This window comes from Motacilla alba, chromosome 7 (genome assembly GCF_015832195.1).
Source record: "Motacilla alba alba isolate MOTALB_02 chromosome 7, Motacilla_alba_V1.0_pri, whole genome shotgun sequence".
NCBI lineage: Eukaryota > Metazoa > Chordata > Aves > Passeriformes > Motacillidae > Motacilla > Motacilla alba.
Window position 1 is genome coordinate 26,566,872 of NC_052022.1, and position 71,233 is coordinate 26,638,104.

A 71,233-nucleotide genomic window follows, 5' to 3' on the forward strand; every position below is an offset into this window, starting at 1 on the left:
CTGCCCATGGTTGCTTCAGCATGTTGCAATACACTGATTGAGCAACTGGCAATTATATTGCATTTATCTCTATCTGCAGTGTTATGGTGTTACATTCACAGTTGTCTAAACAGGAGCCTGCCTCCCATCCACGGTAAATTCCATTTTGTGGGACCTTGCTGATCCTGCAGCAGAGAGCAGCACTAAAGACTGAGCTCATGTTCTGGTGCTGTCCCCCACCCAACCAGTGCCACACCAGTTTTTAAAAAGTCATTTTAAAATGTGCTTCTGCATTGCTATAAAAGCAACCTTATTGCCACCCTGCAAAAGGAAATGTTTTGTTTTGGCACAGTGAGCTTTAGGTCCTTTTCAAGAAGAGGGAATTCAGTGTGGCTGCCCTGGGACTGGCTGGAGCTTTATCAAGAGAGATTTCATCATGGACTGAGACAACCTCACTGGCAGCCATTGTGCTGTCAGACAGGTTTCCTTCCTCTTCTTCCCAACACTTCTACATCACATCCTATTTAGAGCTCTTATAATGCTTCATAAATAATGCGATAATGAGAGCCCTGTACACTTGTGGGATTTGGGAGGCATTATCTCAGTTTTTAGAGTGGAATATGAAGATCAGAGATTAAAGGTGGCAAGTCCAATGGGCTGTGATCCAAACAAGAGCTCTTCTAATTTATTCTCCTTACATTTGGAGCCCTTTCCTGGCTTACACAGTCAGCCCAGCTTTCCCACTTCATCCTAGCATTTCTGTCCTGCCCAGTCCTTTCTGTCCTGGGTACCTCACAAATTTTGCACAAGAACATCACTGTCTGCCACTCACTGTATTTTGCTTGAGGTCTGTAGAGACAAAATTGCTGTTTCCAATGGACAGTGACTTGGATGAGAAATTAAACATCAGAAAATCTGTTGTAGATTAATACTGCTGAAAACCTGGGAGTCATTGAACATAGGGATGCTCACCCCTGTAAGAGGAATAACCTTTTCCTCAAGAAATGCAACAAAGTGCAAAGGACATAAAAAAAAAAAAGCTCAGAGCTAGGGCTCACCCTTGGAGGACAAGCACTCGCTGCAGAAGCTCCTGGATTTCCAGCAGGGGCTAATGAAGCATAAGGAAATGCAAGCATGGACGGAGCATTTGACAGCACTCCATGTTAGCCAGAAGAGGCAGCCTCCATCTCAAGGCATCACCAGCTCTGTGGGGGCAAGGCTGACTGATGCCGAGGGCTGCACATCACATGCTGTGGCTGGAAAGGCACAGAGGTTGATCCTGACAACTCAGCAAGATTTCTATTCCAAATTTTAAGCTGCTCCAAAAGACAACATGCTGCTGTGCTTCTCCCTGAGAAACAGGAAGCTACTGCTGAGCTGTCTATAGTTTATAATAAAATTATTATTTTTTCCAGTGAAAGTGAAGCCTTGCTGAAGGACCACACAGGCACCAGGATGCAGCACAGACAGCAGGAAGCCGACTTGTGGGATTTTCCATGTGAAGAAATAACTTGAGAGGGATGGGTGAGCTGAAGGTTTTACCTGAAAAACACCAGTGGTTCTGTCCTTCCCACAGCAGGCAGGCTTTGTGACCCCTGAGCAGGGTCACTTCTGTGTCTCCACACCAGGCACCTCTCACTGCAGGGACACGCAAGATCCCAGGATAGCTCTGGAGAAGTCCCCCACTGCAGAGCAGAAGGGCTCTGGAGTGGTACATAGTGCCTGCCCATCTCATTCTGTGACAGGGAAAAACGGAGTGCCTCTACTTGGCTTCTGATGCCCAACAAGAGCTGCTGCACATCGGCATGGACACAGGGCAGGCATGCAGAGGATGTGTGCCTGTGGGTGGTAGGAACAATTTCAGGATGGCTAGAGCAAGCAGGATGCCTGCAGGAGACTGAAAGGAAGTGCACATCCATGGCCTCTAGGCACTGGGGGGCAGGGCTGCAGCAGTGGCCCCCAGTGTTCCCATGAAAACAACTCCTCATGCACAGGGAATGCTACCAGGCAAATTCCCAGGCAATAAACAAACAAATAAACAAAATCCCCAAACATCTGTTCTCCAAGACTACAGTCTTCGCCTGAAGAAAAACATTCATTTCCTGACAAGGGCTTTTATGGTGCTAAGTAGCAACTCAAAAAGCTGGATGATGTCTCTGGTGAGGGTGCCCAGCAGCAGACAGCGAGCAGTCCCTGCACTCACTGATGCCCATCCTGGAGAGCAGGGATGAGAGCACAACACAGTTGTTCCGTTCCAAAGAAGAAAAAAACAAGCAGAAAACACAACTTAAAAAAACCCAGCCCAAACAAAAAAAACCCCAACCAAACCAAAAAAAGCCCCTATGAAAATCCAAACCACTACTTTTGCCAGGTGCTTTGCAGCTGATAGCCAGCACGGCTTTCCTTTTGGGTCAGTGTGAATGACAAGGAGAAACAGGTAGGAAATCTCCAGGACCTCAGCCCAGAAGCTGCCAGGCTCATGTACCTCACAGAACCGGTCCCCTCAGAGGGAACACGAGATGTTGTCACCAGCACACTCAGAAAGGCTGCACTGTCACTAGATGAGCACCGGGCAGCTCCCAGAAGGCTGGGCTGGTGGTTGTGTCCCTGGCAGTGAAGTGGAGGCTGCATGGAACCCCCTCCCCTGGTAGGGACTGTAACTGCTCAGTCCAGGGGATTGTCAGCTATGAATTAAAACTTACCGTGGGCTGTGGAGGAAGGCTGCCTGCTCCTCCAGCTCTCAGTCAACATGAGAATAATTTTCAGTCATGTTATATCCCTTTCAAACCACCAACCATCCCTTTGAAACACCCTCATTCACCCTCTTCTAGGCTTAGCTCTAGTTCATCAACCATCTCCCACTGGTAGTTTTGGCTTAGGGTAACACCCATTGGTAAAATGCTCTAAGGATTATATTATCATTTTAGAGCCTTCTGATCTACAGGTCTTGCTGTTTTGCTTTAAGTGCCATTATCAGTCTGGCTAACTCTTCTTTCTGCATTCAAAATACTCAGAGCTTCTATTCTTACTCTAACGTTAGTTCTGGGATTTTGGTTTTGCTTTACCAGTAGACAAAAGATCCATTTTTTGATGAATCACCTCCTTAACTAAAACTAGTGACCCATAGTTCCGGCTCTACATAAATGTCTTTGATGCACAATTGCTCCTCACAGGAGAGGCTACGCAAGCCTCAAATCTACTGTAAAAAGATAAAAGGCTCGGGTCTCAATTAAAGGCCTGTCACAGTTCTTAGGTAAGAATCACCTATAACTGTAGGCTTTATTATTATTTTAAGGTGCAAGACTGTACATAAATGCCCAAACCATCGTTGGTGGAAAACCATGCGAGAGAAAACCAATCTTATCAGCCTGATCTGATAAGCAAGCTGAAATGCAGTGCCTGGCCTACAGAGACTGCAGTCTATCACCACTGTTTATTTTCACTGATCATATTTAGCACTCGAGCTGAATACACTCACCAATGTTTCAGCAGTAGCCCTTGAGGATACATGGCTCATTGTTCAGAAGATGAGGAGTTTAACAGCTCAAACCAGAACCCAGAGTACTTATTCCTTTACCTGCTTAAAAGAGGTGATGGCAGATGAGTGTATGGTCTATCCAGCACTGAACAACTTCAAATTTGCTTCCTCTTCTCCACCCAGTATTTCTGGGTCACAGACATTTTGAAAGAGAATGAAGTAGAAGCTCTAGTTAATTGGGTATTAAAATCAACATTGCCAGCATGGGAGCAGGAGAGGGAAAGACATGCTGCTTCATGACCGAGCTCCAATGGGCTGCCTTGGGAGATGGAAGGTGGCACTGGACATTGGCTTGCAATGATAAACCACTAAAATGTGCTACATAAGGAAAGAGGTGAATCTCATTCGTTTGTTACCAAAGGAATAAGCAAAAGGAAGGAAAAATTGGCCATGCAAAAATAACCTCTCCATTTCAATCCCACTGATTAGACCTACTAGCAACTGATGTTCATATAAATTTTCTGATTAGGGTAAATCATACACGACAGTTTCTTGAACAGCACATACATAATTTATCTGATACGTTTGAAGAAGAAACTACATTAATAGTTCAGCGGAAACTGAACTTTCTGTCTGGTAGGACTCCTGTTTGAAAATGCATTTACAATAAAAAACCCTAAAGGCACAAATAGTCAGCTCTTCCATTTCATTATGAATGCTTTTTAATACCTTTGCTGCCCATTTAAACATTTCAGCTGAAATTCGTCTTACTTAGCAAAAAGCAGATAAACTGGAATGGTCTCAGTATACCCAGGCAATCTCAATGAGAGCAGTTATACTCACTGCAACCTTCCTAAAGGGGAAAAAAATGCAGTTCATATTCATATTCATGATGCTGGTAGAACAGTGCATTAGTAACTTGTTACCAATCTCATCAGGGATCCACTTGCTCTTACATGAGCCATGGGCAGTTCAGTACCAAGGAGAGAAAAACACCAGCTACACTGGCTGCAGTTACCAAAGGTTACTCAGCTGAAGAAACTCATTTTTGTTCAGGTAATACTCTACACATGAGGGAAAAAAAATCCTTCATAACAATTAATAAACTGAGTGCTAAGCACAGTTGAAAAAAAAGTTTCCTTTTTCACCATAAGAGCTTTAGAGTCTTGATCACATGATGTTACTTCAGTGCATCTGTATTCCCACCAGAATGCCAGAATTAGCAAATGGCTGATTTTGCTACTAATAAAACACTTGTCTTTTCTGCTTCACTATCAGATAGCTGAAGTAATTTTGCCTTGGGTTTGGGTTGGTTGGGATGAGTTTTTTTTTCTTGGATTTTTGTTTGTTAGTTTCAAGGGTTTATTTGGTTCTTGCTTTGTTTTGTTTTTAAATCAAGTGAGGGATATTACTACAATCACCATGAAGCAATTTGAAAGCTACCTCACATTTGTTCAAAACACGCATCTGAATTTTGTTAGCCAGTGCACCAAAACCAAAACATTTGGAAGATGCTTTAAAAAGGCTTTATCCAGAGAACTACAGTGCAGACTTGGTAACACACCTCAACTGTTCAAAGCATCTTTGATACCATGCACAGATATTTGTATCCATTTTATGGAAAATTTAAGGATATTACAGCCTTTGAAATCTTTAGAGAATAAACTACAAGAGACCATTTACACATTTAGAACTTTAGAACTGATCAGTCATTTAAAACAATAAATCTCAGAAACAGTCCTAATAATGGGTAGAGAAAATAGCAAACAAGTTCAAAGACAGAGGCATAAAATCTCCATAAAAATGTTTTTATTCCTTATCAGTGGACACTGGTTGTGAAAAGAGGATCTACTGTGAGCTTTTAAACAAAAGAAACCAGTAATCCTCCTAATTATCAGAGACACTGGGGTATCCTGTTCCAGGGAGAAGACAGCTATCAAACCCATCTCCTTGCCCTCTTGCAACACAGGGAAGTTAGTTTTCAGCAAGAGGCTAAACAAATTATGTAGATAAATGCTACTCCAAAGCAGCTGTCCAAGGGCCAGTGTTTTCCCCTGTTCCACATCAGTCTTCACCCTCATCTTTCATTTTCTTTTTTTTCTTCTTCTTTTTCTCTGTATTCTGCAAACAAACAAATGTTGCCATGAACAAAGCATAATGGAAGAGCAAAGCAACACGTGTAGCTAGGCAACAGGGCTCAGAGCCGAAGCCTCCCCCCAGCTGCCATGCTCAGCAGAGCACAGCCCAAGCCATGTCCCCCCTCAGCTGCTGAGGACACTGCCTGCTCACAGAGCCAGGGAAGCTGTGCCACGCTGTCACAGCTCAGCCCTGTCCTCAGCCCTGTGCTGGCATACACAAAGGGCACGTAATTCAACCCTGGGTTAAGAACAGGACTTCAGAACTGAGCAAAAAGCTGGTTTTGGTCCCATCTGCTCTACTGTTGCTAGAAGATATCAAATCAGCGGGTACAGCCTCTGCTCCCTACAAGTCCCAAAGTGGAGACAGATGCCCGTGGATTGGCACCAAGGGACACTCTTCCCACTAGAAAAGAAGCAAAGAGGGGGAAGACTGGAGCTGGGGGTGGGCAGAGGACAGGAGGGGAATGGAGGCATTGCAGTCACAAACCTTCCCGATCTTATTTTGTAATGCAAATCTTCTTGGGCATTACAGTGATGGATGTCAAAAATAAAGTTACCGGAGCAAAACTATTTGCATGCCATGGATTATACATGTAAGAATTTCTCCCCACCCCTCACTCAACATTCTATGTTTTGGAGAGAACAGTCCCAAAAAGGATCAGGTAGCTGTGCAATTCTGCCTCACCTCAGTTATGGGGCTGGTGGGGAGTTCCTCACTCAGTACCACCTCTTCTTCAGCTTGCTTTTCCTTATCCTTTTTCTTTTTCTTCTTTTTGACAGGTTCACCATCTTCTACAGCTGTCCCTTCTGTACCACAGAAAGGACAAAAATGAAAGGCATGTTGTCAGTTATTAAGAGTGCACAAGGAAAAGCTATGAGACGTCAGAGGATGCAATGACTCCTATCTACTTTCTGTGTTAACTTACCTGCAGAACCACTCCCTGCTGTAATCAAAATATACAACTACTTCAGACCAGTGACAGGGTTCAGACAGCACTATTCACAGCTCCTGGTGAATTCACATCATGCTATTCCTTTATGCTGCTCCCAGAGTTTAAAACAAGCTTGCATGTTTTCATTTGTTTGCCAAATTACCTTCAAGTACACTCCATCGGAAAAGTGACTGTCCACAGTTGGGCAAGTATTTTTACCAGCAACACAGGAGCAGCAAAAGGACTCTAAATCCCCCCTTAGAAATACATTTAGCCAGCAGTAGCTTGTTCACAACTGATTTCTCCATCTTGATGTTGGAAATTTGTTAAGAAGCAGACCAGTTTTCTTTACTATTTAGATTGGCAAACACTAGGGTCTCAATGTGACTTCAAGCATTTAATGCAGAAACACTTTCCTATCCTGGATGACAGGAATTATTTATAATATTATTTATATAAGCTGAGAGGAATGTCAACCCAGGGAAAGATTTACTAATGACCTTACAGTTAGTTTTCAGAACAATTCATCAACAGTTGCCCTATCTAATCACAGTGGTAATGGAACTGTGATTTACCACTCACTTCCTAGAATACATCCCACAGTCTTAGGAATCTCGAGGTAAAGATACCAAGCAGAAATCATGACCAAGCTGACAGCCTATGCAGCAGCCAGGCTGTTACTGGAGCATACCCAAGTTAAATATATTTGCACAGCTGAGTCAGTGCTGGATACCCAGTTTCACACAGTACTCATGACTTAGTTCATAATGCAGCAACCACTGTCCTTCAGTAGCTACAAAATTGATGCTGAAACCAGAGGTGTTTGTGGTATGTACAGTTCCTACTGGAGGTTTGACTCAAGACGTCATTTTCTCACCGTATGTCCCCCAGGAAAAAAACAATTTCATTTTCAAGAACACTCACTCACCACTTACTAAAAGAACAAGTTCAATTACAAAAAAAAGACCCAAACCACATAACCTCCTAACGTCTTGATTGTACTTTGTCACAAGTTTAGTTCCTCAAGCCAGAAGAAGGATTATATGAGTCAAAAGTAACACTTCAAACTCTGCCTCTAACATTAGCTTCAGACAAAAAAAGTTGGCTTCAGGGTACAAAAATTTCTAGACATGTCTACAGAAGAATACAGCCAACACATGCAGTTTTCTGACATTAAAAAACATACCAAAAGCAAAACAGCAAAAGATTCTAGATTAAAAAACCTGGTAAATATAACTTCAAGCAGATTCTGCCACAAAATTCACAGAGAACAGTGTGCAAACATAAGGCATTCAAAGCAGGTATAAAAATAAGTGTCCTCACCTCCCCTATGTATGACATGGGGAAATTAAAAGCAGCTGAAAAATAAACAAACTATATTAAAGCCACACTGTGTAACAGGAGCATATACATTGTATTTTGCTATGCTACCTGTTTTTACTCAGCTGGATTGGTAAGATACGCATTTCCAAGAAAAATGTTGGGTGGTAACCTTGAAAAAAATAATTTCTTGTTATTACCCTAGATGTCACCAAGTCTGACACACCAGGCAGTGGAACCTGTCACAATTTACAGTGCAGATGATGCACTGGGGGCTCACAGGCACTGTCACTTCTCACAGCTGGCAGCAGAGCCCTCCCTGAAGATTTCAGCTGCTGCCTTGAGCAAAGCTCATCACAAGACTCCACATATTTGTACCTAGCCAGAATGAGGATAAAGGCTCCAGGGTGCTGGTCTTTTCCCTCTATGTGCAATACTTCCAAGTCAATCAAGGCCAGTGGGGGTTTCTTTGTGATACACAGCAGCTGACAAGAAAACCAATGGCTCTGACTCAGGCACAGAAGCACAGAAAGCAGCACCCTGAAGAGCAGTTTGACTGATGGCCCTGGGAGTGCTGAACATCACCAGCAGTAGTTCCACTCACCATTTCCCACCATTTTCTGTCTAAGCTTTTACACACCAGCCTGATGTGCTGATGTCCCCTCCCTCCTCCAGACAATGCTCCACAGAGCATACAGAATGAAGTCACGCTGCCTATCAGTAAAGAACAGCCTGTCAAGCCGTTGCTATTGTACCTTGCAGGGTTCACTCCATTAACACCATTAACTGAAGATATTTCTCTTTTCAAGAGATACCTTCCCAAGTCACTAACTGCTACTATATCCTGATGCTAAATGCAAGCTGAAGGCTTCCCTGAGGACACTGGCTAGCCCTGCTGGTGGTATGCATTCTGTTTGGCCACATCCAACTTCAGAGACCACAGTCACAGGAACACCTGCCCTATTATCCTTCACCAACATTAAAACAGGTTTAACAGCCAGCTTCTGAAGTGGATTATAACTTATTTAGGCACTAATCCTTCCACCTGGTTTCCTGACAGGTATAAAAGGTGAATGTGTTTTGAAGTCACACCTCAACCCCCAACCCCCTGCCAGCTCCCACTCAAAGTACTGCCATTCATGTACCCCAAACAGGGAGACAGAAAACACCACACATCTCATCTTGCAGTAACATTTACACTTCAGGCTGCCATAATGCAAAATACTGTCCCCCTTTACAACAGATATTAAAAGCAATGGTTTGACCAAAACTTTTCAGTGGCAGCTTCCCAGCTCCTTCCTGTCCTTTTACCTTCCTTTTGTAATACAAGCCCAACAAAAATTCCTGGCTGAAGAATGCCTTTTTTTCTGGGACTACTTTTCCCACCACCCCCATTTTTTATGCAGCTGCACAAACAGCATGGGGAGGAGGAGGCAGAGACTTCTTTCACAACACGCTGTCTGGATGTGTTATCTCTGACCAGGCAAAAGCTGAATAGAGTACTGCAGCAAAAAACAACACAGCCAAGAACAGCAGACATTAAAGGCTCACATGCATATTCAAGTGGACATGCAACATAAATCTTAATGCTGGGACATCCTCTGCACCCTTCTGTGTATTATGTGACTTGCTGAACTCCTCAACCTTCTAGGGCCACCAAGCCCCCACTAGCACACTATGCAATCAGAGACATCATGCTGGAAAACAGCAAGGCTATGGTCTGTCTAGCAGGTGTCAGGTAAATCTGTGTACCCGTGCTGGGTGCTCAAATATCTATTGCAAACATGAGGCAATATTATTTTCAAGGGTACAAGAGGACAGACTAAAGGGATTAATTCTGCATAGAGATGACATAAGATGTTTCTCTGGAGACATTTATTCTATAGTTTGAAGCAACTGGCATAGTTAGCACTAATGCCCAGGTAGTCAAATACAATTACCCAGTTGATAGAAAGAACTGGGAAAAAGTAGGAGCTATTAACCATACATTTGAAGAATTACCCATCTTTTAAGGAAGAAAAGCAACACATCTGAAGCCAGTACTTCAGGTTTGGGAAAATTTGAAAAACAAGCAGCCAAACAACACAGACTTCAGTAGTCCACAAGAATTCTGGACACTACCTCCAGCTCAAGGATATCTGCTAAGCTCCACCCAACCCCCAAATCTGGAAATAAAGTAAATGAAGCAAACACAAGCAGGTTTGTGTATAAAAGCACCAACCATTGAATAATATAACTATGAACTGAAATATCCTCCTCAAACACAAAAAAGCAGGCTGGAAGGCAATGTAATATTTCACCTGCAATGAGCTCCTGCCTGTGAGATGTCAACACTTGCTTTGATAATGCAAGGGAAGCCCAAGGGAACAATTCTGGCTATAGTAAGGGAAGTTGGTTCAAAAGCAGTAGCTGTGAGAACACCCACATTCTCCAAAAGCAAATGGGCAAAGTTCAAGCCTTCAAAGTACTCATGTCCTTTTCTCATTATGTTAAATATAAGAGAACAAGCTGGAGCACAGATCTCAGCTTTACAGCACAAAGGATTCTCCTCTCCAGTGTAACTTTACTTCTCAGCTGTGTTTAGATTCCTTCAAGTCGCTCCCTCCATGTACACAGACACCATGGATTAAGTGGTGTCTGGAATGATCACACCTCCCATCACCTGAGCATGAAGAGGCATTGAACCAGCATACCCCCTAGAACAGAGCAGCAGAGAAGGCAGAAAGGGAAGGCTCTGACAGCCCTCACCTGCTGCAGGCACGGTAGTTGGCAAAAGATGAGTAGTTTGTGCCCAGATCCGGCTCTGGATCTCACAGAAGTGACTTTAAGTCATCTTCTTTTTCCCCATTTTTTCCCTTTCCAAGTTACACACTGGTGTAAGTCACAGAAGCAAGTCACAGAATGTTTCTTAAAATGAACCATAAGGTCAAACTAGATTATTTTGCAGCCGCAGTTCAAAAATCTTTCTTCACACAGTAACTTATCAGAGAAGTAAAGAACAACTGTGGACATAGTTCAGTTTTAGCTCCCCAGAGAATAGCAATTGTTCATGTATTACGTAAATTCAGATGGAAATTTACAAGTGTCATGTCACATTAAATTCTGACCTTTTTATATGTTGAGAAATGCCAGAAAACACTTCTACACAGAACAAAATAGCATTCTTGAAAGAAAATAGGGCAAGTTCTGGTTTTACAGAGGGCAGCTTTTCTACTAAATACAAACCTGCTGAGCAAGAAATTCTGCAAGAACATGAATTTTGTTTTTAGATGTTCTTATACATTTACAACTGCTTGTAAATGGACTGCAGTCTGGTGTCAGTCACTTTTTTAAATACACTGCCATTTTCAAGGAGAATACCCAGGTACTGTGGCTGGCTCTAAATGCTAAGCCCAACTGCACGATGTGATGTGGCAGCAGCACAGGTACAGCAACCAACCTTTCATCTCTGCTTTGAACTTCTTTGCCTTCACTGCAACCTCTGTGTCTTGTTCATCCACCTCCTGAATTTTGCGCTTCTTGGAAACAACAGGAAGTGTTGAGTCACCAGAGGGGTCAAACACTTTTATTTCACTGTAATGAAGAAAAAAGTCAGTTTATGTATTCAGAAGAGCAAACCTTCAGGGAAGACCCTGCAATTGAACACAAACTTTCCAACACAACCTACCAAGAATATCTGAAAATCAATCTTGCTCAGCTAACAAAGCATCTACAGGTAGTGAGGCCCTCCCCCCAATACACAGTGCCTTTCTCAGTAATCATGACTAGGAAAGAGATACTCCACAAAGTACAACTGTCTGATCTGTCCTGGTTTATACCTGTTCAAGGCTCTACAGAGCACTTGAATTACCCATTACATTGATTTTTCTGACGCTGAAAGCCTATTCAGCATAGCCATATGGTCACAAGCACACAGCTCCCCACCACTTGGTGTATTATTGCATTGTATTTGGTATACTACCTCATAATTGTACCCTAGAGGTAATAATACATACACACACACACACACACACACACACACACACAGCATTAGAATTAGCTTTACCTCTGCTTTTTCTACACTGCCTCTCCACCATTACACTGAGAGGGTAAACTCACAAAGCAGAGTAATGTTACGGCCCATTGCTGTAGCACCAGTATCACTGAATTTATGGGATGTTCAAATATCTAATCTGTGTCTCAAACTGTCTCTTCTCAGTTATTGCAGGCTTGTTTGTTCAGTTCTAAACTCCTCTACAGGCTACAGAGAACCAGCCACCCTGAAATCCAGTGCTCTTTAACTGGAACTTGTAAGGGGCAACTGAATCATCAAATAGCAATGAAGCAGTTCTTTTCTTATTCAGAAAAGAATTCCTACTGAAGAAAGAAGAAGTTTTAAAACATTAAGTCTAAAATATTTTGTCCTCAGCCATATAATGGAAATCTGAACTTTTCTAAAATGGAATCTGAAGTAGGTACCTTGCACAGGTTACAATAGCAACTGAAGCTGAGTGACTGGGCTGGGAAGCATGTGGTAATGCCAGCAGACAGTACCATCAGCTTATCCTCTAAACGTGGGAAATTATTTTTATGGGTATTAACACTGCATATTGGTTTAAAGAAATTGATTATGCAGCCTTTTGCAAAAGGTAGACTCTGCTTCAGATAAACTCAAGTGAGTGCTCACTGGCTTCCTTGTCATTGTTATAATACTGCTAATTAAAACCAAAACAAAACCAAATCAAAAACCGAAACCCAAACCCCAAAACCATAAATAAGATAAATATAGCATCTCTTACATCTTTTTGGAAAGCATGCAGAAATGTTTCACTTGAATCTCATCTCTAAAAACTAACTGTCATTTAACTTCTGATGCGTTAATTTAGCTAATTCATACAAAATCCGTAGCTCCATACAAGACTAAGATTCTTGCCCATCTCCTTAAAACACTGTTTTAGCCTTTCTAACATGCCCATGCAGCAGTACTGCCATTTTTGTACTACAAGGACAATTTGACAAGTACTGAGTTAGTTTCCCTTTTAGGTAGCCAGACTATCCTAAACAGCCAGGAATTATCTTCAGATTCTCCCCAAGCCTAGACATGTTTGCAAAGCATGTCTAACAGCAGAAACATGTCCTGGCAGGAGTTCATGATTCCTCATTTCCAGAGGTCAAACCCCAGCATCTATGCTGTCTCTTTAAAAACCTCCTCCCTCAGCTCCTGCCACGCCCTGATGCTTCACTTACTGACTGACACTGTCTGCAAAAGCTGCTCCAGAAATCACAGCCGTCACTACACTTGCAAATGCCTGACATATGGAAATGGAAGTTACAGCTAGACTCCAGAAAGTTGTTTGGGGGCTGCAGATGGGTGCAACAGTGCTAATTCTTCCTCACAGAATGAGCACTGAAATCTGGTTTTGCTGAGCTCTTACCCTCTCTACACCAAAAGCTCAGCAAAATAAGCAGGGCAAGCTAAGCAAGAAGCCTGCAACCAAATTAAGCAATAAACCCAGATGTCACAGCAGAGACTAATAATACCTTGTTCAAATCCTCAGATGTTCAGCTGCCCCAGTTGCAATTTACAGTGACACTCTGGGCACCAGAAACTGTTCTAACAGTGTCCAGAGTACATAAACACCCAATTTATTGCTTAAGACATGTTACTTATTACATACACAACTTAAATAAGGAGATGAAGCTTTGCTCAGTACAAGTGGTGTCTATTTTTTTTCCTTTTTTTAAGAATAAGATGGCTAAGTAGGTCTCTAGGACAGCTTCCATGTCAAAGAAATTAATTCATACTCTGATTTTCTCCAATTTATTTCATTTGGAACTGTAATAAATAAAGCTGCTATATACTGACGCTCTGCTTTTTGGGGTGCTGCCAGTAGCACCTAAAGCACTTGCTATCTGATGATGTCAGTAATTTATTAATAGAAAATCTGGGAAATAGGAAATTCTTATTAGCAACAGAACTTATTATCAATGTTTAAATAGCATAGAAAATGTTTTCTGGATCTTAGGTCAACCCAGCCCACAACCAAAAAGCTTTTCAGAAATAAAACCATGGAGAGTTATTTTTACTCAGCCAAGCTGAAAGGAAAAACCATTCACCTCTTGTTTTGATACTTGTCTGCCTTGGCCAAGGCTTTTCCAGTGCCACTTATTCTTCTTATCTACAAGAAAAATTTAGATAGGAAAAACAAATTACTCATAAGGAAAAGAATTCACAACACAAGTTATTCAGCTCTTGAAATGGAAAGACAGACGTATTATGGGTCAAGCCCTTATGTACTTGCATTAGCTTTACACCTGACTGTAGAGTAGTGACAGGGAGTGTAACTGAGGTGAGGAAGGCTGAAGTGAGAATGGCCTTCCTAATGCTGCTCTTCAAGGGCCCAATTCAAGTAAGGGACACCTACTACTGGATCAAATATGCAACAGTAACATGACATAACACTGTACCTCCAATTTCCCAAAGCAGCTCAAATTTGTGCACTTTTTTCCTTTGGCAAGAATAACTGCATGTCAGGGCAGGTATCTCCCTACAGCTGGCATAAAGCCACAACACAGGCCCCAAACTAAATTAAATGTATACTTGTCATGTGACTGGTTTGTCTTTTGGTGATAACATGCCTCCTTGCCTTTGTTCCGACGGGAAGTTTCACCTTCCATGGACAGTGGGCAGGTTTTTTTGATTTTTCATTTTTGTTCTAGTGATGCCAGTACCAGAGCACTGGCATCAGATCTAGCTTGGAAGGCTGAACCTAGGTATCATTCACAAGATCACATGCAGCAGCCACCTAAAAGAGGAAAGGGTCCCTATGTTCTCCCAGCACCCTGTGCTGATGCCAACATGGAACAGCAGGTGTGGAGAGCCAGGATATGCATCAGGTGGTAGGAAGGCAATGCAGCAATTTGCAGAACAACATCTTGCTTTAGCTACAGAGAAAGCTCCCTAAGACTAAGCACCACTCTGTCCAGATTCTAGGAACCAGGGTGGAAAAAATAATGACACGAACACTCCTTCTAAGGTAAAGAGAAAGACACTATGAAGTAACAAGCCTATCCTTGCAATTCATAGAGATGTAGGGAATGTATAGGTATGATCTTATTAATCTTGGTCGCTATCAAGATTTTTCAGTATAAAGCAAATAAAGACAACCCTGTAAACAAGAATAGCTGACACACAAATGCCTGCAGCCAACTTACACACCTGGCCACTCCAGAGAAAGCTGGGAGAAACTACAGGGTAAGAGTGACATGTTACTAAGAGAAGAGTCAAAAGCAATGTCCGGAAATCATACCCTGAACAAGAACTACAGCTTCATGCAGCTCTCTGTAAGACTTACCCCTCTCTCTTCCAGAAGCCTCAGTCTCGTCTCTACTTTGAGTCTGTTCTCAGCTCCCATTTCAGCACTGGTGTTCTCTCCAAGGGCATCGTAACGAATAGTCAAGGCAGTCTTTGCTGCCAGCATTCGAGAAATCTGGAAAAGCCAAAAATAATATTAAATGCTAAGACTTAACATAAGGCAATGATTCACTCTGATCTGGAAACCACACCCACGTACAAAAGAACAAAGTAACCATTTAGTAGCAGTGTTTAGTCCAAAAAATAATTAGTGTCTCATTCTTTCAACACTGAAATACTGTTAGTGTAACACCTTGCTTCCTTGATAAATAGAGGGAAACATCTGAGACAGCAAGTCAGTTATACATATCTCTACCCCAACCTTTAGGCCAGGTTAGTCTGAGGTGTAATTTTTAGCTTTCTCCAAAATTCAAACATATATTCATCCACCTGCATTATGAAAGACTAAGCATTAAGACCAAGCTGTTAATAACTTTAGTACAAAAGGAGTCCAATTTTCAAGCAAGACTAAAGCCTTTACCACCTCAGTTTGCTATCACATAGAAGAAAGTAGTAACATAGCTCTTGAGAAAGCCAATGTTACATCCTAACTCATGTGGAATACACTTGTTATTGCTCAGGTATGTCAAACAGACAATCCTATTCCCTTTTTTTGAACAGGAGTGAACAATATTCAAAGATTTGTAGGAAAGTGGGATTTTCCATGTCATCATTAAGCAATACAGTAAAGCAAGCCATGGAAAAGCCTCACTGAAGCTAAAGATATTAATGCCCTGGAAAAAGCCAAGCCAGTAAAGAACCATGCAACTTACCTTTCCTTTATTTTTGGTATTGCTTTGTCCCACCAGGGAGGCATGATAGATAAGGCCAAACTTAGGTGTGTCCCTCTTAGTCTTCAGTGCTCTGAAGAGTGCCTTCTCAGCACCCAGTAACTGAACCGTAGAAGCTGGGTGTTTTGCCAGATTCAGGAGGGAGCCTAGAAAGAGGTGACACAGCAAGAGTAATTTGTCAGAGAAGCAGCTAGGCTAGATTCCTGATTTTGAATAGTGTAAGAAGCTCAGATCCATCTATTTTCATGAGAGCTGTTTCCCCATTTATTTCCTGAAGGACATGTTAACCATTTCAGTCTTTCATGCCTCAACTATCTTGGTTTGATTTGAGCATCAGAAAAGAAGGCTGACTCAATAAAACATATTCCATTGGAATAATGCCTACTCCTGACAGTCTGACAGCAAGAACATCTCATCACAGAACTGCAGCACAGATAACTGAACTAAGGCTGCTATCTTGGGCCAGTCTGACTATAAACACCCAGTGCTGGTTTTATACCTCAGAAGCAACTGAACTATCAGCAGGAGGCTCAGTAAATGTCTCAGAAGAGGTAGTGACTTAAGTTGCCCTCATATTCCAAAAAGAATTCAGGCCAACTGAGAACTTCATCATCACAGACTACTACCAAGCTCATGCTGGTATTCTCAAGATTCCTGAAATGCTGCCTTTGCCCCATTTACCACAATATGTTCACCAGGCCTTACATAATGCTGTTAGCTGACCAGCTCCTCGGAGAAAACCTCTGATGAGGTCACCTAAGATTTATTTATGTTGATCACTGTAACCCACCTGCATGAGCAATGAGCCTCGCTCCCACTAGTTCTCCCACCATGACAGTGAGATTGGGAGCAATGGCCATCATTCTGTTCTTCAGGTAGTCATAGAGCTGTGTCCGATACTCAGAGATTTCAATCACCTGGCACAGACAGAGTTTGGTTACACGAGTCAGTATCAGCCGACCAAACAATAGAAAGAGATAAATATACTGACACAAGGAATGCTGAGAGTTCCAATGTAGGAGACTAACAACTGCAAAATGCAAACAGCCAAGAGCCAGAATTATGGGAAGCTTTATATAGGGCATGTTCCCAGGGCAGAGCTACATCCACAAAGTATATTGGATTTGTTCTGCTTATTCCCTTATGCAACTTATTTTCTCAGCAAAACTCCTGATAAAGGAGCTGACAACATGCCAAAGACAGAGAAGCAGAACAAAAACACTTAGTAAGGACATTTTCTTTAGGACAAAACCCTGGAATATTCAGTTTTTACATAAATCTTTGCCACCATTCTCTTGAAATGGGATACATGATCTTTACTTGTTTCATACAAATAGACACAATTAGAATGCACATAAAAAAGCAGCCTGGTCTAGACCAAGAACAGGAACTCCTAACGCTGCCGATCCTGGTAAAGTCACAAAGGGATCCAACTGGCACAACTGAAGTCAGAGGGTGCTCACACATGGCCCAGACGAGAGCAGGGTAGAACTCCTAATTCTTTTGGGGCTTCAGTGGTCCATTTTTAACCCAGAGTTTATCACCTAGCTTCCACAGACAGATTAAAACAGGCTATACAATGCTATTATTTCAAATTCTTGGAAGTACAAGGATAGCAAAATTCCTCCCAAAAGTAATATTGTCACTTTCAGAAGGCCTTGTGCAGACATCAACAGCCTGAGATGGCTCAGATGAGGTAGTGACTGTGCACCCTCATGTCAGAACATCAGGAAAGCAACAATATAAGAATCATCACTGCCATCACAAGAGTTAGCACTGCCCTGGGAAAAGCTCTCCTTGGCAGAAGTGGCTCTTCTGAGCTGAAACAGAGTCCTACTGCTATCCATTCATGTGTACACACCTGATCACAGAGATGGATTATGTTGTTTATGTCTTCTTCTGATACTTCTGTCCCCATGGAAATCTCAGCGGCAGCCTTCACATCCTCCTCAATCTCCTCTGGTAGGATGTCAGAAACATCAGATGAAGCAAAATTGCTTCTGTCTCCTGTGGGGGACAGATGAAAGCATGTTTGTGCTGGGGGCGAGATGAACTAGTAAAAAGAGCACAGAAACAGATGAAGATAAAAGACCAAAATAAAAACAGTGAGTCAAGTCTGCCATCACACTATTCCGAATTCCTTAAATATATGTCAGTGTTCTGACTTTGTGTTTATATCAACTAGGAATGGTTGGAAATATTAAATTTGAAACTAGAAAAAAAACCCCAGAAAGCCCATACTGCATACTTCACCTTTTCAGTAGCCGGTTGCTGCAAAATTTTCAGTGACAATATTACGAGAATAGAATTCCAGGAAGCAGTCACTTACCACTAACCAAATCTATTTAATTGTTTCTACAACTGGGGGGAAAATAGCTCCCTTAAAACCACAAGTCTCTCTCTGGACTTCATTATTACAAAAAAACAACTAAGCAAAAAATAAATCAATACAAAGCACATGAGCCCAAGAGGTGAGGCAAGTGTCCAAAAATATAGCATTCTTTCTGCTCTTAAAGAGTAATTCTAGTAGCTGCTCTCTTCAAGAACATCCAGATACAAGCAATACTTCTCTTTATACCAGTTTTTTAAGAGCTAATTTCTAAACTGGTCTGCCGACTAACTGTGATTGTAAGATGTGCTGGTGGTCCATGAAGGACCAGTTGGTGATGTGGCATTAGCTTTCACTGAAGTTTCCAAATGGCAAACGGCACCAAGATCCAGATACCCTCCTTTTCTGCTGGCCCCATCTACCCTGGGGCCGAAGGCAGCACTGCTCAGGGCGATGAGCAGCTGGATGAGCAGAGAGGGTCTCACAGCAGTGCCACTTACGCCATGCTCATGGCTCCTGCCATGGCCAGGCTTGGCTGTCCTCGCTACTCACCAACTTTCCGCACGCATTTACAGTACGTCAGGTTATCCGTGATGATTTTGCCCAGCTCAGGGAAGTGCCAACCGTACCATTCCCGACAGCGCATGATGTAGTTATTCAGTTCTTTGTCCAAGTCATCAAGAAGTGCTAAAAGAAAGAAGGACAGAGTTCTTTTTCTAAAAAGGGCAACCTAAAAATGTGATACTCTCAAACCAACTAATTTAAATAGTGCAAAGGGAGATTACCTGAAGTATTTCACCCTATAAATATTGGAAAAAACCAAACTGCAGTACACTAGAAGTCTTTACTTTTCAGAGAGCTGTGTAATACCAGGCACAATACTATAGAAATTATAGGATTCCCATGAGCGTGGCCTCAAAGTTTCATCACTGGGACCATCGTGGACAAACTCCCTAACAGCTGCAAAGCACATTCCCCTAGGAGTGCAGCAGCCAGTTCTCCTTCCTCTTAGTCAGCCAAAGTGCTACACACAAGGTTGATGTAAAATCTAGGCATCCAACTAAATTTGAGGAAGAAGTGTTTTACTGGTATCTAACTGATCTTGTATTCCATTACTTGATTTAAAAGAGCAAGCCTTTTAGTTGCAGTTATAATATACCAATTAAAAAGCCAACGGGCTCACCATTTACTAGATATGACAAATAACCAGATTTACAGTTTATTAGAGTACAGCACCTAGAGTATATATTACTAGAGAGCCTTGAGGCTAAAATATTTCCTGCTAATGCAATACCAACATTCCCATCTGTTGTCTCAGTGGTAGTGACGAAGGAACTGAATTACATCATTAATTTCAGTTTAACTATGTTTCATCATTGGCAACAGTCTAGGAATTAATATTCCAAACAGGATTCCTCACCACTGCTTCACAGCAAGCATGCAGATAATGATGTGTGTCTCTTCAAAGAAAAAAGGAACAGGCTTTCCTAGCTGCTTTAACAATTTCAGTCTGTTTTCTATTTAGAAAGCAAGGAGACAAAATGCAGCATTACACACTGCAGTGTGACTTACATGCCTAACGTAGGAGTCTATTGCTACATTGCCCTCTATGCAAGACACCACCTAAATGATGGGTCAGAAAATGCTGTCCTGTGGGGCCCATTCTCACAGCACCACTCAAAAGGGAGGCACGTGGGAAAGGAAAGCCCTTAGAGGACTGAACTAACACTGCCTGTAGTTCAGCTGATTACTATGCTAAGAATAAGCGCACGCCAGTTTATTGTATCGCCCTAAAAACGTTCCTGCTTGTGGAAAGCCCTATTGAGAGAACACACTTTATGCCTAGATGAACATCAGTGCCTAATTCACTAAGACATCCTAGGAGGAAACTGACAGCAATACTTTTCTTTATCCAATGTAAAGAAGTCAGCTATCCTAAGCCAAATCCATTAATAATTTAAACTCTAAATATACTTACAAATTGCCTGGATAATCATGGTATCTACTTTGTCTGGGCTGAATTTCAGCTTGTATCGGGAAAGGCTGAGGAGACACAAATACAGTTTCATCAGCATCCTGACATCCTGTTGCAGAATATGCCCCACCTGTTCCTTTTTAACATGAATACAGTTGTCCAGAGGTTCATTGAAACCAAGCTCAGCTCTGTGACACTGACTGCTCTCAGCTGTGGCCAGAAACTACACTGGCACAAGCTTCACAACAGCCCTGACATGAGTCCCTCCCATACCCTGTGACCAGAGTGAAAGTTGAGGTTATTTGTACCACCTGCTGCAGACTGAACAAGTGCTGTGGCAGGAAATTAATTGGCTCTTGGTTTTTCTGCATGGTTCTCCACAAAATGTATTTGTCAACAGCACTTCCAGTCGGGCAGCCGCTGGAAGCAATCCACAAAACTGCACCTCCCTAGCAGCAAATACCAGCAACACTAATGTGAAGCAACAAAAGAAACTTCCTGGAACAGATTCTCACTGTCTGAGAAAGCCCATTACCATCTGGCTTTAATGTTATGTTAACAATTCCTCTGTAAGCTACAGTGAAAGACACCTGGTATCAATGAGGAATTGCATCTTAAAAGTCCTTTTTCAATATTAATGCCCATTTTCTAAGCAAACACACTTTTAAGGAATTGGCTACAGCAAAGTATTTCTCTAACTTGCCAATGGCTTGTGACAGGACAAGCTCATGTCAGAATATGGATTACAAAGTTACTTGCTAATGGATGCTTGATCCCATGGTGATCCAACAACTTTGTATTTAACTACTACTCCACTAAATCTAAAAAGCAGCAAGAACAAGGTGGGAAGAACAATCCTGCCTTTAATATTTGCATGATCTATTATACGGGTATTTATTCTAGCACAAATCATCAAATCGTGGTCTCCACCTTGTCTCTTAGTGACAATGGAGCTTTAAATGACACCCTTGACTGCTCCAGACACAGTCCAGAAGTATATCCTGAAGTATATAACACGAAAAGGAAAGCTACCAGCTTCCACTTTGGGTGAAGATGAAGCCTTTCCCCAAAGGGTGGGTGCAAACTGAATGCCCTTCCTTTGTAAAACAAGATTTCAGATACAGAAGTATCTTGACTCACAGAGTATGAGACCATGCCACACACTCAGAAACACTTCAAGCAGCAGAGCACAGCCAGGGACGCAGGAGTGGGGCAGACAGGATGAAACACAGCTGTTGTAGGAACTCACCTGTGTGCTAGACCCAGGCACATAGCTGCCATCTCTCGAGAAGGGAGGCCTGTTATGAGCCCTTCAACCTGTGAGCGAATTCCTCTCATCAGCTCTGTAACCATTGGGCTATGTATACAACTCAAATTCAGCTTCTCCTGCAGTGTGGAAATCAATGGTCCAAAGTCAGGCATAACACAACATTCCTCTGAAGTCCTTCTTCCAGCAGCCTTACATCAATTTAACTGGTTTTCCCACTGCAATCCTGTGATCACACAAGTTTCATCCATTTTTGATGTTCAAGGTAGGGACAACTCCAGTTCCCCACACAGTTAATACTCCACTTTGGAGAGCAGATTTATAAATAATGCTCTATCTGCTATGTAGAACATTCAACTTAAGATTCAAGATTTTGAAGTTTACTGGAAACAGTTTGGTCACAGAAAGAAAATTCAGAGGTAGAGCGTTAGGGGCTTTGTGTCTTTTTCAGAGAACAAGAGTGAATAATTAGTTCAAAGTCCTTGCTAATATTCACTTTAACATTAAGCCCTCATTTTGCAGCCTAGAGGAGGTTGTCAGAACAAAGTTCAGTGGAACAGGGAGCAATTGGACATGAGATGGGAAACTGGTATTTGACACCTAGGAGACACTAGAAAAAGCAATCCACATTCACTGAACCTCCTTCTTCCTCTGGGCAGGCAAGGACCAAGGGGTGTGCACAGCTACCTGTACACTGAGGAAGGCACAACAACGCCCACTCCCAGAAAGACAATAAATAAATCATCACCCTACTACTGCTGCATCTGTTAGTGAGGAATATGTGTCTGCCTGGCTTGGGTTTTTTGGATGGTTTCTCCCTCCACTCTTTTTTCTAGGCTGGATAATTAGAAAATTAATTTTTCTACTTGCTGGGTTTCTAAGCAATATTTAAGAGAGAAATCAAGCAAACCTGAAGACCTCAGTGCATTCTTACCATATCAGTCACCCGTGTTCTCAAGAGACCATCTTCCCTGTACACATACTAGGATTAACTATCCTCTATATACAGCACTGGCAGCATAATCCATTGCTAGCAACTGCAAACTCTGGAATCTGACCATAGCATTTCAGCAGCATAAGACAAAAGGAAAAACAGCAAAATCAATTATCACCTTTATGACACCTCCAAGTTTGGCATCTGCCACAGCCAACTGCTCGTGGGCATCTTTTGCCACTATCTTCTTGAGAATCTTCTTCAAGTTCTTGCTGAGCTTGCCTTCTACAAGAGCTGTGGATGCTGTATAAAACAAAAAGACCAAAGATGCTGTTTCTTTCCCCTCCTAAAACCTGTAAAAATATTACTCCTAACTTCATGTATTTATTTTCACTGTCCACAGTAGCTCTAGTCTGAGCTGCAATACTACTTCACCATGCAATAGCTAAAAATCAAAATAGAAGAAAATTATACACATCCTCCTCTGAAGGCCCAAATGAAAAACCTTTCTCCATATGTTTTCAGTTCTATTTTTGCTAATTTTGTTTAAGGATCTCTACAAACAGTATGCCATATGCTTTAGATACATGTTTAACATTTCCAACGGCAAAGTTATGTGGGAATATTTTGTGTATAATTTAATTAATCAACCATTTGCCAGGTCCCTTAGGCAGCAACCATGATATCCTAAATTGAGTAATGGCTTATTTGCATTCTCTGGTGACGATAATGTACTATCTAAAGCCCTAGGAATGATGCCAAACTGGACAGTCAGACAGACCCTTTTAATACAGCACGCAGACAGGAGAATCTTTAAAGGATGTTCTTAATTCTTAAATATTAATAGATCTGTAAAAGCTTTACAATCCCACACAATATATTTTAAGCAGGCACTTATAAAACTCTGAGGGTCAGCTCTGTGCTCCACTGAACTTCTGGGACTGATACATCTCCATCACAGTAGCAGAGCAGCAGCTAGTGATTTTTGGTTTCCAGAACCTAATGACATGTAAGAGTAAAATCGACGTGCTGCGCTGAGTTTCCTCTCAACCTTTCTGCAATGCAGATAATTTTCTACCCTGCAAGCTGGCCAACAGCATCTAACCCCTTGAAACAGTCACATACATAGTCCTGCCTCCAAAATAAACGAGCCATAAGTAGTCTGAACATCTCAATTTCACAGATAAGTCAACTTGAAGCAAAGTAGTAGAAGGTGTTGGATGTTTTTGAGGATTTTTTAATCAGCCTAACTATACTTGAACTGAATCCAAACCTATGCAAAAGCAATATAATGCCAAAAAATATGCCATAGAGAGGAACAATCAACAGCTTCAATCTCAGCTCTTTTACTTGCATCTCAATTCTTGTTTCTTTGCTTCCTTTATAAGCTATCCCTACTGCATCAGAATATGAAGCACTGATCTTTAATTATAAATGTGACCTGGAACACTCACCTACTTAAATCATAGAGCATATTCAGCAGTAATTGTCTCACCATTTCTGAATTATTGCCTAGAATTGCTACCATTTCTGTTCAAACCAGGCCACACATCAAGCATTTAAGTGCAGACTTCGTAAAAATTATTTAATACAAGGCTTTCCATTTTGTTAAAACTCCTGAATTTGAGGAGAATACAGACCTTTCTCAGGCTGAAACAGGAACAACACGTATCCATAAAACCCAGGTGGTTGTAATAATGAATGTTCTCTAATGCCTGTCTGTTGTCTCAGTGGTAGTGACGAATTGTTGACTCAAATCAGTGATATTCAGCTTCAACAAGAATCCATCATTGACAACAGACAGGCTACATGTATCAGTGACAACTTACATAGTGCTCATTTGTAAACAGCTTGAAAATGTGCACTGAAGGAATAAACTAGATTTCATTACCTCTTTACTGCACTATAGACTGGATGGGTGACCTCATAACCATCAAAACTTTTAAAAATCTGTAATTTAAAAGCTAAGAAAAGAAAAAGAGCATGGACACAGGCAAGTAATGAGTGAACTAGTGCATGAAAGTGATTTGATTTTTTTGGTAATAATAGTGTTAACTCACTTACCAGCAAGTGCTTCTGTTGTGTCCTGAAATTTTTCAAAGTGTTTCAGCTTTACTCTACAGAAATAAAATAGAAGTGTGTAAACAAGTGTGCATAAACCACATGCTAGAACCATTTTATCTTTTTTCTGCCTCTGCTACTACAGCTCCTCTCTTTTCCCTATGGCTTCAAGAGGGCAAAGACCAATATGCAGACTCTCAAAGAGGACTGAGAGCACTGGCCAATTGAGTCTGGTGTGATGTTTCAGCTGGGTCCCACAATAATTACATAAAGGGAAAAAAAAGGAATTTTGATTTGGTATTTCTTGGATCGACATCACCAGAAAACCTAACACCCCCCCCCCTTTTTTTTTGCTTTGTAGTTCATATTTAAAAAGACAGACATCATCCATTTAAATTTCAACATTGCACCCTGACTGGCGATAGCATCTTTCCACTCATCTTCAAAAGGAAATGTTCCGCCTCTGTGGAATGCAGAGCCTGCACAGCTCAGATTTAACAAGCTTTTCAACCAAATACATCTTCAAAGACTTTATATTTGAACTGATTCATTGCCCATGAATCCTCAAGTCCTCCCCTGTAATTAGATGTTAGAATACAAGTTCTGAGCTGAGCTTAAGACAAACAACAAAAATTTCTTTAATGCCCTAAGTGCTGACCAGAGCCAAGAATCATGTGAAGAGTGTTTAACCACAGTGTCTGATCCTTAGGCACAGCTTCCCTCTACCCCTCACACAGCCTGTGGTGTTGATATATAGTTACAGTTAAGAAGCTATCTCAATCCAGTAAATTCCTTGTCAGGGACAGGCATTTAACTAATCCAGCTCTGATTAACCACTGCTGGTTGTGAGACAAGTATCAGCAAAGGAAGCAAGGTCACAGATACAGCTGAATACTTGAGTTAAGCATCTGCAGATCCCAACAAAAGCTTCAGGCTTACACTGATGCCTTTTCAGAAAGGCAAAAGAGGAATTCTTTTTATCAGAGTAGAGATCCCATTAAGAGCCACATCCTGTATAAGAAGTGCCCAAGATGATGTTTCCAGGACAAGATTAACCGCACTACGAACAGGCAGATGTGGGATATTCTGGCCTCTGCTCTAAGTACTGCTACAGAGCAGGATAAATCTGAAATGCACAGCTTGCTCAGATGCATTCATTATAATCAAAGCTGGTTAGAAATCTTCCAATAAAAACACTAGACAGGCTTGGAAGGAATCCACCATTGTCCCCAGCTTTAGGGCAGTTGGCTAGAAAGGCCAGCTTGATTAATGGATGCTGCAATCCCTGTGCACCTCTGCAGTGGTGCTAACTGTTACTCATGGCATGGGCAACAACATTAGCCCTCAATTCAGTCATTTACGTACTTCCACCTGGATTAAGCTTTGTTTTTACCAAAAGACTTTCCTGTGAGCATAAAACCCTGCCATTTCACTGACACTTCCAGCATTACAAGCTTGGATGTCCCTGTCAGAGCACCCACATCACCTTAAAATATTGTTCAGTTTTTTTGCTTTGGTGACATATGGTAATGACTTCTGCTACTTAATTACACTGTAAAGTATTTCTTTCACTTTGATATTCCATTGTAAGCATCTCAGAGTATCTAATTTCACATTATCACTGCTCACAGGTTTTAAAATACTGAAACCCAAAAATCAGTACTTCATTCTGAACCTCAGCTCTGTGTAACTACAGGCCTTCCACAAGCCACACTGCTATATCCCCACATAAAGCTGCTTACATTTTGTTTGCTTTTTCAGGAGTTTCAAATTCTTTCCACAGACTGTCAACTTCTTGAAGCTTTTTCTCATTCAGAACCTGCAGGAAAAAACCCAGAACACACAACTATATTAAGTTCTTCAACCCAGAAAACCCGAAACATTTACAGTGTATCCAACCACTTTGCAGTAGTTAACACTGATTCATTCAACAAACTCAACTTCACAGATCTCTGTTTCACCATTCTCTCTCAGCAGCTTTACCCTACTAATAGACAACAGTGCAACATTTTTACTTTCACTTGAATGACAGAAGTTCTTCAATAACGGCTGTGTCCTCTCGGACCTGGCACATTAAAGCAAAACCCTCTTCTTCTTTATCAAAACTGGGCTTGCTCCACCTCCTCTACAGGATTCACTCGTAACCACGGTGACCCAAACCCAAATTTACCACTGCTGTGGAAAAATAAAACATCTGGGAAACCTAACAGAAAGCAGTGATCTCCCAAGTTATTTTCATTAATCAGAGCTAACCCAAACAAAAAAGAAAACATCCCTGTAAGGAACAGTCATCACCACAGCTTGGTCATCAACCACGCCAACAATTACCTAAGAGGCAGCAATGGCTGAATCCCATCTCTGTACACAGGGAACCCCCTCAGCTTTTAAGCAGCACAAGATTAACACGTACGCTCTTGGAGCCTATGAACATTTCACAAAATGCAGAGTGCACAGGAAATTTCCAGAAAACTGCTCAGGGGTATAGTCAAGATCTTTACAACACTGTGTTCTTTACATCTCACTCAATAATCTTGTGGTTTTGTCCCCACAATGCAAATGCAACACAATTGCAATTTAATTAAGTGCAGAAATCATTACTAGTATTATGAATTTTGCTCCCTGGCAGATTTTTTAACCCCGGTTGAAGGAGGCTGTCTTTTTTTAAACCCAATTAGTAGCTGAGAAAATAACCTAACAATTATCATCCCACATGACTGTGAGGCACAGCAAAACCTTGAGGCAACTCTTCCTTTCCCCAGCCAGATGATTCTTTCCTGCAGTTCATTTTTCCTACACTAAGACCTACAAAATTTTCAGCCTCCATAAACAGACATGGGCACACAGAGAAAATTAAAGACATAGAAACTGTTAAAATCAAGACTGTTAGTGCATAAAAATGACATGCCTATGGATAACTGCTGACACCTGCAGCAAACACTGCAGCACCTCTGCAGATACCTCCTTGCAGTTCTGTGTACGTCCCTGCTGCTACCTTTGCTTCATGTCTAGCCTCCCTTCAGAAATTAAAATGTTAAAATTTATATTAAAATATTGCCTGAGCTGCACGGCTTCACCCCAATGAGGAGAAAAGGTTTCAGGGCAGAGGAAGGAAATACAGCGGAAAGGAAAGTAAATACAGCGCTCCACAGAGCAGCTAGGGTGCAATTCTGCTGCAGGCAAAGAAAACCAGAGCCTTCCTCTCTTCACACCTGCGCTCACGTTCACACAAGCTGAACCCTAAGACTAAGTTGGAGGAGAAAAATTTAAGGATATTACGATCAAACTACGACCAAGCTGGTAAAACTGTACATGAATCAACACTCGAGCAAGAGAAGAGCCAGAGAGGAGCAGGACACCGTAGCAACTCTAGTTCAGGCTTGCTCAAAGCCCCAGCCCTGAGCCACCCGGTCAGGAGGCTGGCAAAGTCCTGGGAAGGTGTCTGCTTGTTCCTCCGGGAGAGCGACGTCGGGACACGAGAATCCTGCGGGGACCCCCCCGCTCCCCGCGAGTCCCGCTCCAGGCACGCCCCGGGCAGCGGCCCCGCCGGCCGGGAAGGCGCTGCCCGTGTCCCACGCGCCCCCTCACGCACCCGCGGGCTCTGCTGGAGCCGCGGCCCCGAGGGCTCAGCCCGCAAGAGAAAGGAGCCAACCCTGCCAATCCCGGGGGCCCCCGGCACAGGCCGAAAGCGGCACGGCCACGAGAGCACCGCTTCCTACCAAATGCGGGCCGGCAGAGGGGAGGGAGCGAGAGCCAGAGGTGACGCTTGGCAAGCACCGAGGAGCTCCCCTTCTGCCCGCCGAGCACCCTCAGCCTCCTCCGGCAGCCCCTTCCCCGAGGCCTCGCTCACCACGCGACCCCTCTGCTCCCACCCCCGGCCCTGCTCGCCCGCCGAGGGCCGCACGGGATGCGGGGACCCTCACTCCCTCCCTCTCACCCCGGTCCGTGTTTCCCCGTAGGCCCACCGTAGGCCGGACGCGCTCCCCTTGGCCCTCCCTTCTGCTCCGCCGCAGGTGGGCGGCCGCGACCCGCCGGGCGAGAGGCAGCGCGCCCCGAGGCGCAGCCCCGCGGCTCACCTTGAAGATGGCGTAGCCGGCGGCGGTCTCGAAGAGCACCAGCATGGCTGCGGCGGGCGGGGGGCGCCACGTGCGCCGCCGCACCGGACCCCGCTCAAGCACGCGCGCGCCGCGCAGCGGAACCGGAACGAGAAGCGGCAGCGGAAGCGAGCGCGCGCGGAGAGCGGAAGCGGCGGGGCCGCCTTCCGCCCGCGAGCCACGTGGCGGGGCCGCGCCCGCGCCACGGGTTCGAGCCTGCTGAGGCGCAAACGCGCGGCAGCCGCCGGGGTGCCCCTGGGGCACCTCACCCCAGCTGCCCTCGCTTCCCCGGGTGCCGCAGTTGGAGTAAGGGTCGGCCACCGTAGATAGGAAGCGGGTGTGTTCCCCGGGACGCGGGTGGCCGTGCTGGAGACTTTGTTTCCCGAATGGATCCCGAAGCGGGTGTCAGCGGGTGGCCCCCTCGGCGACCCCGAGCCGCGGTTTCGGGGTGCAGCCGGCGCTCCCGGCCTTTCGCCCTCGGCGGGTTGCGTTCTCTGCCCGCTCCGCTCTCGCTCCCGCGGCCTGACCTGCCGTTCATCGCACCGAAAGCAGTGTCTTTACATAACGAATTGTTGACAGAGTGCGATTGCGTGTGTTTAAAAGCTTGGCTTCGCCGCCAGACAAGCACCAAATTCTGCTCATGTAAAACACGCATTTTGAGCGCTGCGTGTTTCCCCAGGCTGCTGTGGTGTCCCCGGGGCAGGGGCAGTTCTGTCGGGGGAAGGCAGGGCCGGGGCCGCTGGGGCGGCCATTTGTGTCCCCGCCTACTTTGGTGTCACCTCGTGCTTTGGTGCCACCTCCTGCTTTGTCCTTGGCACAGCCCGGGCGTGCACAGCGCGGTGCCTGGCTGACCTACTTCTGTGCCGCCGTCCTGCTGAGGAGCCGAGCAGCTGCGCGCCAGTGGGAGGCAGGCGGAAAGCGCCGGTCCTTGCCCTTAGAAATCCCCGCTTATTTCACAGGCGTATCTGTACTGAAAAACAGGCAGAGATTTTCCTGCCCGCAGGAAGAGAGGCTCTAAGAAACGCCTGGGTTTTGATTTATATCAGGCGTTCATTGCTGCATTTTATGCAACCATCTGTATGAGTCAGCACGCCTTTGTTACCTCCATGTAAGGAGCATGCTGGAAAGCAATAGTGAGAGAAATCTGTGGACTTGAATATTTCTGAAGATTTTTTTTTTTCAAAGGAAAGACTTTGGTACTTTACATTACATAACCAATTTTCTTAAAATCCCACAGCCACTAATACTGACAAAGAAATTAGGCTCAAGGAGGTAGAGAATTTCCAGGTTCCACCTAGTTTTAAAGTACTGTTTCTGGCCCGGCTGGCAGAGTACTATCGTTATGTAAGAGCTACTGTTGCTTAGCTGGCTGCCCTGGAACACTGCATCCATCCTGTTTGCTAGCACTAACCCCTCTCAGGCAAGCAAACTGGCATGATGAGATTACAGATTGTTCTTAGGTTAAAGACTGCTTTTTTTAAGAAATCTGTTTCTGATGGACTGAGGCAGCTTTGCACAGACTGTATGTGTGGGCCAATAGCTTTGAGAAAACCTCTTACAGCTATTGGCTCCTAAACTATACAGCAAATTTGGAGAAATCAGTCTACAGAGGTGAACTTTATTGGCTTTAAGTGACTGAGATTAAGTGCAGATAGGGAGAAAAGAGACAATATAAACCACCTTAGAATGCAGTGAGGTTATTAGAGTAAGTGCCATTAGCAGTGTGTGCAAATGTAAGGCTGACATTGGGTTTTGTGGGAAGAAACTTGTGTAAGTATATTTGGTATTTTTAAAACAGCTTTTGTTGTTTTCTCTTTAACTTCATTCTATGTTGAATTTGAGCAGTTGAAAAAGAAAAGTGGGAGCTTTACTGCTGCACATCCAGTTTTCACAGGCTCAGTGGAGATTAACTTTGAAAATCCTGTACAAGTCTAGCTTGTGTCTTTAAGAGCTAATGCATCCACAACTCGTGGAATAAGAAGGGAGTCGAGAAAGGTGATGCTGCTGTTAGTGTGTATGCTGATGAGCACATTCTAAGCCTGTATCTTTATGGCTATGTATGTGGATAGGTAACTGCATTCTGACTCATGTGAGTGTTAGCTTTTATTATGGGATTACTTGAAAAAATTGGGTTTGTGCCAGAGTCTGAGACTTTGGCCTTAGCACAGTAAGGCTTTGTTTTTAAAAATCCCTTTAGAATTCATAAAAAGCAGTAATGTTCAGGATAGAATATTTGTCATTTTCCATTTTGTTAGTATTGTTTGTTGTTGTGGAGCCCTTGCATGGCTTTTTTTGGTGCTTTGTGTGTATCATTAAGCTCATAATGAGCTCTTACTGTGAGCTTGGCATGGTATGAACGTATTTGGCTTTTCTGACTGCTTGGCCTTTGCTAAAAAAAAACATCTTCATTCTGTAGCTCTGTATAGCATTTGTTTTGGTTTTCTTTATTTATTTTTCCCTCCCTTGTTAATTCTGAATTGTTTTAACGGTCGTGATTGAAACTAATTCCCATGAGTCTAGATACTGATTGTTCCACTGGCTGGTAAAAGTGCACCTCTTGGTGTGGCTGTGTTTGTAACTTGGCATTCAGTGACCTGCAGAAATGCAGGCACAGAGTGCAGCTGCTTTGGTGTTTGGTGTTATTACAGGGGAACATGGCACAGAGCATTGAGCTGTTTGTGTTAATGAATGCCCCCTGCCCAGAGCTAATGAATGTACTCTGCCCTTTCCCAAAGGTAGCTGGTAAAGTTAAAACTCTGTTTAGTAACATGAGGACAATAACTTCCTATTTCAATTGAGCTAATTTATGTTGATTCATTGATTTTACATTCATATATTTTATGGTTCTCATGTGTGGTTTTCTACTTGCTGGTCACTTAGAGCTAAGCATATCCCAATGCCAGCAGTGATGCCATGCAGGAGTTGCCTGAGCAGTTGGAGAGGGGATGGTAGGACTCCATGCTATAGTCCAAACAGCTTGCAGCCCAAATGTAATCTTTTAGGTAGATGTTACTTCTTGTGCAGACCTCTGCAAAGCCATGCTGTGCCAATGTAAGCAGGGCACCTGCTCTGTTTTAATGATGTATCTTTGCAAATTTGTTCAAATACAACTGCCTGGGTGCAGATTTGCTTAATACATGCAGATCCCATTGCTTGCATGGTTGCAAGCAATGGACTTAAAAAAATGCACTGTGTCTAAACAGAAAGTGAGTTTTCTATTTCTAAATAGAAAAGTGAGTTTTGTTATGATGTATTATCTTAGTAACAACCTCAGCAAGATATTAGAGGTAGTCAGAATGAACGTGACTTTTGCTCCAAGATCTGCTGTTGTGGGAAGGGTTATGTGACTTCACAGAATTGTCAGGGTTGGAAGGGATCTCTGGAGAGTGTCGCATCCAACCCCTGTCACGGCAGGGTCACCTGCAGCAGGTGACACAGGAACATGTCCAGGTGGGGTTTCAATGTCTCCAGAGATGGAGACTCCATGACTTCCCTGGGCAGCCTGTTCCAGTGCTCTGCCACCCTCAACGTAAGTTCTTTCTCAAGCTGAGGTAGAGCTTATTATCTTTTAGTTGATGGCCTTTACTCTTCGTGCTGTCACTGAGCACCACTGAGAAGTGTCTGGCACCATCCTCCTGGCACCCGCCTTTGAGGCATTTCTGCGCATTCATGAGATCCCCTCACAGTCTCCTCCAGACTGAACAGGCCCAGCTCCCCCAGTCTCTCCTGACGAACAGAGATGCTCCAGGCCCTTCATCATCCTCCTGGTATCCGCTGGACTCTCCCCAGCTGCTCCGGTCGCCACGGTGCCCTTAACGTCCGTGTCTTCTTCCAACGGCGATTGCCGCTCTCCGCCGCGGCCTGCCTGGGAGCCGCTGCGGCGGCGGCTCCGCGCGAGTGCCGGGAGGGGCCGCAGGCGGAGCCCGGCGGGGAAGTGAGCTCAGGCGCACCGGAAATCCCGCCCGTGCCGCGGCCCTGTGTTTGCGCTGCGGGCAGAGAAAGGAGCGGAGCGCCTGCAGCGGCCCAGCCGAGCTTGCCGCACGACACGGGGCCGAGCCATGTCTGACCAGGTACGGGCAGCTGTTGCGGCCGCGGGGGGACGGCGCGGTGGGCGCGGCGGCCCCGGGGGCGCGGCAGGAGCTGCCTGCAGCCCCCGCCCGCACTCTCGGCCGCCGCGGGGCAGCCCCGGCCCGGGGCGAGCGGAGTCGCCGTCGACCGGAGAGCGCCGTGGGGAACGTTCCCCCAGGGGAGTGTGTATGGATGCCGATCTCCGACCTCGGCCGGATTCGGGCCCCTCTCCCCGTGCATTTTAATCCTTTTTCCCTCTTCCCCGGGGGTGTTTCGCGAGGAGCGCGGTCGGGCTCCAGGCGGGGATACTCGGGGGCCGGGGCGGCGTCCAGACGGAGCGGGGTCGCCGCTGGGGCAGCCCCGGCCCTGGAAACCCGGGAATGCGGCGAGGAGTGAGCTGTGTTGCACAACTGTTGTTTCCTTTCCTTTTCCATTTCCCGGGTGTGTGGTAGGATGGTTTTCCCCCGGAGCGGGCTTTGTGCGTGTTAGGCTAGGCTTGCCGGGTCCTCTGTTCGCCCTAGGAATGCGAAAGCCTGGTTTTCTCCCCCTCCTTTCTCAGCTGAGTGTTGCTTGCCTGTATTAAACACTCCGTCCTTTATCAAGACTCTGTCCCGCCTTCGCTCCAAGTAATATTCTTGTTATGCCCCCGTCATTTCTGTCTTCTGAGCCGGGACTTAAATAGTTGCTTGTACCGCAAGTTCCTGGGTTGCGCGGCCTGGCGTGTATACAGTGCTTTGCTTACAACTATTGCTTTAGGCTATGTGACCTGCTGCTGGAAAGTTAAAACAGCGTTCCGGTTTTAATTTGTATTGTGTTTTGCTTTATTTTTTATACTGTCGTCACAGGGCACTGTTTTCTATCTTTGATTTTTCCCAAAGCGTAGCCATCACGGTAATGTCAGTACCTACAAATGTTTCTTGTAGCGCTATGAAGTCAAGAATAGTACTGGTGCCAGCCAGGAAATTAAAAGTCCCTAGAGACAAGGCTCAGCTTAGTGCATACCGTGTCTGCTTTGGGGAGTAGCCTTGGTGCAGTGGGAGCGGTGAAAAGAAGCCAGCGCTGTGTGCGCTGGTGGTCTTCCTCCCCGCCCCCGATTCCCGGCACAATGCAGCTGACAATGGTGCTGCTGCCTCTCTCTGTGCCTGTGCCTGGGAGAGGGGCAGCTGGGAGCGCAGCGATTGCTGCCTCCTAGGAGGACACGTTGCCCCTGTAGCAAAATATGTGAAAGTGACTGCATTTAAAAAAAAAAAGCCAAACAAACCCACCAACAATTTCTGAACTAGATTTTATGGACAGATGTTCACGTGACTTGCTCTGTAGTTGTCTGCATATGTGAACCAAGGCGTGTTTTAACAAATAGCAGCTTTCATTAGTTAGGTAAATCCTTCCCCAGGCAAGTTCTGCTAAAACACATGTGTATTTTGTCTTTGGGACTGCTTGAAGTATGTAAAATTCCATGTATGTGGTAACCTGTTGTGGCTATGTGTTTTAAAGGTCTGTGGAACGGGCCTGCTGTTTATTTTTAGTAGATAAGCAAAACACCGTTAGACGCGGTGTCATTCATTTCTGGGGGACTGTGCAACAAGAGCTGAACAGATGCTTAAGTAGAAGGTTAATGTAAGGTTATGCAGCACTGTAAATCTCATTCCTCTCTTTATCAATCCTGCAAGAATAACTGGATTACCTAAAATTGTGAATTGCTTAGAGTATCGTTCTTTTTTGGCCCTGGAATTAAGTTAAGAGGGGGGTCATTTATCATCGGTAAAAGAAGGGGTTACTTTATTTTCAGTGTGAAATTGACTTTTATGATAAGTAAAAATGCTTGAAAGAAGGGCAGACTTCAAAAACCCCACATGGTTGCTTAGTGGGATCTAAGCAAAAATGAAACAAAACACAAATTGTTTTCTCCTCCCTTCAAATGTCTTAGGCTGTTTTTGCATTATTTGAATCTAAATGTTATCTGTTCATGTACTGCTAATAAAGAATGCTACAGTTTGCATGTATGTTTTCCACTCCTATAAGAAATGTAAGTTTATTTGCTTTGTTAGGAAGTATGTTGTACATCTATTCCTCTAGTAATTTTGGTTTTGATGATTTTTCTTTAAAGTGCTGAGTATAGAGTTTGTTTTTTTATGGTTAGACGTTGAAGTTTGAGCCCTTCTGAAAATTGGAGGAGGAAACTTGCAATATGTTGCCTCACGATGTTTGTTTTGTGTGTGTTTTGTTTTTGTTAGTTGCAATAGCAATACCAGTGCGTTTCATCCAAGAAACTTTGCGTGCTTTTTAGGGTCCTTGTATAAGTGTGAGCCAGTGCTAGGAGCCTTATTTTGTGCTCTTGAGGAAAACTGCAATGAAGCCTTTAAAACCTTAGGCACCTAATGAAAAGTTAGAAATTGGAGTGTTGTGGTATTTCTGTTCTCTTTGTATGGTGGTCTTTTTTATGTCCCGTTTCATGAGGTACCCTAAAGCACCCATTCTTTTCACAGGGCAAGAAGTCTGGAGGCTTGCTTGCTAATTGCTGATCCAGGGTTTTGTTAATGAATGCTAGCAGTTTTAACAACTTTGCAATCTCCTTCCTTTCTTTATTCCTAAGTGTTTTTGTGTTGCCTTAACCGTTTGGCATTGAATGGCAGTATAGTTCACTGACAAACTGCAGAGAGCATTTTCAGACTTGCTGGGTCTTGTATCCTGATGTAAAATATTTTGCTCCTATTTTAAGCTTTGATTATGGCACTTCTGTTATTTGATTTGATATGATTTCTCTTCTCCTGAAGCTACAGCTTTCTTTCCTCTTATTTTGTGGGTGAGAGATTGGGGGCTTTAAACAAGCATCTTTATGGTTTGAAGACTCCAATTCCCTCAGCTTATTCTACAGTTTGGTGCTTTCCCTATTTGTTTTTAATACTAGAGCCCTCTTTCCTTGAGGGTAGGAATCAAATATGAATCACAGTTTTATCACTCATATTGGCCAGAGGCACTGTCATAGTAGCAATGATCATTAGTAATACCTTGTACCGGATGGTTTGGTTTGGAAGCCTGAGTAGGTAGATCTGTTACAATGTACAGAACTGCATAACTACTACAAATACCTCTGCTGCTGGGATAATATGCTGTCATGCCATTTGTAAAGTAAATTTAGACAGTGACTGACCTGAAATGTCATATAAAGGGGCAGAGTGTTCTTACAAATTCTTTCAGTAATAGTGAAACAGGAGGTAGTTTTGAGCTACCAGATCAGTAGAGATCTGAATCTTGGTCTGATTCCTAGAAGTTAGTAATGCTGCATAAAGACATTAAAACAGCCGTGCAAGTTATCAGAGCAAGTTGCAGCTTCTTGTTTTTCTTTCTGGTCAGGAGTGAATACTACTGTGTTTCTATTCCTGCAGCTAGTCCCAGAAGCTTAGAGTCCAAATGTGTTAGGGAAAACTTTGGTGGGGAACACAGGTGATCTGACTGTGTTACCCGTGAAGAACTCCTTTCATGCTTCTAAAGTGACTTGCTTGAAGGCCTGTGTATGTCAGGCTTTCTGAAAGCCTGGGTTGAGTTTTTGGATTTGAGCTTGAAGGGTGATGAATCAGTCCCTGCAGTTTAGGTTGTGCCTGGATGAGTATTAAAAAAATAAAAGGTATTTAAACCAGGTGGAGTCTCTGGCTCGTACTTCTTTCCATTGTAGAAACTGACTCGATCTGGATTGAGGCAGTGAGTCAAACTGATAGAAAGAACACTTCCTCTCTTTCTTTACTCCAGGTTAAGACTGGTACAGATGGAAAGGGTGTTTGCTGGCTTGGCCTGTGCCCTTCCCTGATCTTTTAATGTTCAAAGAAGTTGTGTGTATTTAACTTCTTTAGGAAGCAGGGGGAAAAATCTTAAAAAGGTTTTAATCTGAAGATAGAGACCTAGCTGGATGGACTTAATAGAGAAGGTTAGTATTTTGTGTGTTTTTGGCACTCGATCCTAAATTTCAAGTCCAGCCATACAGAGGATATTTCTGTACATTTAGCAAAAAGCCCCTTTTGGGATGGGAGCCTGTGGTAGACACCTGTACATATTTTGTTTATTTTGTCTACAATGTTAAGAAGTAAAATATAAAAGGATGATTTCAAACATGATCAGCAGGGTACCTGTGGTTATGACTACTTGGCAACAATTCTTCACTGAGCACCATCTAGACCTGATGTCTGTGTAAAATCCCTTTGTCCTGCAGTGGAACATAGCTAAAGGCCTGATGCAGGATATGTAGTGACAGGCAAGGAATGGGGTTAATAGTACCTGATTTCTCACTTGTTTCATCTATCAGCTGGTAACACGAAAACTCAGATGTCCTTAATTAATGTCTTAGAGTGTATAACACTTAAACCCTTTTGATGAGCTTTAGTGCTCAAGCTGTTGAATCAAACTTGTCTGTACAGTTAATTCTTACCCTGGAAATATATCAAAACACTATAGTGCTTGGAACTGCACCTTTTTAAACTTTGAAGTATTGTGGTCTTAAAACAAATGTGTTAGAAGGAAGCTCTTTTGTTGTCATAGAAAAGAAACTAGCTGACCAGCCCTTTGAAAATAAGGGTTACCTTTGATGCAGTGGGTTGAAAAATGTTTGCATGGTTCACTCTCTTTAAGTCGATAGGGTGTTACAAGTACTTTCTGTTTACTCTCCTCACAATATTCCTTTTTTTTCTGTCAAATATGAGCCTCTTAGTACTCTTAGTATGCTTCTTGTGGGCTTTTTGCAGTTTGTTTGTTGTCTAGGAGTTAGAGGTATAAAATCATATTTCTTATTTCTGTATGTCATCTATTTCCAAATGGTTCTTCTCTCATTTCTTATGTTCTTTATGGTGTTTCTTTTCTCTCATTAATTATACTTCCCACAGGTAGACTGACAAGCTTTCATAATACTATGTTGCTGTTATTTTTGTGCACACACACACAGAGAAAGAAGGTAGACACCTTGAGTAGTCTGATTTCACGCAATAAAGAGAATGGCAGCTGCCATGCTGTCCAGTGAAAATAATGGAGTGTTGAACTGATCAGGCTTTTTTATGTTTTTCTTGCAGGAAGCAAAACCTTCAGCTGAGGACTTAGGAGATAAGAAAGAAGGGGAGTACATTAAACTCAAAGTCATTGGGCAGGTGAGTTTTTTACGTAATTGCTTGTTGACATTTGATGGAGGTGTGACTTCTTGTGTGGTAGAAATGACCAAATGCAAGTTGATCATTTCAGTTCTTCAGAGTGGATCCTCCTCTGCCATAAACTACTTCCAGTTGCCAGAAATCTGTATTAGTATACTCTGGTATGCTTTTTTTGATGCATTGAGGGATTAATTTATCCAAGGATATGAATGAAATAAGTGGCAAACTTAATAAATTCGGGTCCTCAAAGTTTGTGTAGTACCCTAGGCATGAGATCAGCTTTATTTTTCAGGGATAGGAAAAGGATTGTTGGCTGCCCTGTTGGTAGATGTAGCGACCAGAGGCATGGTGGATTAGAAGTCTGTATTCTGGCTGCGTTGGAATGTGAATGTTGAGAATGTTGGCATCTTCTGTGCAAAGATCACCTAGCTCAGATGATAATAGGATTGTTTGTTGGAGTTGTATTGTTTGCTGCAGTTGGGTGGAGACAGATGACTTTCAAGTAGGACTAACAGGAATTACCTTACCTCTTGCTGGCCGAATCAGCAGTTACAAGAACACATTGAAAAGCTGGAAGTGGCCCACATGCCTTTTGCACAGAACCTCTTGCAATCTGTTTTATCTGTCGACATTTTGACAGTTGCAGCTACTTGCATCTTATGGCTAGTGGGAAGGACTACAGAATAATAAGACCTGAGATTTCTCCTCAGGTTAGTCTTGTGTTGCCAAGTCTGCCTGTATCCTAACTCCTAGGTAATTACTCTTAATTGAACGAGGTTTCATATATATTTTGAAGTGCAAGCTTTAACTTGTCTCTTTAGAATCTTAGAACAGAAATCCCCTGCATATGTATGTTTGTATTTCATAAGTATATCATCTGGGTAAAGATGGCAGCACAGACTGAACCATGTATGGGTTTTAGTAATTTGAAATCCAAAACCTCCGTGTTGAGCCTAAGGCTATACGATGCCATCTGTTTTTTTAAGAAGAGCTTCCAGTGGAAGTACATAGCGAATTTAGTGACTGATAAATCATCCTGGAGGTTCACGATATGATACACCAAGGTGTGTATGGTGATAGTTAAATCACATTCCATGTTTCATATAAGTTTTGTATAAGCTTTTTCTTAATGTTTAAAAATAAAAGAGATAAAGTTAGCAGTTACTACAAGGAGAGTAAATTCTTTTCTTTTCTGTCCTTAGGACAGCAGTGAAATTCACTTCAAGGTGAAAATGACAACACACCTCAAGAAACTCAAAGAATCATACTGTCAAAGACAGGTTTGTGAAATAATGACATTATTTAAAAAGAAAATAAAAACCCAAACCACTTTTCTCACTGTGCTTTCAAATAAAAGCAAAAAAAAAAAAACTTTTGCGGTATCAGGTGGTACAAACATAATGGATCTTGTTTCTTTTGACAAGTAAAAGTATTTCTGTGTAAGACAATTGTGAAGTTATACCCTAAGTTAAAGAAATCTACAGTGTTAGTTGTGTATGTAGGTAATTAGTAACAATTGTTACAGAATAAAAACATATCTTCACTTCCAGGTTCTGTGGCAGATATTGTGGATTCACAGCTGCTATTTCCAGAAGCCCTGGCCTAGTTTGCCCTCAGCTTTGGGGATAGATGCCTTGTGTGGCCTTTTCTTGGATAAGTGTGTTGGAGTTCACTTCAGGAGATATCTCAAAGTATTAGGAAAAAGCCCCCAAAGTATTAATTCTTATGATTATAAGTTGAACTTGTCATTGAAGTGTTCTTTCATGAAATGTGTTATTTTTTGCTGCCTCTCTGGAGTAGGAGGAAAGAAAAGATCAAACACCAGATATATTTGTAGCCAAATCCAAATTATGATTCATTTTAAAAAATCATCTTGGAAATAATTCATGCAGCATTCTTACTGACTAATGAACATGCATGTGTGGAATCCTTTCTTAAAGAAAGAAATTTGTTTGAATTAACACACCTCTTACCTCCTGAGCTGAATTCTGGAGGGTCTGTTATTTCCTTTTGCAGCAGTCAATGCAATTTTAGGTGTCAAGTAACCTTTCTCTGGTAAAGGGACTATGAACATTTCTTTGACATTGGCCAGAGGGATTGTTGAAACAGTGTGAAGATCTGTCCTTACCTGAGAAAATTTGCAAGCAGTGTTTGAGAGCTAAGTGATAAAATTTTGTCATATTCTCCATGAGTTTGTTTTGCTCATAACTTGCAAGAGAAGGAAAAGATGAGGTGTTTGCCTTATCTATTGATGTGGAGTATGACGTTCTGCCAGAACATGGGCATATTGTGCAACAGACATACTTTAACTTTGTTTACCTTTTGGATGTTTGTTTCACCTTGTTTGAATGCTGTTCGTTTTTCTTCCCCTCAGCTCTGCTCTTTCTTGTTCCCAGTGCTGAGCATTTTCAGAATTGTTAATAGTAAAGATTGTGATTCCTTCCTGTAGCCATAGAAGATTGGGAAAGCAAGGGTAGGAGTTCATGAAGTAAACATCGTGTTTCTCCTGTTGTCTTAGGATCCTTAAATAAGGCTGATATGCCGTTCAGAAAAATACTTGTGTAAATATATATTGGGGAAGAGGGCACAGTCAGTCCTTAATTCATAAATAAAGACAAGTTAAAAAAGCTAAAGAAACGTCCAAGTTGTTTAGCTACAACTCCAGTGAGACTGCATCAAACATCCATTTCGGCACTTTCGTGCTTTTTGAGTCACTTCTTGGTAGTCTGCTTGAACACAGCAGAATATCTGAGCTCTCTGTGTAACAGTAACTAACCCTCTTTTATGACTTTCATGTGTTGTTTATGTTTAAAATGTTTTTTCTTGTAAACCCGTACAAGATTCAGAAAGTTGGTTCTTTTCTTATACATATGTTTCTTTTTTTAGGGTGTTCCAATGAATTCACTCAGGTTTCTCTTCGAGGGTCAGAGAATTACTGATAATCATACCCCCAAGGAGGTGAGTTTCTTCCTAGAAATACAGTTTGACTATATTTCTCTAACTAGGATCTTTTAGTATGGATATGTGCAGTTTGGAAAGAGCCTGCTTGGACCTCCATGTGTAATGCCTTGGAAGGGAGGGTGTAGTCACTGCTTGCTAGAGGGGGGAAAACACAAAGGGAATCTTCCCATTGCTGAGCTGGAACTTCAGTATGACTTTGGGATAAATATGTATTTAGTTCACATTTAGTAGATCAAAGTGTAAATAAACAGAAAACAGTTACTTCTGTCCAGTGACTTCCACCAATTGTTATGAAAAAGCAGGAAGAAACTCATAATAATGACCTTCTGGAAATATGAAACAAACTTGTTGACTATGAAATTGAACAAGTTGCTCTCTCTGAGAGAAGAGTTCTAAGCGGGCTTTGAGTTGCAAGGTGTAGGTGTTAAGCTGTGCTGTGAGCTAGTAGTGCACTATAGATATAATTCATGTGGCTCTACAGCTGATGCATTCACTATGATGTTGGTGATGTCCTTGTTCCCCCTAAACAAGGGGTTTAGAGAAAGGTGAAGCCAGCAACTTCCAGGCTGATGTGGCCCTGCTCCACAAGTGGGTCTTTGCTGTAATGCTTTTGCTTTAACTCAGATACCTAAGTCTAAAGAAAAATGATCGAAAACTGTGAATTGTCTAGTGAGAGGGAGACTGAAACTTCCTTCACCCCTTTGATGAATTATGACAGGACATAGGAACAAAGAATTGTATAATTTGTCTAGGACCTGCTCTGATTTCATCACACCAGATTTATGCAATTATTAATAACAATTCGCTGTTTCTTTCTCTGTTCTCACAGCTGGGGATGGAGGAGGAAGATGTGATTGAAGTTTATCAGGAACAGACGGGGGGTCACTCAACAGTTTAGATCCTTCTGATTTTCTTTCCCCTTAATCCTTTTTTATTTTTAAATAATAGTTCTTTTGTAATGTGGTGTTCAACACTGAAACTGGCACCCCATCTCTGGGAGTTTACTTTCAAGCGTCTGGTATTTTGAATTCTCGTGCTCATTATACACTATTGTTTCTGTTTTCATTGTGCTGAACTTCTGTGATCCAGCTGCAACCTTGCCTCCCCTCTTCCCTTCTGCCCTCCCCTTTAGGAATACATGTACTCACATGCATTTGTATGTTCACTGGGTTCGTGCATTTCAGGCACGAAGGCTGTAAGATCTGCCAGGTGGGCGAGTGTTCTTAATGACTTCCATATCTGCCCTGAAGTTTTGATGTGTGACTGTCTCACTCCTGGACTATAACTTTCAGTGCGAGATGAAGTTTTTCAGAGAACTAAACTGTGGAGAAGTTGTGTATCCATAACTCAGAGCTATTTTGCTTAAATGATGCTGATGGCCCAATGAGGAAGATCGACGAGTTGGAAATGGAAAAGCTAGAACTGTTGTCATCTGTTCCTTGCTCCAGAGATGGCTTTGCTGAAGACGTGAAATTGAAAACCCTAATGATTTTTAAATATTACCAGAAGAGCCCAGAAGCATTTTAACCTCATATAGCAATTAGTACGCGCAGGTATCCATGCAAGAATGTTCACAGCAGCCAACTGGTGTTACTTTGACACGCTTGTTTGTACCTTTTGGCCTGGGACGTGGGTTTTGAATGGACATTGTCTGTACCAGCTTCATTTAAAATAAACAAGAAAACCAATTTTATAAACAACTTGCATTTTCTTTTCAAATGATTGGAAATGAGCGAAACCATTAGAAGTTATAATTAGGGTATGCTTTTCCAGTGACTATAAGCTGAAGCCAGAAAAAAATTGGGCTCTGTAAATATACCTCATAAAAAAGTTTTTTTTCCTACTTCCCCTCGTAAAATACTTGATCTGCTTGTTTTGCAGGTGACTCTTAGAGACTACTAGCTGTTTCTTTTCTTGGAAGAGATTATTCACATACAGTTACATAAATCTTCACTTCATGCACAGAATTTAAACTGAAAATGCAACTTGGAAGTAAATAAAGATGGCTTTTAATGTCTGCATTTCATATGATATGGTACCATTAAATAATCTATGATGGATGACATGGAAGTGTCATGACAGTTCATTGGGCATCATTATCAGGGTCTACATGTTCCAGCTACCTGCAGATTATAAATGGTCAGTTTGAGAACTTGTTACTCAATATCAAAGCTGAGGTGGGAGACACAGGGCAGAGTAGTGTGAAGAGAAGATTTCACTACTCTCCCTGCTTCACCTCTTTTGCAGATGAATAGGACTTGTTTGGTAAATCGAGTTCCATATAAATGCCAGCTTCAATTAAAGACACATGCTGGCATACTTGGAAAAAATAGCAGGTTTTAAGTACTTTTTTAAAATGGCATTTGCTGTAAAGCTAGAGTGCGTTTTCTTTCATGCTTGGGGTTGTCCTGTTCCTGATTTAGTAATAATTTTGTATGCATAGTTGCACTAAGCAATTTTTTAAAGATTAAAATTTTTGTTTACAAAATGTCAGAATATGGGGTTTTTTTAAAGTGTTTTATGTAATTCAGTTCTTACGGAAAGAGGGATTGCTATGATGATGTAGAATGACACTGCTTCTGTGCATTTACCTCCTATTGCTTTTTTAAAATACTAAATACATTTGCTTCAGAATACCAGAAATAAAACAGCCTTGTGACTATTACCAGATCATCTTTTAAATTAAAATTGGTATAATGCTCTTTTTTGTAGACAAGGTTCCATTATCTCTCTTCTGCAAACTAGGAACTGAGGTGCAGCTGCTGGGCTGGGGTCACTATGGAAGCTGAAAGCAGAGCTGAGAACTGAATCCACATCCCTGGGGTTTGATGCTAGTACTCTAGTGGCTGCCCTGACTATCTTTGCTTCTAGCTGTTCACTTTCCTCTTCCAAATCTGTTTTTGTATGCTCATTTATATCAGCTTTCTAGCTGAAGCACTGCATTTGGTTCTCTTGAGACTGTGGAGGAGGGTTTTCTGCAAAATGCAGCTTCAGTAGGATGAAGCTCAAGGCGAAGATTGCTTTTTGTTCTCTAACCTTGTCCTAAAATACATCTCTTTATAGAGTGGATGTGGAACCAGTGACAGACGGATTTGACCTCTTTCTCAGACTGGTTGTGAAGCCTCAAAGAGCCTCAACAGAGCTGCTGGTCTAAAGTCATATCTTTGCTGATAGAACTTGATAGAATAGTAATAAGGGGAAAACTGTCCCCTGCCTCGAAGATTAATATTGAGAGCTTTCTGCAAATTGAGAAGATACATGATCCACTAGTACCCTTTTTAAAGAAGTTAATTATTTGGAATTACAGGTTGAAATCTGAATTTTAAAGTAAAACCAACCTGAGTTTTGAAGTCAAGAAGCTAGACTTGACTTTTTTTTCTCTTTCTTTTCTTTTTGAAAGAGCTAATCCTTTCCAAAGAATTTCTTTTTAAAAACATGGTCTAGAGTGGAAATTTTAAAGCACTTACAGTTTCAAAGGCTAGAACTGGAAATAAGGTTGGATTTCATATGTTGGAGAAAACCAGAAAATCTTTCCTCTTGCAATTTTTGTCTTTGCTTACTTGTATATTAGAAAAAGGTTGGTTTTAACTGCTTTTAAAAGGTGTTGGGAGAATAAAACCATCTTCACTGAGTCAGTTAATGGAATAGAAGGTGGAATCTAATACTTTATTTTGAATTGTGACAATATATTTAGTATTCACTATGGTGATGTATAGAAGCTTTATTGAAAGGCACTTTACAAAACCATCAGTCTTAACAGCTTTTCCCAAAGCTGCTGTGCGTAGAGGATTTGTGTATTCTCTTTATAAACATGTCTGCATGATCACCAGTTTGATAAAATTAAGATTTTTTAAGTTAAATGCATGAATGTTGGCAGAATTTAGACTTCAGTTAATGTTAGATAATGCTAAAGCATAAATTCTGCTATGAATTTTGACTAGCCATGTATTGTTTTAGAAATGCTACAGTTGTTTACTGTATTTTTTAGCTTTTCCTAATTTAAAGGGAAATTACTTAAGAATACAGTATTAAAATATTTGTGTTGAGCCGTGCTGTGCATCTGCTGTGTGCACGCTTGAATTATTACTGTTCAGGTAAATTTTCTTAAATGAGAAAAACAACCTCTGAAGCACTCTACAGAGGTCAGTAGGAATTGTGTTTAGACTAGTTTTGGTTTGCTTTTAGAGCCAATACTTAATGCATATCTAATGAAGTTCAGCTGCAATTCAGAGACTGCAAAAACTCTTATCCACAGGAAACTACAGGAACTGCAATATTAATTGAATCTACCTGTGTTACACTTTGCTAGAAAATATCAGAGAAGAAAAAAACAAAAAACAAAACAAAAACAAAAAACCCCAAAAAAACCAAAAAACAAACAAACAAACAAAAACCAAAAAACCACCACCTGGTTAATAAGGATGATTAGAACTTAACTTACCTTGTTCTTTGTAGTGTTTTTATTGCTTTATTGCTGAATCTGAAATCTAGCTGCTTTTTACAGTAGCATGTTTATTGCAACTTACTGTTTTGGAAGATTCCTCCTGAAGTCAGCACTGAGGTCTTCATACCTTTTTTTGTAACCTGGTGATTTCATTGTTTTATCTCTTAACACAAAATGGACCGAAGAATCTATTTGGCACCTCAGGTCTGCCTGGATTCATTTCTGCTGGCTGACCAAACATGAATGCTTTTACTCCCTGTTGTTGGAATGTCAGCACAGAGTAGTGCTGCAGTCTAGGAAAATATGTGAATGAGTAGCATCTGTGCCAAAAGGTTTCTCTTGAGCCAGACTGGATCCTTGAATTTGAGTGCAGCTGAGAGAACTCACTGCAGTGACACATTCCTACCACCAGGCATCATTTACTTACTCTTTTAAACTTGTTGCAGGCCTAGCTTTTCAAACAGGTGAAATGAAAACACTGTGGATAAAGGACATGTTGAGTGGGTTCTTGTCTGGTAGCTTCCATTCGTCATGCTCCTTGGATTGCTGAGGTGGTTCCAGATTTGTTCTGTGCCTCCAAACGGTGTTAATAAAGGAGATGCAAGACAGAATTCCTTCTAGGTTTAGAAAGCCAGTGCATTGACTTGACACATACACTCTTGGTGCACTGGTGCCCATTGCTGGTGCACTGGCACTTTCTTTGCCACAGTGTACGTGGTCCCTTCTGTAGCACTGAGGCTGGGCAGGAGCCTGGGCTTCCCTAGGAGTTGTCTTTGAGCAAGGTTTGGAATAGGCTGTGCAGGAACATGCTGGATTGTGCTGATACCTTCTTGTGGGCCAGCTTGTCCTCCTGTCACAGCAGTAAGAGTAGAGCAAGTGGTAGGTGCTAATTGCTGCTCAGCTGTAGTTCTTGCTTGGCCTCTTGTCCCTGGCAGTGCTTTGTGGCTCATAAATTGGCTTAGAAGGCCTGTTACACAATTTGGAGTGTTTTAATGTGCACTATACAGCCTCCCAGCTCCTGTGTTCTGAGGTGCTGCAGGGAGTTGTGGAAGCTCTGGAGACTGCTCTGATGGATTGTGTAAAGGTAACCATAACTTCAGGGGTTCAGGGAAATGCAGTTGGGTTTGTTTCTGTAATATGTTGTAAACACTAAAATAATTAAAGGAGACAGGTAGATGTCAATTGCTGGTGCAATTTGGAGAAATACTGAAAAACGGGTTAAATAGTAAAAGAAGAGCATTGTGTTTTGGGGCTGGGATTGGTGGCAGTTTAACTCCTGAGGTACCAGTGGTGCTCTCCAGTGTTATCTACACTGATGGAACTCCTACTACAGAAGTATTTTTGTATAGGCTGGCACTAGGTGTAAAGATGTGTTGGTATAACTGAGGAAAAAAATTAACTTCACTTTTTGCTTAATAGCTACATACCTGATTAAAAGCTGTGCTTGTGTTTTGGCTTCCTCTAGAGGTAGTCTAATATCTTTCTCTTTCTTTATTTGCTCCTCAGCCTTATATGTTGCAATTTCTCTGTTTTTTCCTTTGAATTCCAGGTGTTCTATTGCCATGTCAACCAGCTGCTGGCACTCTTCCTCTAACCATGTTGCCCCTTCTTTTTGGCTGCATTTTTGTCCCTCTTAGATACATCATCAACAACTATTGGTTGTTTACATACTTTCTATTTAGGAAATAACTTTATCAATTACAGATTAAAAAATACTGTTTCAATAGTGACATTACAAGCATTTAATACTGTCTCACACGAGTTTTTCTTAAATTGCTATTGGATTTTTGTTCTAGCCTTTCTCTGCAACTATTTGTTAGAATCTCTTTTTTTTTTTTTTTTAAACTGTAGATGCTGGGAGTTGGGCTTTCAAAGAGAAAACAAATGATCAGATGTAGCATGAATGTTGTAATTTCCAGGAATCTTGCACACTGCAGCGTAGATAGGCTGTGGAATTCCTCTTTTTTCAGGCTGCAGGGACTGTGGCAGAGAGGACTATTGGTACCATATCTATCAGAGAAGCAGCTTAGGTACTGTAAGTTTGGGATGTAGTGTGGCAGGAATTTCAGGCAGACGCACAGGCTAAGTCTTTACCAGAAATCATCCATTCTGATGAACTATCTACTGCTAAAGTAAGCATTAGTCTTTCTAGAGACCATCTGCTGCTCCCTGTTCCTCTAGCTGTTGCTGCTTCTGGAACTGCAGAAGCTTCCTGTGGTAATCCTGCTGCTGCCAAATATATTCTGGTGCTGTTTTCTCTAATTGTGACTTCTTTGCTGCCACCTCCTCCTCATGGCACCTCCACTCCTCTAGTTTCTGTAAACTAAACCATAAATGATTATTAATTGCTATAGCAACCTTGGGTTTGCTGAGCATTCTTGCCAGAAGAGAAAACCCTAGCCAGAGGAGCTCAGCAGATTGCCAAAGTGAAGGGGAGAGAACTGAGAATAAAGGGAGACTAGGTGCTGATTAGTGCTGTGTAGCTTATATCTGGTTGGTTCAGAAATATTTTTTAAAAAATTACTGTCTACTTTCTTTAACACTATTTGTAAGGGGGCAAAAACCTGTGTTGCATTTATCACACGTGCTTTTGAGAAGGATATGAGGAGTACGGGATTTGTGTATGTGGCTTCCATGGAACAAAGATTTGGAGAAAAGGGATGGAGGAGTACATAGGAACAGTTGGGAAAGTTTGGTAAGAGCTGGAAGAAAATAATTGGAATGCATCTTCGTGTAACAAGGGCATAAACCCAGAACAAGAACACGGGCTATGCAACAAATGAGGCAATGGAAAGCCTTGGCTGACATTTAAATGTAAACAAAAGGACAGTAAAATGGGCTATTTTTGCAGGAGGATTCACACTGAGAGTAGGGAGCATCAAAGAAAATCAAGGAGATTCATGAAGCAAAGGAATATTCTCCTAATTTTGGGAATGGAAAGTTAAGAACAATAAAACTAAAGGTCTTCTACCTCACTGGGTGTGGTTCAAGGTATTTTCTGTCATCTTGGTGTTCTCAGTCCAGCAGTTTGACTTGAATGCCTATTTGCTTTTCCTGAAATAAAGTTAAGCAGGGCATGGCACTAATTAAATTTAAAAAAAATAAAAAAGTTTTTAAGCCTTTCTCTTCAGACATGTGGTTAAAGCATGCTGCTTCTACTGCTGGGGTTCTCGGAGATGCCGGGAATGCGCGGCAGGCAGTGCGTTCAGGTGGGCTGCAGCTCCTCGAGAGCACCCGAGGAGGTCGCTGTGGCTCCCGGGAAATGCCGTTCCAATGACAAATTACCAGGCGGAGGCGAAGCGGTGAGATGGTGTCAAATGCGCTGTTTTGTGTCAGCAAAACATTTCAAAAGGTGATTAGAAATGGGATAATTTTACTGCACCAGAGCTTGTTTCTCATACTGATCAGTTTTCCAGAGCTTTGCCTCAAGTATTTGTTGAGTTTGGTTTTGGGTGTTTTCCTAAAGCTATGTCAGCAGAGGTAAAGAACAAAAGTGCTCTTACTGCCTTTTCTTTTTCTTTCTTTTTTTTAAATTTTTTAAAATTTTTTATGTTTTTTAAAGTAGAATATGCTTATATTATTAAGGAATAACCTATTTGGCTACGAGATCTTTATAACCATGTCCTGAGCTTTTTCTCAGGCAAAACACTCAGTAGTGGGTTTAGTGTTGTATGGAAAGTGTGGAGTATCATCTTCATGAACTCACTGTAAGCTAGGTGCAATAAGTTGAAAACCTAAATTTGTTTAATGCCTTTGATTCACTTTTGATATTGATTTTTTCATTATCAACAAAGACTTTGAAAAGTCAGAATTCGGAGTAATGACAATGGATTTAAATTTTTTTTAAAAGTTAATTTAGTAGACATACATGCAATACTAAACTTAAGAAAAATCTAATATGCTGCTAAAGATGGAACTTTATCTATGCACCTGTTTGAGAGTTTGGAATTTGCCTGGGAGTGCTGAAGCAGTTTGCTGGCTTCTTCACACTCTGTTGTTAGTTTTCTGTAATGTTAAAAGATGCTTTGTTGTTATCTATGTTTTTTCCTGCTGAAACATCCTTAGGTGTAGATGCACGTTCCTGGCTTGCAAACGAGAAGCAAAGACAGCAGTAGTTCTGCAGTCATTCCATTCATTCCATTCAAATGTTTCCTTCTCAAATGAGAACATTACCCTCACTAACCACATGTCCTCCGTGGTCCTCGGTTGTTCCTTTTCCAGATCTACCTTCACTTTTTCTATTTGTTCCTACTGCTTTTTCCATTTCTGTTTTTGTTCCTTCCTCTTCTTCCCTTCTGACATTGCCTTTCTGCCTTTTTTTGTTCTCTTTCCTGTGCATATTTCTCTTCTTGGCATTTTTCAGGAAGAATTTGAACAAGAGTGTCAACTTTAAGTGCATTATTCATTATATTCTGTACATGATTATTTATCTGTTATTAACAGAGATTTAAAATTTATGAAAGATATATACTTTATGTATACTTATTAAAATTGTTTTGACTTCTGTGGGAGTTTTCCAGTCACTGTGACCAATGGTTCCTGTTTTCTCTATATGGTAAATGTTTTCTTTTTTTTTTTTTTTCTAGTAGATAGTAGATACTTGCATGTGCTATACCTGATGACTCTTATGCTAATTTGCTAGTATTTATTGTCCCAAAATGTTGCTATTAAGCTGTATTCCGGAACCTCTGCCTACTTTATATTTCTCCCTGTATTTTTTTCTAAATGTTTTTGAAGTTGTAGCAAGGAAGGGGGCAGGTACAGGGGTTTCCTCCAGCCCCAGAAAAGAGGACACTGAGGAAACAGGTAAGGTCTAAAAAAGCATAAAACTCTGTTAGCTGAATGGTCAGCGAGAGGATCACTGTGGTGAAATGGGAAATCTATTGCCAGCCTGTATTTCTGCAGTTCTAAACTGGGGCTGAGGAAAACTTTTCCCTGATATTTTGAGATTTAAGAGGCACCTGAACAGCTGCTTTACTTTGCTGGGTGGTGTCTCTTAAAGAAGGCATTGGGGAGTGCTTCTGGGCTCCAGTTTTTCGGTGAGACTGGTCTTGGATATTTACAGTCCTGGAATTGCAGGTTTTGGGGGTCTGGATTCTGTGGGCAGTGGGATGGGTGGGCTGAGGGCTCTGCGTGCTCCCAGGCTCCCTCCCACACCTCTTCCCAGCACTGCTGCCGTGGCCAGTTGGCAGAGGAGCATGAAATTGGGGCAGGCGAGCAAGCAGCCATGAATTCCTGGTGTGAGGGAAATGCCATACCTGCCTGTGTGAGTGATGCTGAAGTACACAAAGAAACAACACAAATCCTCTTGCTAGTGAGGGCATAGGAGAGTTGGCTGAGCTTGGCTACACCTGTGCTCAGGGTGAAAAGTGAGCTGGAGCGGCTGGGGAGCTCTTTGTGGCATGGGGCAGCCCCGGGGGCAGGTCTCGTGTGGAGCGATGCCGGCTGTGGGATGAGCCGAGAGGGAGCTGCGGATGGGGACCCTCAGTGCCCTGCCCCGGGACACAGCCCACGGCTGCCCCTCTGAGGGGGAGCCTCGCGGAGGCCTGGGATGGGCTGAGGGAGCTGGGACTGCATCTGTGGGGAGAGGGAGCCTGGCTGTCCCTCGGTGTGGCGGGGACAGCACCTGTGGGGAGAAGGAACCTGGCTGTCCCTCAGTGTGGCTGGGAAAGCACCTGTGGGGAGAGGGAGCTTGGCTGTCCCTCGGTGTGGCGGGGACAGCACCTGTGGGGAGAGGGAGCCTGGCTGTCCTTCGGTGTGACTGCAACAGCGCCTGTGGGGAGAGGGAACCCGGCTGTCCCTCGGTGTGGCTGGGAAAGCACCTGTGGGGAAAGGGAACCTGGCTGTCCCTCAGTGTGGCTGGGAAAGGACCTGTGAGAAGAGGGAACCTGGCTGTCTCTCGGTGTGGCAGGGACTGCACCTGTGAGGAGAGGGAACCCGGCTGTCCCTCAGTGTGGCTGGGACAGTGCCTGTGGGGAGAGGGAGCCTGGCTGTCCCTCCATGGTGGGCACAGGTGCCCTGAGGAGGCAGCAGCCATTTTGTGTGGTGGATGATGTTGGCAGAGTTGCCGGGCTGCAGTAGCCACAGCCAGGAAGGACACGCTGGGTGAGTCTTTGTTCTCTTTTTTTATCCACATTTCATGGGAGTTTCTTCAGCACATGTCCCTGGCAGCACCTGCAAGCACCATTTCTCATCTGCAAGCCACTCTGCTCCTGCCTGCTGCGGTGTGGGAGGTGCTGCCTGGGGTGGCTCTTTGGAGGCAAGATGGCCTGAGCCAGGGAAAACTGGAATGCTGTAGATCCTGTGGTGATTGTTCCTTCAGGGAACAAACATTTCGGTCTAGAGGTAAATCTGGTCTTTCTGTCAATTTTTTTATATTTATGTAATATTTTTTTTTGTAGTGCAGGTAAGTGTGAGAACAAATCATAAATAGGACCCAAGTGTTGCGGTTTCACCTAAATCTTGTAAGATAATTTTCCCAATTATATAACTTGGTGACTCTTAAAATGCATATTCTTGGTCTTTCTGTCCCTCTTCTGTTTCTTCCTCCACCTTAGTTAATAAAATACACCAAAAATATGGTTTTGAAGTTATGATCAAAAAGGGTGCATCATCAGCACAGTAGTGGACTTCAGACAGAAAAACTGGGGAGAAAATATTAAGACCTTGATGCAAACAGCTATTAATCTGGAACATGTGGTCTTGTCCTAATCAACACTACTGATGACTGCTTTCATAAAGGCTTGACTGCTTTTGGCTGTCTGTCTAGATTAAATGTTTACAATTAATTCAACCTCTACTGGGCACAAATGGTAGAAGGCCATACTATCCAGTAGAGAGAAGCTGCAGTATGAGACAGGTGACTTGTGAGCTTTGTGCTGCCTCTGAGCTACTGGTTAACTCCACGCAAGCTTTCTCCATCTCTCACAGTCTGCTGCCTACAGTGCAAGGCCCAACAAAAATCCAACTTTTGGCTTCCAGGTATGACCCTAATGCACACAGGCATGCCTAAATAATCTCAAACCACGTTTACTGTAAGTGCATGCTCTAGAATGCATGCTTAGGGGTATTCTGGTTTACAGGTGAGGTCTGGAGAGAAAAGAAGATCTAGCTATTTTCTGCTTGTTGATACAATATGTAATTCTTGACTTTTGATACAAAATAAAAACAAAACCCACCTCTCCCACTACTGTAAATGTAGTTGAAATAATTTTGACTGTAATGCTTGATATATCTTGTTTGAGGCTTAATAATAAAGAAATCAGTTTTAATAACAGTTGATTATTCCCACTCTCAAAAAATACAAAATTATGAATTATGAAAGTACAAAATTATGAATACAAAAAATTTCCCTGGTCTTTTATTTTGCAAGGAACTACTAAACAAAAGCATAGGAATAAAATTGGGTTGTACCATCTGCTTCAATTGCTTTTGAAGAAATTTACTATAACATATTAACCCTTTATATGCCTTGGTCTATTTCCCACTGAGATAGCTGAAAGGGTAATGCAGTAATCTTCAGCAAGATGCAAAGAGGTCAGTTTCTTGTTAGCTAACCTTACCATAAGTGCTTATGATACATGGTATCGATTTATGTCCTTGCAAACAGCAAAAGTTGAAATGGTTGTGCCAATTTGTCAGTCACATTATGAGCTGCTGATAAGAGAATATTCATCTCTTCAGGATTTGCACACTAGGACTTGACCACAACTGCTGCAGTCCACTGATGTACAAGCACTGTGCTAGTGGGTCTAAAATTCCTGCATGAAAACTTAACCTGAGCCGTGAAGAGAACCTCAGGTTGCTCTGTGTTCCCAGAGATGTAGCATTGCTGAGGAAAAGATAAAGGAAACTGTTCCCCTGTATACATTACAGTTAAAGATTTATGCTGAGAGCTAAGGCAATGTCCGCTGGTTTGTGCGAAGAATTGCTGTTTGCCCCTGGGGAGTCGTTGGTCTCTGTTTTGGCTGTTACCTGCTCCCAGTGTAACTGCTTCTGCAGCTCCTTCTCGAACCAGGGAGGCTGTGTGCTGTGTACTGTGCACCGAGACCTCCTGCTCCACTTTACCCACAAGAGCACTCCTTAGACCAACACCTGAGGGAAAAGGGATGGCATCTCAGAATATGCTTTGAGGCAGAGCTTGTCCTCTGCTCCTCCTGTGTTTTTTCAGTGCTGCAGGTCCTCGGGAGTGGTTATAAGGAACAGTGTTGTTCTACCATTAATCAGTCATGTCTGCACTTCTGTGTACGCATACATCACTTGAGAGTCAACTGTATACAATTTCTGCAAGTGAGTGACTGTTTTGCCACCTTAACTTTATCCTGATGGTACAGAGCAGACAGAATCTGTACCACAAGCCACGCAGGGCTTAATGTATTGCCATTGGTGTCTGAACCATGATTGAAACCAGTTTTTAACAGTAATAGATAGTCAAAGACATTACAGGGGAAGGGGCAGGAAGTTTTGCTGCCAGAGGATTTACAGGATCAAAGCTCCTGTCAATTGGGTATTTTCTTTCCTTCTCTCTGTTTAGTGGTAAGTCTTCTTATATACTGCTTTTCAGAGTTACTTGTTTTTATTCCAAATGTCTCCTGCATTTCCTGTCGACTGGGAGATCTCAGCTGTTGTTCCAGATTCAGGCTCTATATCTTGTATTTAAAAAACTAAAAGATCGGAGAGAGTAACAATAACATAAACAATCAAAATTTAGACTTGATTCTACTTGAGAAAAATCTTCAGAAGGCGCAGAAAAGTCCTGAGGTTTTGTTTTACTTCCGCCTTAACCTCTCAACGTGTTTTGTACATCTGTAAGCCCTGAAACTCTTCAGAATACTTTGTCACTGCCATCTAATGAACAACCTGTGTAATTGTAATGGCTTATCAGGTTGCAGCTGCTCTCTTTGGAGGTCACTTGTCTCCTAATTACTAAGGTGAGTTCCATTCTCTCCTTTGCTGGAATGAAGATCTAAAGACTCATTTGCAGATGCTTTGCATATTTAGAAATGGTGAATATTTTAATAATTACAGTTTCATTTCTGTAATAGTTGTCATCCAAAGATCTTGAAATATTTTAGAAACTCCTAAGTCTGCTTTTTATTTTTAGTTTAGGGGAGATGTGAAGCCATAGCTTTCAGTCACTTTAGCAGCAGCAAGTGCTCAATTTTTTTGAAGATCAAGCTACAAATATTGACGTTTCACACTTTAATTAATAAGTTCTGTATGGATGTTCCAGGATGTCCTGTTTGCTTTTCCTGAATATAGGTCTAAGATGTATTTTTAAATCAATAGCATCGGTAAAAGGAAAGGCTCTATTTTGTTTCCTCAGAGATGGCTCTGGAGAGACCTTCCAGGGGCCTACAAGAGATTTGGAAAGGGGCTTTTTACAGGGGATAGAGTGATAGGATGAGGAGTAATAGCTTTAAACTGAAAGGGTAGGTTTAGACTTGATATTGGGAAGAAATTCTCTGCTGTAATGTCTCTGTGAGACACTGAAACAGGTTGCCCAGAGAAGTTGTGGATGCCCCATCCATGGAACTCTTCAAGGCCACGTTGGATGGTGCTACAAGTAATCTGATCCTATAGAAAGTGTCCCGGTCCATAGCAAGGGGGGTGGAACTACACGATCTTTAATGTTTCTCCTGATCCAAGCCATTCCATGATTCTTGTCTTAAGATGAATTGGCAGGCACTTGATTCTGAGAGGTGTGGACCTGAATGTAGGAATTTTGTACAAAGTGTTAGCACTCTAAGGGTACGTAGATGTGGCTCCTAGGGACATGGTTTGCTGGGGGACTTGCTAGTGTTAGTTAGTTAGGGACTTATTAGTGCTGTCGGTGGCTGCATTAAATAATCTTAATCTTCTTTTTCAACCTAAACAATTTTATGACTCTATGGTACATTGCTTGTTTTTTTTCCTCAGTCGTACTTTTAAGAGGTCTTCTAAAAATGCCCTATAAATGAATTAGATGCTGTCACAGTCAAGCGTTTTAATCGGAGGACTCTTGACAGGAGATGTGTCTCTGACAGTAGAAATAGGAGGCAACGCCTGTCCCTTCTCACTGGGGAACATGGCCCTCGGAGGCATCTGTTGGTGGAGTACCATTGCCAAGAATTTCCATTCTCATGCTTTACTGAATTAAGGCACTGTAATAATAACAAAGCTAAGATGCCTGACCAGAATAGAAACAAATGTGGTAGAAACCTGAATCTTGTTTGCAGAAATGAAAGTGGAATAGAAAAACCTTCTTTCTCTGTGTAAACTTTTATCTTTTTTACTGAGGTCTGTTGTGTGGTCAAAGCAGGCTTCCACTTGGGCAACACTGCGTTCAGGTTTTCTGTCCATTTTCTTGTCTGAATCTGTAAAAGTGAAGATCAACTCTTGATCAGGTTAGACCAGACTCAAATTTGTGCAGAATAATTTTCTTTGCTGATCATCTGTGCTGCAGCTGTGGTTCAGTGCCATTGGTCTCAGTAAAAAATAGCCAAACCATAGGATGAGAGAATAAGTCTAGTTCTAAATTTGATGCTGGGGGGAAAAAAAAGTGCTTATGTTTAACCTTCTCACCCTAAAAGAAATTTGGAACTTGATGTTGCAGTCTCTTTTGGTTTTAGTTACAGATTTTTAATAGTCACATCAAATTTAATTTTCCTTAGTATGTAGGATGGTTAAAATAATTATTTGATACATCTTAATGATTAAATAAGGTGTAAGATTAAAGACTTACTAGAGGCAAAACTGACAATAGTATGGCCATGGGAATGATAGGATTTCCCTTCTTTTTGGTGCTTTTGGGTAATATTTTAGAATTGAAGATTTGAGGTTCAGATGTACTATTTCCAAAGCTTTGAACCAGTATTGAGCCTGTAAATGATATGATAATTAAAAAGTCTTCTGAAGTCTTATATGAGACAGCAATAGTAAAGAGGTCATTTTTTTAGTTTAAAATCCAAGTTTGCATGTATTCTATGAGCCAGACTGAAGTTGCTGGATCAACACTTGTGATTTCAATGATCAGACCTCAGCTATTGAGTAAATTAATAATAAAAAATGGGAGGGGATCTATAAACAGCAATCTCTGTCTCTTCCTGATGAAGCCCCAGTTTTCTTGCTAGGTTTAACTGAAAGTACAAGAGTAAAGTAAACTGTAGAAATAAGCAATTCTTTAGCAGTAGAAGATTGTTCTCTCCATATATATTTTAAGGGGACTACTTGGGAAACCTATATTAAAAAAATGAACTTCAGTCCTGGAGAGGAAGGAGCAGGATTTCTCCTGAAAAAAGGAAGCCATTCTGCCTGGGGGTATTCAGTGCTTTTCCCCGCAGAGCTGGCCTGTGGTGCAGGGTATTAAGGCACCAGCAGAGAGAGCCATTGTTTCAAGGATGTGTGGAAAGATGCATACATGGTACAACTTGCTGGCAGGGCGCAATGCTGAACTGTGTGACTCTAAAAGCTCACATGGATTTTAAAGGAGATAGTTCTTGTAGAGAAGGATCTTCACTTTCTAAAAACCGCTCCCCCTCCCCACAATATTTGGACAAATTTGCACAGGGATCACCCGACATTGAAGGCCCAGATCCATGCCTCAGCTGTTTTTATACTTCCTGCAGTGTATAGGCTTTAATAACTTACCCAAGGTATGTGCAGAGCTTGTCTCTAAAGAACTTATACTGTGGGGGGCAATCTCATGTGCCGTGGGATGTTGGTCTGGAAAGGGCAGAGAAAGAAAGACATGGATTCCAAGTATGTAGCTATGAGTCTTGGAACTGATGTCGAATGTGGTGGGGTTCAAATTCAACATTAGAAGAACATGAACTGTTCTTCTTTAAATTGCCAGTTAGCAGTGTTGAAAGTGGTGCATCCTTAGGTGGGGCAGTTGCTATTATCCTGCTCTGAGCCTCCTTCCGAGTGTGCACCAGTGCTTTTTGGCATAAGACTATTGCAAGGAACACAGCATTCCCAGCTGTTCTGTTGCCCAGGATATTTGCAAAGCTGAAATGGGTCTGTTTACTTTTGTTGGGGTGTGTGTAGTTGCTTGACAGCTTCATGGTCCATAAGCAAAACCCTGTAAGAATTCAAAGCCTGAACAAATCTCAACAGAAAGCTTGACCAAAGCTGAAACTCCTCATCTTGCTGCATGCTGGAAGCTTTCTGAATTCTTGATGTTATGTGTTCTTAATTGGCAGAATTTCTTACTTTGCCAAACCTTTCTACTGTGGGGGTAATGAAATCTGAAACCAGGCAAGTTTAGCGTGGTTCTGAATTTCATCACAAATCACATCTCACACTTCTTATTTCTTGCCTGAGGGAGAAAAACTCCAGTATCTTTGTCTCCAGAAAGGAGGCAACGCCTGCATAGTTCCTCCGTGCTGGCTGATTTTATTGACTCAGTGATAATTGAGGAAGGACTCAGGTATCAGCTTGTGTGTGATACTGGCACATAGAGCCCTGTACAACCAAAGGCCGGCCCTGATGAGACAGCTAGAAAGAAGCAGTGATGGCAGCATGAAAAACAGCATTTTGCTGACATATCTTATGACTGTCACTAAAGGTTAAAGTGCAGAGGGAAGAGCAAGGAAATGACATATTGCTAAACAGAAGTTCTTCTTTATATATGGAGTACTGACTTCAGGAGAACCATTTCAGGTATCTAGGGTCAACAATATATGCTAAGAAAAGCCAAACCTATTCCGTGCAGGCTATGTAATAAAAATACCAAAATGGAGAGGAGACTTTAAAAATGAGTATTTTTTTCCAATGACAACCACAACACAAAAAGGAAACTTCCTTAGACAATGTTGGTTTTTTTCATGTTTGTTTGATCCTTCAGAAGCTCTTAAGCCTTGCGTGAATTCTCACTAATATTTTTATATTTCTTACTAATACTTTACATTTCATTTTTTCTTATTTCATATTGTAGTAGGTATGTAAATGACTTTTTCACAGAGCTTACCAGCTTCAGAAAGTATCAGGAACAATAAAAGCATGTATGCTTGCTGCTCTGGATGTTTAGGTCTTATTGTTCTTAGGGGCTATATGCTTCTGCTGCCTTGCTGCCTCCATCTTCCTTACTAGAAAAAAATGCAGATCAAGTCTGTTTTTGGTAGTTACTGTCAGTTCTACCAGCTGTGGTGCTGCTTCTGTGGTCTCATGCTGTCACCACTGTGCCTTGGCACGGTGCAGAGTAGATTGTGATAATGCTAGGTATGATTCTAATGCTAGCCTAAATCTGCTTTGAGGTAGTGGGGGGTATGTACTATTGATTTAACTAACATCATCCTTTTTCTTCTCCCTGGAAGCTGCACTACCTTCAAGAGTACTAGTTCTGAGAAAACTACCAGCGCTCCTCTGGCAAATGTGTAGTTGGGGGGGAAAAAGTCTGTAGTTGTCTTGCTCTGTGTCTGCAACAGTGAATAACGGGAAACACTCATGGAATTACAGTAATGGGAGAGTTCTCTGAAGTTATCTCAGATCAGTGGGTTTCTAAAGCATCCCACAAAACCAGTATGGCCTATAGTAAGAACTGCTTATTTACATTACCAGGATCCTGCAATATTTTTGGTGTGTTGGGATGCACCTTATCTTTCTCACCTCTTTTTAAGTCTTTTAAATGCTTTTCACCTTTGTATGACCTTCATGATTTGAGGTTTCAAATCTTCAGCAACTTCAGGTCCTTACCACAATATCTGCACTGCAGGAAGCGCTGCTTTGCCTTGAAAGATCTAGGGACTTCTTGGAAGGTTGTTGTAAGGAGAAGAAAAGAAAAAGAAACCAACATAAAAATGAGTTCTGTGGAAACAGCCCTGAAGGGAGTTTTCAGAGCTGGGATGTACAGTCGTTACAGGCTTACTAACAAGAAATTCCGTATGTGTGGAGTTCAGAAAAGAGGAATCAACTATAAGATGAAACCCATGCTGTGTGAAAAGGTATGCTTCAGGAACTTCCCTGGTGTGAGCAATGGGTAGCCAGGAGAGTTAAGAGCTTTAGCTAACAAATGCTGGAGAATAACAGACAAGAGAGTGAGACTCCCTCACTAATGCACTGGACTGTTTTCTTTAGTGTTCAAAACAGCAGGAGAGAACTCACCTTGCTCAGTGTTAGCAGTTCTGGCCTGATACACACATTAAAGTTTTGTACATGTAGAGTACAAAAGGGAACATGTGATTCTTTGCCATCAGTTTCCTTTGATGACTTCTCTCTAATCTGTTCCTTCCCTCTTCTTTTGGACTTCTGTATGCCTAAAGCTAGGCCAAAGTTACCAAATGCTTCATTGGTGCCAGCATGGCTTTCTGTGCTTGATCTGAGGTGATGGTAGGAACAGACTGAGGCAGCAGTGACCAAGCATCAGCAACTGGACAGCAAGGATGTTACGTTTTACCCCACATCTTCACTTAACTGAGCTTTATGACCAGGCTGAGGGGAACCTCAGTGTCATATGAAGATCACTGTTGCAAAATTTTAAGCATTTGAGCAGCATTTTCTTGGCATCTGGGTGATGCTGAGCTTCTAGTAAGTCAGTTCCTTGGAACAGTTATCACAACAGTAAAAGCTGCTTAAGAGAAAATGGATCTGGCAACAAAAGCTCTGAACAGCAGGTAGCTGATCCTCTGCAGAAGGTAACAACAAAGGCAGGTGAACACAGTTAAGATTCTACTCAGAGCCCCAAAATTAAGTGGGGCCTAGGAGAGTAGTTAAGGAGCTAATAAAGCTTTTATTGTTCTTACCAAGAAGTGGCTTTCTGATTCCATTGTTGTCATTGCACGATGAGCCCTTCTTACTCAATTATAGGTGGAATCTCTTCCTTGATCCTATTTAAGCAATGGAGAATTTAATTTGTGTGACACTTAAATCCAACAACGAAGCTATTTAAGACCCACTCCAGGAACGTGTGCATGGGATGATAATATGGTGTCTATCATTATAGACTTTTATGAGAACAAGAGGACAAAATTTGTTTTGTGGTGACTGTTCTTCTGTTCAGAAAAGTCAAGGTACATCTAGCTCTTTTTAAAAATATGATTTTCAGCTTTTGAGCTGCATTTGTAAAAGAAAATAATGTGGGGTTTTTTTTCCTCAGAAATTGCTGAACAGATAAAATCAAGGGAAAAAAGGGAGTGGTAAACTTTCTTTGATTCAAGTCTTGAGGAATTAAATTGAGCATTAAAATAGATTTGTACCATCAGTCTCCTTAGACATGAACACTGCTAGGCTTAATGAGAACGTACTGAAGCAGAATGACAGTTTCTTATTAACTCAACAAGACTGGTCTAGCTATTTCCACACTGCTTTTGCTTGCTCATTAATGACCTTCTGCACTATAAAAAGAACAGCCCAAACAGTCTGAGCCCCTGGGAAGACCTTTTTATATGGTCTATCAGATGTTAAATGGCCTGCTAGCAGTGAAGAAACAACCCCATGAAATGCTGATCAGCGTTTTTGTCTTGTTCTGGTGCCTAGACAAAAAAACTATAATTGATTAAATTGTCTACTGCAAGATAACAAATGCAGGTGACATGCTAAGCCTGAGTCACTGATGTCTGCACTTCATTCCAACCAAATCCAAGTTGACTTCAAAGTAGTGGAGTCACAGCTGTAAGTAGCTGAGAAAAGATAAAGCTGTCAAACTTACCATGAACACCACTATAAATGAGTGAACCACCTAGAAGGAAAATGTTTGTCATTGACCCATCGTTCTAAAAAAGCAAAAAGCATGGCAGGAAGTTAAAATACCATGGATGTGATTGTTTCCTTTGTGTACTGGCTGGGTACCTCAAGGATTTTTTGTGTCAAAATCTGAGCAGCTTCTTGCAGCTAGAGCTAACACTCAAATGCTGGACAGGTCTGCTTTGTTAGCCTAAGCCTCACCTCTGCAGTCACTTCCCTGCAGCTGCACAGAATTGCAGATATTTGCAGATTGCAAATAATTCCGGGTAGTGCCTGGCTATGGGTAGCCGGGTTTGCTGAAACAGGGCTGCTCACTGGGATTGGGAAATTAATAAATCAGGTTGTGAACTTTTGGCAGTGAGTTAACTTCTTGTCTAGCTGTTTCACTGGGTTCAGTGGGCTCTACTCAAGCTTGTCTGTCAGTATGGGAGATTGCTGTGGTTGAGGGAAGCAGCTCACACAACTGAGCCTCAAGGTACTTTGAACTCAGTGCAGAGGAGCCTTCAAACACACACCTTTTTCTGCTCTGAGTGTTCACTGAGTTCTTATAGCTTGGGAGAGTAGAACTGAGAGCTGTGTTAATGATTTTCAAACATAGTCCTTGACTTCGTCCAAAACAAATCTGAGTCTGGAACAGTTTTTAAAAGGAGATCAACTTCGAAATTTTTTGTTTGTTTTGCTTTGTTTTTGTTCTCTGTTCATCTGAGTTGCGAGTTGGTGGATATGCAGGGAGTTACTTCATCAGCACAAGTCTGTTGAATCAAGCAGTATCAAGGTACCTATATAAAATCAAAATAAATGTCTGCACAATTCCCTTGGACAGAGATTGATGATTTGACTTGATATGAAATCCCTATCCTCTAACCTGGAAAGCATGCAGCTGAAAACGGAATAGTATTTAATAATAGACCAAGACTTGATTTCAATGGAAGCATTGTCTGAGTAGGGACATCAGAGCTTGGTTCCAGAGCACTAGTAAAAAAAGTAAAATAAAATAGGCTTTTTATTTATTGGGCACTCAGACTTGAAGACTCCCAGGTGCCTATTAGTCTAAGGGCTTGTCTGTACAGGAAAGTTAGTGTGCAATATGTTGGAATATGAATTTACAGTGCACCAACTCCTCTGTGCTCCCCCTGTGCTTGGATATTTTTAGCACGCAGTAATGGTGCCTTTCTTCATGGCAGTTCATTCAGCTTTGAAAATAAAATAAATCACTTTCTGCCTAATGCCTGTGTGGTGAGTGAATGCCAAATGGCCAATGCCCTCTAAACTTGTACCCAAACTTCCTCCTCTCAACTAGCACTTGATATGAAGTACTAGTTGAGAGGAGGTACTAGTACTAAGGATGATGTTCAGTGGGGTTCTGACTTTGGCCAGGAAGATGAGTGTGATTCTGCTTTTCCAGAAGGGAGACAAATAGCATGGTTTCAAAAGTCCCTGTATATCAGTTCTCAATAAAGCTTTAAGAATGTAGCAGTTTAGATCAGAGGGTCCCAGTATATCACTTTGAGAGTTATTTTCATTAATATTTTGCAGCTGATACTAAATAACTGCATCCTTTGCCCAGCCAAAAGGTATGTATGGCTTTTTAGTGAGGTGACATTGAGGTTTACTTGAGGTTTGCTTTACATTTTTACTTGGTTAGTTTTAAGCTCAAATCTGTTCAAGTAAATGCTTTTGCTAGCATATATTGATGAGGCAATATCAGAGTGAGAACATGGAAGAGGAATAAAGGAGGGAGGACGGACATATAGGCACTAATCTGTGGGTTCTTGTATAGTTTTTCTGTGGTAGAGCTGCAGTTTGCCATGTTTTGAAACCATCAGTGGAAGGTGTAAGGCACCTGGAGAACCCTCAGTTTGCTCACAGTTCTTGTAATGAAAATTTGGTGAGGAAACCTGACTGTTGGTGAAGCTTTGAAAGATGGGATATTGTTTGTTTTTTCTCTTAACCTGAAAAGTGCAGCAATGACCCTCAAGATAATATCTGGTTTTGGGGAAAAAGGGGAATAGGAGACAAAAATCTTGCTAATTCAGTCTAATCCATACTTGATCTATTCACCTTACAAAGTAAATTCTTTCACCCTTATTAGTTTAGAAATGCACCAGCTTGCATTTAAACCTTAGGAACTGATGGAAAATCTTGCACCTTTCACAGAATTGATGCTACCTTGTTGTTCTGCCTCAGGTATCCATGGTATGTCAGAGGAATGCAGCAGAGAATCAAAGTCCTGACTTAATCTCTTTATCCTGCATTAATCTGAAACTCCCAGAGAGAGAATCCTGACTTTGAGGCTCTCTGAATTCACTATCAGTACTCTTGTTTCCTAGAAGAAAAATGAGGGAGAAACAAGTTACAGGTCCATGCACCTAACAAATAGAGCCACATGAATTAGGATAATTTTCACACAACTTATTTTTAACTGGCTTGTTTCCTGAGAAGGATCTATTTTGTCAGGTTCTGCTCTTCTGTATGGTAAAAAGAAACACAAACACATTAATGCTGAAGTGAAGTATAGTCTTTTTCCCAACTCTATTGTCAAACAAGTGAAAATTATTCCATCCCCTTGGAGAACTAAAGCAGGCTGAAAGCAGCATTGCTGCTTTGTTTGTCATAGGTGTGTGCAGAGAAGATACAGCAATCTGATGGGAAGGCTGGGATCCTCCTTGGGGAACTGTACCTGGAGTCCACTCATGTTGTTGACTGCAGAGCCCCTTTCTGTGGGAGTTCCTTCTTACTCCCAACACCCTTAGACCAAAGGAGAAGAAATGTGACTTGGATGTCAACCACAGTAAGTTATCTTCATGGGTTGACTGTGGTGAACCAGTCAACACTAGTTATTGCTGGGGACTGCTGTGTGTGATGATTGTGAGCACAAGTTTGCAGCTAGAGCAGATCAGAAAAAAACCCATGTCCTTTATTTCAGTCATGCTGGGAGAAGGCTCTCCTCCAAGTCAAATTGTGCCTTGACCAGCTGACGTAGTGCACACAGCTTTTCCCTGCCTGTGGTGTTTTTAAAGTCATGCTATGCATTGATGTGATCACAAAATATTTGAGCTCATGATCTCCTGTGTTGTAACTGTGATGAGGATAAACCTAAAGGAAGTATCTGCTCTTCATGCCCGGACAGCGTAGCTACAGGTAGCAGCATCACTGTTAGTGTAGTTAACCCTTTCTTTTATGCAAAGGAATTGACCCCCTACTGAAGTTGTGTCTGTGTGGAAGAAAAAATACTTGACCTTAAATGACTTGCACAAAGACCAAGAGGGAGACTGTCAGGCTGGGTCTTGCAAGCAGCCTGACTCCCGATCCTCTGCTGAAGTCGCTAGACCAAATGCTTCTGTTCATTCTTGCTGAATGAATTCTCAGTCTGTGCTACATTTCCTCCTTTGAATAATAATTGTTAATGAAAAGGAAAATGAGAGAACAAGGTAATGACAGCGCAGAGAAAACATTGAAAAGTGAAGAAAGAAATGTCTGGGAATAATAGCAATGCTGTTATTCCCATGTTAATGATTCAAGAGCTTTCTGACTGCCTTAGAAGCAAAAATGGTATTTGCTGCAGTCTATAGAGATTTGGGCAATGCAGGGAAAATTTCAAAATTGGTCAGTAATGGCCTCCATGTTTATTCTCAAAAGATCCTTCCCCTCCTGCATGGGTGTGAGGTGGTCTCTGAGATACAGAATGCCCCTTTGTGGGTTTAAACCTGTAGTTAATTAATCTGAAATCCTTCCTATCTGGACTTACTGGTTAAGAGAGCTTAATAAATTACTGAGACACCGATCTCAAAGAAAATAGGTAGATCTCCCAATTATATCATCAGGTTTGTCTCTGCCAGGATTGCATGAATGTTCCCTTAGTATCTACTTTAGCTCCACATTTGCTGTTCTTTTCACCCAAACACAAGTACTGGTGATTCTAGTAGCTCTTAAATCACTTTTTCCTTCAGTCTGTGTGTTTTGTTATAACTACATTCACCTCCCCTGCTCCCTCCCCTGTTTTGAGGTCAGCTGCCTGTGACAGATACTACGTTCTATTTGGTATGTGCAGCTAACCACTTCTGATTTTAGAGAACATGGTTTTAATTAGTTCTCTTCCTCTCTGGTTGCTGAACAGAGTTGGCCTCAGGTGGAATTTTTTAATTGTGCTATTGCTGTCTGTTACACAAGTTGGAGTTCTGTTTCATAGAGTAAATTTGAAACAAAAATGAGATGTTTCTGTAGCAGAATTCATAGGACTGGTCAAACTTTCAAAAATCATGTAACAGCTTCTTCGCACGTGTACGGTAATGTGCACAGAAGTTCAGGGAGATACTGACTTTCCTCTCTGTTTATCTGGTTTCACTACTTTTTAAAAATATTTACCAAGTTATCTGCTGACATGTTTACATGATGTTGTGCAGTTGTGGTGCTGGAGTTGCCTATTTCTGCTACCTCTTTAGGAACTGGTGTCTTGAGATACTTATGGGAAGCTCCAGGCTTTCCCTTTTCCCTTTCCTCAGTCACGTCAGTTCTTATGTTTGACTGACCTCTGAGTGATTTGGTTTGCCACTTTGTTGGAGGATTTTTATTATTACTACCACTCTTATTATTATTTTGTACCTTTTCTTTTGTTTGTTTTGCTGGGCTAGCTTGCAGCTGTCATGAAGCAGCAGTTACTGAAGGACCTGACTGTTGATTGCTGTGTAATACTTGGGAAAACAGCAGACTCTCAGCCAGTACAGGTGAGAGCAATTCTCTACAACTTCATGGGCATTTGCCAGAGTATATCACATTGTTGGAAGGCTTTGGGGTTTTTTTTTGTTTGTTTGTTTTTACCTAAGACCTTGCTCTAAGCTATTTAAATACATTCTGGAAAAAGCTATCTGTAGTTTGAATACACCAGCCCCTTATCTATACAGCCTCCAGAATCTCCTATCTCCAAGGCCGTGGTTTCCAAGATTTGGTAGGGTTCCTGTGAAGATAAATCACATCAGAGGCATGACCTTTATCCTTGGTGCTATTTAAATAGCTTAAATATCTATTGACTTCATGCCTTGTGATTTCAGTTGCTGAAAAGTGAACACTAAAGAAAGGAAGAGTTGACCTACAGTGTATCAACTGAGTGATCTCTTCATTTATAGATCTCTACAAATACACATGTTGTTTTTAAAAAAATTCTCCCCCCAGCACTACTATGTTGTGGCTGGTTGCTTTTGAGAGGGAATCTGTGCTTCCACATCGAACTTAGCAAAAGAAGATACTAATTTCTGTTGGAGATGCTAAAGTTGTTGAGGGAAATATGAAGATAAAAGCAAAATAACTGGGAACATTCTTTGTTGGCAAATAAATATTCCCTAGTGGTTCTTAAGAAAAATCTTTAAATCATTTGTCTTGGTAGTTCTGCATCTTCGTGGGAATTTTCTGTTGGAAGAGAGGGTGAAGATAAAGAAAGGTATCTGCATTTCCCCATAAAGGGCAGTAGACCCAATATATTGCAGAAATCTACACTAAAGTGTCTCCTTGTGTTTCCTGCACTACAGATGAAGGACTCCTTGTCTTCTATATATACAGTATGGTCCCATTTTTATTAAACTCTGCTCTGGAAAAATCTATTAATAAAAATTTCCCTCTTTTTATCTTGAAAGACCTAAAAAACTATTTAATGTAGTGGGAAAACTATTTAATGTAAGCCAGTGTGATACAATGCCTACTTGAGTTTGGAGACAGTGCAAAACTATAACCAAAGACTGATTAACTCGCTCACCAGCACTGATGAGTTAACTCTGGCTGATTTACTGGACTGTTCAAAGATCAGAAACACCAAGAACAGTGCTCAGCTGAGGCCTGGGAGTCAGTGCGAGGAATTTTAAAGATGTGTCCTTTTCTTTGGACTTTGTTCCCCATAGGAATATTAACCATATATTTAGACTGCATAAAGTGGATTCTGTATTGTTCTTTACATTTTGATAGTGCTGAATATTATTGTTCTGGTGACAGATATAACTCTGCAACTGTATGATAGTGTTATGTGATTGTGGGAAGATACACTGTGGAAGAAGAGGACTTGAATCTTTCTCATTCCTCTCACTCACATAGATGGTGCATACTCTTTTCTTCTGGTCAGCTCTCTCCAAACACTGTCGAGTTTTCTGTGAAGATGACCAAAAGAGTTTCAGCCACGATGTACTGTGAACTGTATTTAATATCTGAATTATTAGAAATAGTTCTCATAACTGCAAGTAATAGAAGTTAGCTCCTGTATGTGGCCTCAGAGGTGTCCTTTTCTGGGCTTTGGATGGTGCTGTAGTGTTACCATGAATCATTAGCTGCAATTTTGCATGGCAAATGCAGCTGCATTTCACCAGTGAGGTGATCCCATCTACAATCTGCTTTTATAGACCAGGGTTTGGTTTTGTTAATGTTTTTAAAGTTCTTTTAATTAAATGGCATAGAAAATTCTATTATTCTGACATCTGTTCCTCCATGAGAGCTTGTGTAACCTGAAGGAGCTGTGCAACTTTAAACCAACTTCATAGCCTGCGTCCCTGTGAAAGAATGAAGAAACACATTGGTTATGTTTCTGTGGTTCCACACTGCAATTTGCATCATGCCTTCACTTTTCCATCAGCAGGGAAGGTCTCAACAAATTCTGTCAGTCTCTGGATACAGTACATTTTGGACAGTGTTGAAAAGTCTGGGGGGTGGCCATGGTGGTACAGTTGCAGATGAAAGAAAATATTCAGCTGGCACCCTGAGTCTCTCTTATGCTGACAAGGACATGAAATGGTTCCGGGCTTTCTGCCATTTCTTAATAAGTATAGCTTATCATTTTGATATTTATCCATTTTACCACTTCTTGATCTGCTTTACCTTATTAAACTTTCCCAAGATATCTTTTCTTACCCCAGTTTCTTCTATAAATTCCCTTTCCAAAGCTGTTACCCTGAGAGATGGTAAATCTCCCAGCTTGAAAAGAAAATGTCTCTATTTTGTAATTTTGAAAGTATTGTGTACATTTGTGGTGCTGTAGAATTATTAGTGTGAATAACATGGGAGTTTGTCTGGGATATAGACTTTAAGTTTTATATTCAGACTGTGTTGGGGTGGGAAGCAGATTGCAGAGAAGTACCTATCTGCTAGCTGTTGCTTACACAGAACAATCCTCACTATTTCTTGTGATGGTCTGAAAGAAGCTTAATTGTAAATCATTACATGGAGTATATCTTGTTCAGATTGACTGGCAGCCTATGTGTAAAACAGGCCCAGGGCTGAAACAGCAAAATTGTTGCAGAGCAGGATTGAGCTGGGTTGGCACTGAGGTGTGGGAAGCTCATTTAATGCAAGTTGTAGCTGGTGGTATCAGTGCTTCCCTTTCATGAATGCAGAGTTTAACTTTGCTGCCAGCCTGGCAACTTCCCACTGGGATAATGTAATGCAGCTGCAAGATTATTTTGGCTCTGTGCTAACTCCCTTCCCATGCCTTTTTTAATAGTCTGTCTCCTGCCTTTCCCCATTCAGTCATAAAACCTTTCCTAACATTTGTTCTACTTTTAAGAGCTAGTAAGGGCATGGCAGTTGATAACAGAGCCAACACCCTTCCATAAAAATGCACTTTTCAGCAGTGAAATCTGCTGCCTTTTGGGAAATTTCAAGAGTTGATGCTATGTTTTGGTTTGTCCTCTTTGTCTGCTAGCTATCCCTCGTATCACAAGGCTGGCTAACATGCAGTCTCTGTATTTCTGTAACTATTGAAAAACTGGGCTGAGACTTTGAAATGGAGTAACAATCTAGCTTGCCTGAGTCTTGATGCACTGAAAGTGATGTGAAAAGACCGGAGATCCACTCTCAGGAAACAAGGCTTTTTCAGATTATTGGTCCTTCTATAAGAATCGGCGCCAGGTTTGGCTCTCTAGATACTTGACACGTAGTCTTGAGTGTTGGTTTAACCTTTTCGTCACAATTCTTTTGTAACAAAAGCAATTATTGATGTTTTAAGTCATGTATCAGTTATGGTAGAATGAGATTTGTTGTTTTAATCATAACTAAAAGAGGCTCAATTTCTGTCGCCCAGCTTTCTAGTTTTTACCTATTAATGGAAAGAATTTGAGATTGTAGTTAAGCTTCTTACTTCTTTCTTAGTGTTAAACCCAGCTTTTAAAATCAGGATAAGGCCCTCTTTCAAGAGAATGAGGAAATGATCAGAATCAGGGTAAGGCAAAGGTAGCTAACTCCACTATGCCTTTGATTGCATTCTTGTTCAGAACCTGCAACAAAAACTCTCCCAACCCATCCTTTCTCATATGATTATTTTCTTCTGGAATTTGACCTTTAAATAAAAAATTAAATAATTTAGGTTTCTTGTGTGGAAACCACAAATATGGAGGAATGTCACTGCAGCAGTGACAGATGTTAGTGTCTTCAGGGGATGAAACAATAGACCAGGGTGGTGAAAACTCTCCTCTTGTTTAGTTAATTCCTTACTTTTTAGCGGCACGCGAGGGGCCCAGGTAAAACTTTCAAAGAACCCAAGCTGACCTCAGAGGGAAAGGAGACTGCTTTTGTGTATCTGCCCTTTTTTCTTAGCAAGAAAGTGAGGACTTCAGTTGCATTAGTAAGAACCATTTCACTCTACAGCCAATGTGGTAAATTGATACAGTTTCTCTTCTCAAGTTCTTTCTCTGTCCGTGTCCTGACAAACCATTCTTGCAAAGGGAGATCTCTTTCTGCCGCTTTTGTTGGTGCCATTGTTTGGAGTGCCTTGTCAAAACCTGCGATTAAGAACTGCAAAAGATCTGGTAGAATTTCTTTGTGTAGGTTTTTCGGAAGTCATCCGAAGGACTCAAAGGCAGGCCCTGCTCTTTGCCTTGTGCCTTCCTGCTCTAGCCGCTGTGGGGGTCAGAAGATAACGGGTCAGACAAGGAGACCCGGGCTAAGAGTTAAAATAAACCCTTCGGAGAAAGAAATTTAGATATACAATAATTTTTCAGGTTTTCAAAAAATACTGAGCGGCCTGCTTCTAGAAGCAATTTCAGTGTCTTAGTGTCCTTAGGACTGACTGAATATTGGGAAATCCAGCTTTTGATTTGTGTTTTTTTAAAAAAAGTTTGCCCCTGCTGTCTTGACAGCGTGGAGCAGGAAAGCTGCAAGAGGTTGTCAAAAGATGTGTATTGAAAATAACTGGTCAGCGTCTGGAAGGGGCCGGGGTGCAGTCACCAGCGTGTAAAGGCAGACATCTGTAGGATGCTTTGGGTTCCAGAGATATTTTTATGAATGAAAGGTGCTTATGACTGGAATGCATGCTGAAATAGGCAGTGCTAATGGAGTCTCTACTATCCCCTTATCTTCACTCGTAAATCTGCCCCCGAAGATAAATGTTTAATAACATTCCAATTTGGTTGTACTTGCTAAAAGTGATTGGACTAATGACCCATAATCCGATAGATCCATTTGTAGTGAATAACACCAAGGGTTCAATCCTTTGCTGCTGATACAGCGGGATGTCTGCTTAATTTACCACATTTCACTGTTGCAGCACTTGCTCACCGATCAAACCAAACGATTTACCTGGCACTGAATGTAGTCCACCTTTCAGTTTTCAAAAGGGCTACAATTTCTTTGTTTGTATAAAAGATAACAAAAAACTCACATGTTTTGGGAATCAGTAAATGTGTGTGTGAGAGGCAGAAATTGGAGTAGCTGTTTTGTTATGCTTTAGTCGGATGACAAATGTATGTGGTAGCACTGCATGCACAAACTTATGATGCAAATACTTTTGAATATGGGTCTGAAATTTGCTTTAGTCAGTAATACCTCTGCGCTCAACTTTTTCCTGCAAACATTAGAGGAAGGTGGAACTGTGGCTAAAGTAAATTCGTCTCACACTTCAAACAAATACCTGTAGAATTCTTTCTATTTGGCAAATGAAGTGCTCCTAATCACTTCAGTGGGAATCTGTCTGGTTTAAGGAATGCAGTATCTTGACCTAAGACCCCTGCTAACACTTACGTAATGAGACCCACTGAACCATGTGGGACTACTTATGCACATGATTAATTTTATGGACAACTCCAGGACAGCACTTCAAACTGCAGTCATTGATTTTTGATTGCAAAGTAACAGACTTAAGTATTAGGCTAGAGTGACAGGGACCCCTGTTATGTTTTCCTGCTGCTGTGCTGTGGATGATCTCCTCTTCCTTCTAATCTAACTCTTGTAGAGAGCTGTTGCTTCCAAAAATCCTGAAAGATCTTCCAGTAGCTATTTAGTTGCAAGTTCTTTGTTAGATTGAAATGATTAGTCTT

At 41.9% G+C, this 71,233-nt stretch overlaps 2 protein-coding genes and 4 non-coding genes across 6 annotated transcripts; 1 reads left to right on the top strand and 5 right to left on the bottom strand.

Moving 5' to 3' along the window:
* Nucleotides 1-5,249: 5,249 nt before the first annotated feature.
* NOP58 (NOP58 ribonucleoprotein) lies at nt 5,250-29,434 on the bottom strand. Its single transcript, XM_038142524.1, has 15 exons — nt 28,671-29,434; nt 26,340-26,416; nt 24,601-24,653; nt 22,715-22,839; nt 21,585-21,721; nt 20,339-20,403; nt 18,913-19,047; nt 17,893-18,038; nt 16,822-16,948; nt 16,014-16,177; nt 15,182-15,316; nt 13,944-14,005; nt 11,287-11,420; nt 6,281-6,402; nt 5,250-5,578 (listed from the first exon to the last, which is right to left on the bottom strand). Exons 1-15 carry the CDS (start codon nt 28,713-28,715, stop codon nt 5,522-5,524), a joined length of 1,584 nt encoding a protein of 527 aa, XP_037998452.1. The 5' UTR covers nt 28,716-29,434; the 3' UTR covers nt 5,250-5,521.
* LOC119703590 lies at nt 16,569-16,654 on the bottom strand. The gene has a single exon (XR_005257668.1). It is a non-coding gene; the product is annotated as a small nucleolar RNA SNORD11 (small nucleolar RNA).
* On the bottom strand, nt 17,712-17,795 carry LOC119703591. The gene has a single exon (XR_005257669.1). It is a non-coding gene; the product is annotated as a small nucleolar RNA SNORD11B (small nucleolar RNA).
* LOC119703594 lies at nt 19,663-19,750 on the bottom strand. Its single transcript, XR_005257672.1, has one exon. It is a non-coding gene; the product is annotated as a small nucleolar RNA SNORD70 (small nucleolar RNA).
* LOC119703593 lies at nt 24,252-24,340 on the bottom strand. Its single transcript, XR_005257671.1, has one exon. It is a non-coding gene; the product is annotated as a small nucleolar RNA SNORD70 (small nucleolar RNA).
* A 3,170-nt stretch (nt 29,435-32,604) lies between the features above and the next one.
* SUMO1 (small ubiquitin like modifier 1) lies at nt 32,605-42,909 on the top strand. The gene is made up of 5 exons (XM_038142525.1): nt 32,605-32,758; nt 37,811-37,885; nt 39,088-39,165; nt 40,772-40,843; nt 41,676-42,909. Exons 1-5 carry the CDS (start codon nt 32,747-32,749, stop codon nt 41,742-41,744), a joined length of 306 nt encoding a protein of 101 aa, XP_037998453.1. The 5' UTR covers nt 32,605-32,746; the 3' UTR covers nt 41,745-42,909.
* Nucleotides 42,910-71,233: the final 28,324 nt, after the last annotated feature.

Coding starts and splice junctions, on each gene's coding strand:
- SUMO1 (XM_038142525.1), top strand. Junction 37,886..39,087: donor AACTCAAAGTCATTGGGCAG/GTGAGTTTTTTA, acceptor TTCTGTCCTTAG/GACAGCAGTGAAATTCACTT. Junction 39,166..40,771: donor AATCATACTGTCAAAGACAG/GTTTGTGAAATA, acceptor TTCTTTTTTTAG/GGTGTTCCAATGAATTCACT.
- NOP58 (XM_038142524.1), bottom strand. CDS start 28,715: ATGCTGGTGCTCTTCGAGACCGCCGCCGGCTACGCCATCTTCAAG. Junction 20,404..21,584: donor TGCCTGGGTCTAGCACACAG/GTGAGTTCCTAC, acceptor GTGTCTCCTCAG/CCTTTCCCGATACAAGCTGA. Junction 18,039..18,912: donor TAAATGCGTGCGGAAAGTTG/GTGAGTAGCGAG, acceptor TGTCCCCCACAG/GAGACAGAAGCAATTTTGCT.